The sequence below is a fragment of the Chenopodium album genome, chromosome 18 (assembly GCF_948465745.1).
Source record: "Chenopodium album chromosome 18, dcCheAlbu1.1, whole genome shotgun sequence".
NCBI lineage: Eukaryota > Viridiplantae > Streptophyta > Magnoliopsida > Caryophyllales > Amaranthaceae > Chenopodium > Chenopodium album.
The window spans coordinates 40,798,296-40,870,384 of NC_137851.1; the positions used below are offsets into that span (position 1 = coordinate 40,798,296).

Here is a 72,089-nt window from a genome sequence, read left to right on the forward strand (position 1 = left end):
GGTGGGATCCTAACGCTGACTGTAAGTACCATCAAGGAAGGGGGTCACTTTATCAAGCAATGCTGGAATTTGAAGGACGCCATTCAAGACTTAGTAGATGCCAACAAACTCTTTCGCTACATGTAGTGATGGTCGTGCTATGCAACTTACTCACATGGAGGAAGAAGGTGAGTTGGCTGGTCATGGTGGAATGAAGAAGAGAGGAAGAAAGGGATGGAAATACAAAAATGCCCCCAATTAAATAAGTGAAATGACATAAGTAATCCCTGATATACAAAATGTGTATCTCAGACTTATAAACTTGAAATTCGTCAACAATATATATTACCCTTTCCCCTCCTAATTTGTTTCCATTCCCTTATATTTACTAATTTGCTACTAAACGCCCTCTTAAGGTAGAAAAGGTTTTTATGTTATGAGGGTTTAAATACCCATCATATGAGCAAAATTAAACTTAACCTAAGGTGGAGATTTCCCAAAGGTAAAATCTCTTTCTCTCTCCTCTTATTTTTCCTTTCCCCTTAATTTTTCCCCTTCCCCTTTTTTCGTCTCACCTCACACGCACACCACCAACAACACCATCGATGGCCGGCTACCACCACCACCATCACCACAGCCGGCCACCACCAGCACTGACCAGCAACATGCAGCTGCAGGGAGGTGGCGCCGATCACTCTCCCCTCTTTCCCCTTCTTTGTGCGCAAGTTAAAAAAAAATACTTCTCTTTTGTTTTAATTCAATCTAGCCGTGATTTAGTTATTGATTTTGGTGTGTGTGTGTGATGATTTTATGATGTTTTAATTATGATTAATATGTATATAATTTTCTGATTTGGTTTTTGAATTAAAAAGCCCCAAATTAAAAACCCTAGGTTTCCAAATTAATGTTTATGAATTTGGCTGTAGTTGATTAAAACTATTGAAATTAATGTTTTTAAACTAAATTACAGCAAGTTTCAGAGTTTTTATAATGCTGAAATTTTTATATAGAGGCTAGAATAATGTTTCTTGAAAGGATTTTTAATTACCCATTAATTGAGAATAAAAGTATGAGGTTTTAATAATTTATCAGCATGTTTTAGAGGGTTTAAATGTGTTTTAAAGAGTGTATATATTGCTGGAAATTTATTATGAATAGGTATTAATGTCTCTTTGTAATTTTGGATTATAGACTTCCAAGTCAGCGATTTTATGTAGTCGTGGCGATTTTGAGATCATATTCAAGGTACGTTCGCGTAATCGGTAATTATTTAAGTGTGTAGAAGCATGTTAGGCTTTGTTTAATGAATTCAAACTAGTATCATGATAGGTATTTGTTGGAATTGTTGATTGAATTGATTTTGGTGATTGATTTGTGAAGTTTGAATTATTTGAGATAAATTATTAATAATATTAAAAAAAATGGGTGGTTATTTCAAAATACGGTGTATTAAGGGGAGGTTATTTACCAAAAATCCTTAATAATTAATAATTAACAATTAATGGTTAATGATTATTAATCATTAATAAATAATAATTACCAAAATTAATTATTGATTATTAATTATTAAGGTTTTTGGTAAATAACCACCCTTTAATACACCCTATTTTGAAATAACCAATCATTTATATAATATTATAAATACGACTTTTTTTTTTAATATTATTGATACTCATGTGTTTCACTTTTTCTTTCTAACTATATACATCCTATGTAAATACCGTGCGTTAGCACGAATACATTTTAGTTGCAAAAAATGGGTAGTTTTTCTAAATAGGGTGTATCGAGGGTGGTTATTTACAAAAGTCCTAATCTCTATATTAACATAGTGAATTTTTTAATGAATAAAACGACCTAATGTCTCTAATGTTATCGATTTATCTGTGTAAAAAAAAAAATGTTATCGATTTATCGATGTACAATAAATTAATGTAAAACAATTCTATTTAAGAGTTTTTAAAAATAAAAGGAAATGAAGGGAGTACGCATATTAAACATATAGAGTTATGTCTTACTCATCCAATCAAAACATATAAAAAGGGGGAAAGACAACTGTATAAACTATACTCTTAATTGGGATTTGAATGTGTCGGTGCTTCCTTAATCTTCACATTTGGCACCAACCCTCTCTTAGATCTATGCTTTCCATATTTTCGATTACATTTAATTCAACCCATATATAAATACTCCGTATATTTTTTCTTTAATCAAAACACAGCAAAAACACGACATTTCAACAAAACATTGCAACACCCACGATAATATATTAGCATCAAACACCTTATCAAAGAAATATTCATATAGTACTTGTTTTTTCATCAAAAAAATTAAAAATAAAATCAACCCCATTAAATTCTTAAACCTTTTGAACTTGATTTTGAATTTGATAAAAAAAAAATTATTGGATTAAAAATGGGGGAAGGAAAGGGGTCGAAAGGTGGGTGTTGTGGTTGGTTTTTGGTGTTGATAGTTGCGGCAGCCATTGTTGCAGGTTTAGTGGTTGCTTTTAGATCAAAATTTCATCATTCTGATAAACCCGAACCCGTACCCGGCCCACCTGGCGCCATTGTTACTAAATACTCTGATGCCCTCAAGTTAGCTATGCAGTTTTTTGATATTCAAAAATGTAAGTTTGTTTTTAAATTTATTTGATCATATTATTAGTTTGGTGTTATTTATTCAATTGTTTTTTTGACAATGTGATATTATATGTATGTTGATCTTGTAATTTATTATGGGGTTTTAGTTATTTCATTGATGAGTGATTTGATAATGTGAATGGGAGTTACCCATTTGAGTATTTTGTCAATGGAAGTGTTGTTTGTAGAAATTTCATTGTTTTTAAGCAAAGGTTATGTGGTCAAATCAAAGGTTATATAATTTCGATTTGTTGATTTTGGATGATGTTGGATTAAATAAATGTCAAGTTGATGATAATGTAATTGAGATTTATGTTACATTTAATTAATATTGTCCAAGTGATAGAAGGCTAGTTTTTGGATCTAGTTTGAGGAGATTATGGTTACTCATTCTTTGATCTTGCAGCTGGTAAGTTGGAAGATAATAAGATATCATGGAGAGGCGATTCGGCTTTGAAGGATGGGAGTGAGGCAAAATTAGACCTCTCAAAAGGGCTGTATGATGCTGGTGATCACATGAAGTTTGGGTTTCCAATGGCTTTCACTGCCACCGTCTTGTCGTGGGCTATCCTTGAGTATGGGGATCAAATGGCTGCTACAAAACAGCTTCAACCTGCTCAAGAGAACCTAAAGTGGATCACTGACTATCTTGTCAATGCTCATCCTAAAGATAATGTTCTCTATATTCAGGTATATTGAGTTCTTGTCTCATCTATGATGTTGCTAAATTGTTCGAAAAATGTAGTTCTTGCTTTAGATTGTATCGGAGATGGGAAGTATTGCTATGAATTGTTGGCTTGAAATGGTATTAGTTAGTATTTGCTATTTTAATATCCATTTATGCTCTTACAGGTCTTTATCTTATGAATTGTGACTAAGATTGAGTGATTACTTTGTAACTTTTTGTTTATAATTTACTTTAATCAGTCTACTTGAGATTGTTTACATGTGGAAGTCCTGGGGTGCGATGAGTGGCTTCTATATTTAATCTTCAGAAACTTTTTATTAGAATGATAAATATGAAAGCAATTGGTAACGTTTCCATTGATGATTAATTAATGTAGGTTGGTGATCCTGATGTGGATCATAAATGCTGGGAGAGGCCTGAAGATATGACTGAGAAAAGGCCTCTTACACAAGTGAATGTCTCCACTCCAGGAACAGAAGTTGCAGCAGAAACAGCAGCAGCTATGGCAGCAGCATCCCTTGTGTTTAAGTCGAGCGACGCCACCTATTCAAGCACTCTTTTGAAGCACGCTAAGCAACTTTTTGACTTTGCTGACACTCACAGAGGTTCTTACAGTGAAAACATTCCAGAAGTTGCAACTTATTATAATTCTACTGGTTATGGGGATGAGCTCTTGTGGGCTGCAAGCTGGCTCTATCATGCAACCAAAGATAACACTTATTTGGAATACGTGAATGACAATGGTAAAGAATTTGCTGATTTTGGAAGTCCAACCTGGTTTAGTTGGGATAATAAACTTGCAGGAACTCAGGTGAGTCTACTATTTATATTATATCGGGAACTGAATTTTACATGCTTTTCTTTTATGCCCCCTCTGGCTTCCTGCTTATATATACTTGTACAACTGTTGACAAAGTTGCTGTAAGGGATGTCAAATGCTGTATAATCTGTTTTCGTATGAGTTGTATGATATTCCATTAGAGTGAGTAGATGTATTGCTGCATTGTTTTAACCTATCATATACAACGTTTTGTCAAAAATAATTACTTTGTCCTTTGTAATAATTGTATAACTCCCACCTTATTCCAAGGGATATATGTCTGAGGACATCTCCAAATCGTTTACGTGACTATTCATACGATTGGAGGGACTGGTTCACAATAGTTTGCCAGCATAGTTGACTAGATTGTTGTATTATTCAATGTGATGAACTAGTTCATGGTTGTTCTCTAACATGTCTTTTACTTGTTAAATAACACCCTTTGGTTTAATCTAAATATATTTATTGCCGAAAAATTGCAGAGCGATTCTAGCTTTAGTTTCACTGAAGAAGGAAGCTAAATGGTTATTTAATCACATGATTTGTTGTGGTGGACCTTGTAAATGATCGATAATTGCCATATATTTTCAAAGGATTCCAGTATTTAAATCAATCAACTATTACTGTCTTTGATGTGAGGGGCTTTCAACCTTATAAAACTGCTGCGTAACACAGTAATGAGAAAAGTGTTTTGGTCATTTTTGAATTTTCAGTTGCAACACATAATGGATTTAAACAAACTCTAATCAGCCTTACCCCATAAAGGGCTGACAGCCTTTTTGATGTTCTGCAGGTACTACTCTCTAGGGTCAATCTTTTTGCTTCAAAGGATGTCTCAAGTTCTGCAAACTCTGGCCTTCTGAAGTATAGGCAAACAGCTGAGGCTGTTATGTGTGGTCTTTTACCAAAATCTCCAACTGCAACGTCTAGCAGAACAGACAGTAAGTCACTTGATGTGTTTTCATCCATATGCTCGCTTTCATCCCCTCCATAACCCAAAAACAAAAGTAGAGAAACACAACTCATTTTTGCTCATTGTTATGGAGTATGTCTTTGTTACTTAGATAACTTTCATGATTTACGGAGAAAATGAACCTTTTTTGGTTGAAAACAGGTAGCTAATCTTGTGAATATGATCTGGTTTTCATGATATTTGAACTGTATAAGGTGTCTACCGCTTGTTACATATAAATTTGACCTTGAAAATCTGAGAAAGGTGAAGACAATAGGGAATTGATGATCATAATAGTTTTGGATGGTGCAAAATCTTCTAGCTAATTATTGCCTTTTATTCCTCTCAATTTAGGTGTCTGTTATGTGTGTCATTAGATGCTGAATGACTCAATCCTGCTGTCTTCATTTCTATTGATTATCTTAGATGTGTCCTACAACCCATAGTCCCATGTTAAATAAGTATCTCCAACATAAAAATTAGAAAGTGAAGTAGCTAATATAGTCTAATGGCTAATGGTTGTGTACTTGGGTTCATCTATGAAGAAAACTCTGGTTCTCTACACTAGATCTCATTTATGTTGTACTGTTGTTACATGCTTGCAAATGTGTAGTCAGTTTAGAAATACCAGCTAGTTCTCTAATTCAATACTTACGTTTTCTTTTGTACTGTTAATCCAGGTGGTCTTATATGGGTCAGTGAGTGGAATGCACTTCAGCATCCTATCGCAGCTGCTTTTTTGGCTGTTATCTACAGTGACTACATGCTTTCTTCAAGAACAGCAAGGATGTCTTGCAGTGGACATTCGTACAAGCCATCTGATCTTCGGAAGTTTGCCCTTTCACAGGTGTGTTTTCTTGTCTGCTAATTCTATAGACATGAGAGAAATCCTGTATCTTTTGGACTGTTAACCTTTTCTTGTTTTTTTAGGCTGATTATGTTTTAGGAGACAATCCTATGAAAATGAGTTTTCTTGTGGGTTATGGGGACAAATACCCACAATTTGTGCACCATAGAGGTGCCTCAATCCCAGCAAATGCAAAAACTGGGTGTGAAGATGGATTCCAGTGGCTCAACTCTACTAAACCCAATCCAAATGTTGCTGTTGGAGCACTTGTTGGAGGGCCCTTTTTAAACGAAACGTTCATTGATGATCGGAATAATTCGATGCAAACTGAACCTAGCACATATAACAGTGCCCTTGTTGTCGGCCTCTTATCGGGTTTGGTCACCACTTCTTCAGTAGTTCCATCTTTTACATGAATGCTATTATGCTAATGCCATAACTACAAACTACGTCTTTGTATTTATAGGTGTATTTTTGTTGTCCATATTAGTTATATCTACGTGGGTGACATTGATGTCGCTCTTGTAATCAGATTACAATGATACGATGTATCATCATAGTAATGTAGACTTATGTAGTAGAGTGCTAGAGTTCAGATCACAACTTCCTCATGTGTCATGTCTCTCTGTATTTGCTGTAATTTTTTTTTTCTTTATTCTTTTTCGTCGTCTCTGACTTGCCTGAGCTAGGGGCACTGCAAAGGTGATGACTGAAGAGTGGAACTTGTTAAGCTTGTTATTGTTGTGCGATATGAACATGAGCAAGGGTGCAACAAGGCTATTGTAGATTTGTTTTTGACATTAGGTTTATGGTTGTGTATCAAGATTCAAGAAATAACAAGTGCTTGATTTTTATGATCTATTTACATGAAAAAACCTTGAATATTCCTCAAGTAAGGCATTATCGTTGTCCACAAATTAGTTTCTCTTTTGACCCAAAAATAGTTTCCAAAATTAGTTACGTTTTCTACTACTCCCTCTGTTTGTGCTTGTTTTATATTTTTTTAAAAAAAATTATTTCAGTATGCTATTTTAATTATTTTTTTCCTCTCCCTTCATGGGTCTTATGTATGCCGTTATTATTTTTTTTTTTTTTATTATGCCTATCACATTTCAATATATCATTTATATCTTTATTGTTTACTAAAAAAAAAAAATTAAATTATGAAACTAGGCATTGTAACAATACTATGTTATTTTACATAATAACATCTTTTTTCATTTTCAAATAATAAAAAATTAAGTCGACACGATCACTTATTGCCTCGAACTTGATCAAACCCAAATTGACCCGACGTGTTCAAGTCTATTAATGGTGAAGGATGTTGATGACATGTTATTTTTAGACTACATCCCAACTTTTCATGATAAACCATATACTCTCTCCGTCCTATAATATACTCTCTCTGTCTCATAATATAGTTCTTGTTTGTGTTTTTTCACGATATTTAAGAAATAGGAGGAAAAAATAGACGAAATACATTAAAGTGAAAAGTACAATTATAGATAAAAGTTAGAGAGAGAAAGTGGAGAAAAGTACATGGCATGTGCAAAATTTAAGGGTAATTGTAACACCCCCAAATCTCCCTCTACGGAAATACCAGTATAATACGTAAAATTATACCGTAGAGATAGACTTAGGAGTATTATTACTGCGTGATTACGCTAGGCTACTCAAAATACTTAACTCCATAACAAAACTTGTAGCGGAAAACTCAACTTTCTTTTATTAATACTTATAAAATAGTAACATTTTATGAGTACTCAAAATAAAGATAAAACCAACATTCCTAAACTAGATGAAGTAAATCCCGAGACTCTCATATGCTCATTCATGACTTCACCTGAAATTAGTCAACACTACTTACCATTAAGGTAAATAGGGCGAACTAAAACAAATAGAAATATGGATTAACAAAATATGCTAAGTACGATAAGTGCAAGATAATGTAAACTCAATTTATTTGTAAACATGCTTTTCAGACCAATTCCAATAATTCCAAAACTCATGATTTAAAACCACTTCTCAATATACTCAAATATAATTCTAATAACTAAATAATTTTTAATAATCTAATATATATAATTAAAGTAGGCATTTTTCGGGAGCATTTGGCGCTCCACATAAGAAAAGGTATTATTTTGTTCAATGAAAAATTAGATAAATAATTTATTTTAGAATTAAAAAATTTACTCACCACCTAAGCAAAAGTGACGAATAAGATTTAAGAATTTTAACACATAGGTAAAAACAATGAATAGAGAATAATTAAAATTTAAATTATTTTTAAAAACCAATAATTATCTTCTCTAAATAAATAAATAAAAACTAAGTAATAATTATCTTTTTTACATTTATGGATGCAAATTTTTAATCGCAAATATCTTTAGTCTCTCCCTAGAAAATATTGTAAAAGTTTGATTTTAATAATGTACTCATCGAGACGAATAAAACTAAATCTCATATGACTAATTTCCCATAATATTTTATAGTTAAACGATTATAAATGAGACTAACATTTTAAACAAAACGAGTGTATTAAATAAACGCATAGGCAAAAGACTTATTTTGATCAATAAAAAAACAAGATTTGTCATTTCTTTTTTGAATTAAAAATTTAAATTGTCACATAAGCAAAATTAATGAATAAGGTTTGGGATTTTAAATTCAAGCGTCACATAAAATAAATAAAACAACAAAAGATAACTTTAGTGTTAAAAATTTATCTTATGATATTAGGAATTTTATCCATATATTTAATGAATGATCTTCATAAATATACACAATTTTAAATTAAATAAAATGATTACTAGAACCTTGCATCGCACGGACTTACATCTAGTAGTGATTATTTAAATCAATTCTTTTTAAAAGCCCAATTTCCTCTCTAAGTGTGCACACACCCCAAGCTAGTCTCCTACTATTTCAAGGCTATTCTTGAGGAAAGACTACGTCATACAAGTCCATAGTCCTCAATGAATCCGCATGTGAGATTAATATAATAATCATGCTTGTAAAGCTTTTAAATAAATAATTCAATGAATACTCATAAAATTTCTCTCTGAATAAAATCAACCTTTATAATAGGTTAACTCAAAACTCATTTTATTTAATTCAACATGCTTTTAAAATCAACCTTTTAATAAATACTAAATCTCATATTAGTAACTTCTCAAAATCAATAATTCTTCCTTTGAAAAACCTTTTATTTAATTCAACAAACTTTTCAAATCAATTTCTTTAATTAAACCATTCAAAATATGATATGAAAATCAAACCTTCATTAAAACAAATATTAAAATCAATACCTCCAAACATACTTTATTTAAAAAATCATAATTCAAATCAATTTAATTCAATCACCAATAAAATCATATAAAACATGTTATTCAAACCAATCACTTTCAAAGGTATTTAGCAATCTAAACGTACCTTGAATCCAAATATTAATCAACACTTCGCACTTTCAAAAAAACAATCACGAATACACCTTGTAATTAACATAACCATAAGGTTATCACAACATCTTTAGACATAAAATCCAAATCTAATGTGCATAGACTATAAAACTCTTTTTAAAATAATAATTTAATATAAAATTATAATTTTGAAATAGATATTTATATTGTAGAAAACTAACCATGAAGAAAATAAAGAAAAAAGGATTAAGGAGAATTGAATTTGCGTTGGAAAGAATAGGCAGAATTTGCAGAGGTCATAACTCCTTCAATATAAGTTCGAATTGGGTGAGTTTTGAGCCTAAACTCAAGGATTTTTCGAGAGGAACAATCTTCTGTGAAACATTAAAACCCCAAAAACTCACCAGAAGTGCCCAAAAATTGGTTTCAAAGGTATACAGGCTGATTATGTATGAAAAGAATAGAAAGAAAAGTATGAAAAGGTTTAGGGAAAAGAAGAATACGAGAGAAGAAGATAATTGAATTTTTGGTGTGAAGAATATGAGAGGTATGAGAGGGTATTTATTGGCTCATGAATGAAAGAATTATGATAGGAAGAGTTATAGTAAATTTAGTTTAAGGAATTACTTGGAAAAGAGAGTTTAAGAATTAAGGAAGGTTTAGTTTATGGTGATTAAGCAATTAAGAAATAAGGTAAGTATGTAGTCATGAAATATTAAATGGTAAATGGCTTTGCTTGTAACACCTCCAAATCTCCCTCTACGGAAATACCAGTATAATACATATAATTATACCGTAGAGATAGATTTAGGAGTGTTACCGCCGCGTGATTACGCAAGGCTACTCAAAATACTTAACTCAATAACAAAACTTGCAACGGAAACTCAACTTTCTTTTATTAATACTTATAAAAATAGTAACATTGTTATGAGTACTCAAATAAAGACAAGACTAACATTCCTAAACTAGGTGAAGCAAATCCCTGGACTCCTATATGCTCATTCATGACTCCATCTGAAAATAATCAACACTGCTTACTAGTACTGTAAACAAGGCGAAGCAAAACAAATAAGGAATACAGATTAGCAAAATATGCTAAGTACGATAAGTGCAAGATAATGTAAACTCAATTTATTTGCAAACATGCTTTAAAAATCAATTCCAATAATTTCAAAACTCATTATTCTAAAACTGATTCCAATGATTCAATATTCAAAATAATAGTTAATAAAACCAATTCCTTTATTAAGAACCAATTTCTTTTAATCCAATTCCTCACCCAAGTGTGCACACCCCCCAAGCTAGTCTCCTTATATTACAAGGCTATTATTGAGGAAAGACCCGGTCATACAAAGTCCAAGACCTTATCAATAAACCAAATCCGCATAGTGGGATTACCAACATGCTTATAAAGCGTTAATAATAATAATAATAATTCAATGGTTCAATAAATCCTTTTAATATCCAATAGTTCCAATATAATTCAAAATCCTTTTTATTAATTCCACATGCTTTCAAAATCAAACCTTGTAAATAAATATTTGAGAATAAAATCTCATGTTAATAACTTTTCCAAAATCAATAACTCTTCCTTGAAAAACCTTTTATTTAATTCAACAAACCTTTTAAAATCAAATCCTTTATTTAAACATGATAAGTAATCCAAACCATTTAAAACATGATTTAAAAATCAATCATTCAAAATACTTTTATTAAAATCAATACCTTCACACATGATTTATTTCAAAATCATAATTCAAAACAATTTAATTCAATCACTAATCAAATCATGTAAAACATGTTATTCAAACTAATCACTTTCAAAGGTATCTAGCCACCTAAACGTACCTTGATGCTTGCTAGAAAAACCACACAAAAAGAACCTCAAGAACCTTGATTCCGAATATCAATCAACACTTCGCACTTTCAAAGTTCAATCACGAATACACCTGGCAAATAACATAACCATAAGGTTATCACAACATAAACTCAAATCTGATGTGCATGGGCTATAAAACTCTTTTAAAATAATACTTTAATATAAAATTATAGCTTTGAAATAGGTATTTGTATTTTAGAAAACTAACCATGAAGAAGATAAAGGAATAGGATTAAAGAGAATTGAATTTTCGTAGGAAAGAATAGACAGAACTTGCAGAGGTCATAACTCCTTCAATATCACTCTGAATTGGTGATTCTTAAGCCTAACCTCATGGATTTTTCGAGAGGAACAATCTTTTGTGAAACATCTATACCCCAAAAACTGACCAGAAGTGCCCGAAAACTGGCTTCAAAGGTATACGGGATAATATTTGTATGAAAAGAGGAGAAGAAAAGTATGAAAAGGTTTAGGGAAAAGAAGAAGAAGAAAGAAGAAGAGAATTAGGTTTTTGGTGTGAAGAATATGAGAGGTATGAAGGGGTATTTATAGGCTACTTCATGCAAGAATTATGGCAAGAGAATGTGGGAAGAATTATGGCAAGTAGGGTTTAAGGGATTACTTGGAGAAGTGAGTAAAAGAATTAAGGAAAGTTTGGATATTAAGGTGATTGTGTATACTTGAATATGGAAGGTATGTATGTCATGAAAAATAATAAGGAAATTAGAATTACTTGGGGAATAATTAAGAAGAATGAATGATTGATAAGAAAATATGATGATTAGATATTAAAAAGATGGAGAATTAGAATTAAGGAAAATAAGAGATTTTGGGAGATAATTAAAAATATAATTTACCAAAATAAGTCACCCAAAAATCCATCATGGTGGCTTTAGATATTTAGGGAATTAATTTGATAGTTTTAAGGAATTAAAAATAATTATGTAAATAATATTTATTGTATAAAATAATTAATTAATAAAATTCCAATTATTCACTAAATAAAATAACTAAGAAAAATCAGATTTTCTACACATAGAAAATCCGAAAATCATAGTTAATAATTTAGGAATTTTCGGCCCTTTTAAATAAATAATAAAATATAATTTTGTTTAATTAAAATATCCGAAATATATATAAATAATCCGGTTTTTAAAATAAAATAAATGGATGATAAATCTTATCTAAAATCAAAAAATAATAATTAAGTTTTAAAATACTTTAGGCGCCGAAATTCAAATATTATTTTGGCTCCAAAATTCAAATAGTAAAATAAATTACTAAAATACCCTTTTTAAGAGAATACTAATTAGAAAATAAGTTTCAAAAATACGGGGTATTACATTGCTTGGGGAATAATCAAAAAAGGGTTAAGGTAAATAAATAAGATGATCACTTTGTCAGATGAAAAATAGGAATTCAGGAAATAAGGAAATTTAAGGAAAATAGTTTTAATACAAAATTGCAAAAATAATTAACCTAAAATTATCATGAAGTGGCCGAAAATATTGAGCCTTCCTAAGCTCATATTTTCGGACCTCATAGCTAGATTTTAGGAAATATCTTGCTAGATTTTAAGAAAAAAAATGAATACGTAAATAATATATTTTGTACAAAATAATTAATTAGAAAAATACCAACTAATCACTTATTAATTTAACTAAGAAAATCAGATTTTATTCACTAACAAAATTCGAAAATCCTAGCTAATTAACTTAGGAAAATTCTGCCATTTTAAATAGATAGAAAAATATAATTTTTTCGTAATTAAAATATTCGAAATATATATATAACCCGATTTTTTAAATAAAATAAATGTATAATAAATTTTATCCAAAATCCAAAGTAATAATTCTGTTTTGAAAATGTTGTTGGTGCCAAAATTCGAATATCATCTTGGCTCCAAAATTCAAATAGTAAAATAAATTACTTAAAATACCCTTTTTAGAAAATACTAATTAATTAGAAAATACATTCAAAATACGGGGTATTATAGTAATATAAGAAGTAGAATGAATAAAGTTAAAAAGTGAGGGTATCATGTGTAATACCTCGTATTTTATACGTATTTTATTTAAAATAAGTATTTTGTGGGGTATTTAAATAATTTGAAATGAATTATTTATGATATTTTAATTATTTATTTTAAACAAGTTTGGAAATATTTTATAAAAGGAAAGTTTTATTTAATTAATTATTTTATTAAGTTGGAATTTAATTTAAGAAAGTTTTATTTTAGTAAACTTTAATTAGGAAAGGAATTAGGAAAGAGTAAAAAGGAAAATTTTAGGTAAGAAGGGTTTCTAGAGAAAGGGGTATAAATATTCAACACTTGGGCAAATTAAACTTTGCCCAGAGTGAAGAAAACCCAAGGTAAACTTTCTCTCCCTTCTCCTTTATTTTTTTTCTCTCTTTTTCCCCTTCCCCTTTTTCGGATCACCACCGCCGGCCACCACCACCACCAGCCAGCAGCGGCGCCGGCCTGCTGTTCGGCCACCCCTATTCTCGAAAAAAAAAATTCACCTTTTGTTTTTATTTTTGTTTAAATCTTAGATCTAATCATAAATTATGGATTTTGTGTTAATTTTATGATGATTGATATTAAGTATGGTGCAAATTAATTTTCAGATTTTAATTCTAATTAAAAAGCCCCAATTTTGAAACCCTAGATTCATAAATAATTGATTATTGAAGGATTATGATTTAGGGTGGTTTAAACCTTTAATTTAAGGGTTTTAAAGCATAATTACAGCAAGTTTTTATTAATGTATATTGCTGGAATTTTTGGTAGTATGCTAAAAATCAAGTTTTTTTGAAAGGATTTTAATTACCCATTAATTGGGATTAAAGTATGAGGTTTTAACTAAAATTTCAGCTTATTTTAATTAAATTACGAGTGCTTTAATAAGAGTATATATTTCTGGAAATTTGTGTAGTGTGGATTTTAATGCCATATTATGATTTTAATTTGTAGGAGACTTTGAAGTGAGTGATTTCTATTAGTCGTGGCGATATTAAGATCGTATTCAAGGTACGTTCGCGTACTTAGCATTGCATATTTTTGATGATGTAGTAGCATGCTTGATGTGATTAATTAATTCCAAATAGTATCATTATGATTGGAAATTGTGATTTGATTGTTATTGGTGATTGAATTATGAAGCATGATTTATTGGTGATGGATTATTGATTGGAAAATAATAGTTAGGCATGTTGAATATGAACTACACTTTTATTTATGGCATAATAGAAAGCATGTTTAATTAAACTAAATGTTTAATTTGGGTTGGAATATTAAAATGAAATTTTATTATGGTTCATATAATTTTTATTGATGTTATAAGCATGAGAAAGGAGCTATGTAAGTGTCTATGTACACGAGGAATAAATTGTATGTTGGTGCCTTAGTACACTTAAGATGTTTTTAACACCGAGGGATAGGATTTTTGGCGCATTAAGCATTTAAGGTGTCTTTGACACCGAGGTAGATTTAAAAAGGGTTCAACATTAAATATTATGTGATCACTAATTATTCAATAATTAAATTGGAATTTTTAATTGTTTGAATAATTACTAGGATTGCATGATTATGGTTTAAGAGTCATCACCAAGTTTAATAATATGTAAATAACGTAAAGTGAAAGAGATTACGCACCAAAATTCTTGGAACGTATATACCTTGAGTATGAACATATGGGGGGAGTTATGGGGTTTTATATTTAACCATAACTTCTACTGGGAGTACAGGTGTAGGGAATATTTCAAGTCATCCCACACTTGAACCCCTCTGTAATCATACACTTAAGTATGGTGGCGTCCAAAGGGAAGGAAGCTAGAGCAAAAGAGTCGCCAACAAGTTTTAGGAACTTGTAAACCGTTCACAAGGTGAAGATTACACCCCTTAACGATCCATGAGATCGTCAACTCCAAAAGGTCTTGAACCAAATGGGGTTCGGGGATGAAGGTACAAATCCAACCTAAAAGAGATTGAACCTGCCCTAAAAATAGGCCTCAACTTCATTCTTCTCGTATTCATGTGCGCTTTTTGACTAACATGCAAACAATAGATTAACCCTAAACCTGTTTATCTATGTTGGTTGAATTTTAATGCACAAGCAAAACTATTATTGGCGATCACTTGAATTATAATCATATTAGCCTAAACAAGATTATTAATTATCTTATTAAGCGTGATTACAAGTACAAATTCCCTTTAATCCTGCAAGAGAGGGCGTGATCAAGCAATAACAATAATATATATCAAGCAACATAATAACAATCATCGTAATTATAATCATGTTAATAATAAAGCATAATAATAGCAAGATCCTAGGCATGATACTAACAAGATTAATAACAAACCCTAGCATGTCACTAAACAATAAAGATCAAAGCTTTAAACCTAACATGGTACTAACATGATATTAGAAAAGAGTAAAAGGCACCCTAAACATGATACTAGGAAGCAACAGAAACATCCTAACATGATACTAGGAATTAAACAAATTTAAACATGCTTTCTACAAGAATAGAGCAATAAGATTACATACTTTGATGCCTCGTATCTCTTTCTAATAACAAAATACACGCGTTAGTAAATTCAAGGAAAATATAAAATCAAACAATTAAATTAAATAATTGAAATAGAGATTTGGGACCAAACCCTCAGAAATTATAAACTTTCACGTCTAGGGCGAAGGCAACTTCGAACTTGGCTAGGTGTTTCTAGATCTCGTGAATGCGGAATTTTGTTTGAGGGAAGGTTTAGAAAAAGAATAGAGAAAAGGAAAGCTTCTAGCTTTAGAGAGAGAAAGAGAGCGATGATTGTTGTAGATGATGATTGTGAATGATTAAAAACGGAGGTTTAGGACCCTATTTATAAGAAAACAGTCCGGAGATAGGTAGATTTTTATAAGGAATAAAACTCCACGCCGTCGCTGCAAAACCGACCTTGTCGCTAGGCGACAGGGTATGTCGCGTGGCGACAAGGCTTGTCGCGTGGCGACAGGCCTGTCGTTTGGCGACAGCCTGGATTCCTACGTGCTTTCAAACACGGAGTCCACTTATCAATCAAAATCGATTTGTAAAGTCCGTATGAAAACTGAAATCGTATTTTTCATAAAATAATATTTTATTCCAAATAAAACTTATCAAAATATAATTATTACTTCTAATCTTATTAGGATTAAAGAGAACCTTCTAGAGAATTCTAGAAGACTACAATTAATTCTAATAACTTTAGGAATAATAATTAACATTGGGCCCTCCCCTAGATCATTGGGCCGCATGTAAAGATCAAACCGGGCCCAATTTAGTATTTTGGCCACAACTTCCTCATTATTCATCGGAATTGGGCTTATAATATATCGTTGGAAAACTCTTTTCAAACCCCATCCAACTACGCTATTATTGGACCCTTGTCGTGGACCAAACTAAACTGGATTGGCTGTATTCATAAAATAGAGTTGTTTTCGAAAACAGAAAGAAAGAATTTAATAAAAACCAACCGCAACACTTGACCTTTCACACTTTCACCTCGTTCGATAATCATTCGACATGAAAGGTATTCATCACTGGGTTTGGTTTTGGGGAGATACATTTGGGTGTCTACAACAGGACGCTGTATTTTTCTTTTTTATTATGCGCAGGAATTCCGCCACCTTTGAGTGGTTCTTTTATACTGGCACGGTTAGCTCCCGTGTTAGTACCCCTTTATTGGGGCAGGTTAGGGGGGAACCCCGTTCGATGCGTAATCAAAACTAAATAAATTATTTAGTTACTTAGTTGAGAAGCTTTGATGTATGTTGTGTTCTTGAAAACAGGTGCAACAAGGTAAGTTGTGTGTTGATAGGTAAAAGCGTGTTAGTGTGTTTAACTACGCTTATGTACTCAGCTTTGCTGATTGTGTGTTTGTGTGTTTGTTGACCTTGTCTTTAACTTGGCCCTATGATGACCCATTTTTAATGGAGAGTAGTGGAAACAAGTAGAGAGAAGCTTTTCAGGTGATGAAGCATATTCATGATAGGCATGAGTGAAGAGCGAATCATGCTAGTTTCCATAAGTTTATGATGTGTTATTGCTTTAATTATATTATGACATTATTGTTGCGATACTAACGTAAAGGTTTTGAAATTGATTTGGTTTTGTTAAGGGTCTACGATGGTTCCAAGTTGTAGGTTTGACTTTGTTTTACTTTGGTTGACTTTACTTTTATTGGTTAACTTTTTAAGTTGAGTCGTTTTAAATATTTTAAAGGAGAGTCTTCCGTTGTGTGTCTTTGATAGTTGCCTTAGCCGTTTTCACGATTGCGGTAATGTCTTAGATTTTCCTATTTAGAGTTTTAAACAGGGCAAAACAGGTATTTTAAAAGAAAGGAATTTCTAGGGTGTTACATAATGATCTTTATATATTATCTAAAAATAGAAATAGGAATAATATTTTGGCTCTCCAAAATAGGAAAGCATGAACTATATTATGGGACGGAGGGAGTAGTTCCTATTGTGTTTTTTTCACAGTATTTAAGAAATGGGAGGAGAAGTGGAAGTACATTAAAAGTGGAAAAAAGCTAGACAAAAGTACAAGACAAGTGGATAATTTAAGGGGAAAAAAAGTGAAAAGTACAATTATAGACAAAAGTTAAAGAGAGAAAGTGAAAAAAAGTACTCCCTCCATTTCATAATGTTAGTCCCATATACTATTTTGGGCGTTTCAAAATGATCTACCCATATTGAATCTATTCCTTTTTTATTTTATTTTATTTTATTTTATTTTCCTAATCTACCCTTATTATTCCATTAAAATTACCAAATTTATCCTAGGATACTATTTAGATTATTTATGATTAATTCAACTTCACTAAATAAATTCTTTCCCAATACACTTTGATTTTAACGTCCCTATTTTTTCCTCTTTTCTCTTTCTTCAACCTTTCACCATGTCTCAATTTTTTTGAAGAACCTTAGCTTTCTCTCTCCTCTGAAATTAGGTTTTGTTTTTACAATTTCGATTTCAAATCTTCCTCTTTGCACCTTTTGTGTTTGAATTGGCCGAATTACTCCGTAGCAACATCATTTTGTGATCGAAATCTGCGAATTACGGTAATTTGATTATCGTGTCTTTTTGTTCGAATTATTATGCGATTTACGGTACTTATACCATTAATGCTTCATAATTTGAATTATCATGCGATTTACAATCCTTGTACCACTATTGCTTCATAATTTGAATTATCTAATCTTTTTGTTCAATTTGTAACAATTAAAATTGTGCTTAGTACTATTGTAATTCGATTACCATTAGTGCTTCATAGTTTGGTTTGTTTTTGTTTTTTTTTGTTTGTTAATTTCGCTGATTCATTTTGATTATTTTTTGGTTAATTTCGCTTGTTCAAAGTTTTTTTTTTTTTGTTAATTTTGCCGATTCATTTTTTTTTTATTTTTTGGTTAATTTCGCTTGTTCAAAGTTTTTTTGTTATTAATTTTGTTGTTAATTTCGCTTATTCGATTACTAAGTGACTCTGAATGTTCCATGTCCCCTATTCATGGTTATGCTAGTGATTCAACGGAATCGAAGAGCTAAGATTATTCTACATTACTTCTAATAAACAATGGAGTAGTATTATTGCTCCCTTCTTTAATTCAACCAATTTAAACTACTTAGCTTTTTTTTTAATTAGAAGCAACTACTTGTCCTACTTAACTACTTCAAACATATGCAAAAACTCCGTGCAATTCAACATGCAATTATTAACTAGTTTATACCATTAGAAGGCCCTTCTCCATGAGGTATAGCCACTTCCCAATCTTCATCAAAAAAATGATTATCTTTTTGCATTACTTGATCTTGTGAGTTTTCTTCATTTCCAGTCCCCTCATTGTCTGATTCCACATTATCATCATCATATGCCGCATTCACTATGTCCCAGCGCTCCTTTACTGCCCACTGTGGTGCTGTAACTTGCCTGTCTAAAAGTCCTTGACTTTCCAGCTTTTGTTTGTTGTTATGAGGCAAAATAAAGTCATTCGAGCCCTTGTGTTTGAGTATCTCATTCATCACATATTGAAGTGTGATCCATACATTTTCTAATGTTTTTGCATCTAATTCATCAAATGCTTCTCAACTGCTGCAATCATTTCATCAACATCCTTTGGCATTTTCTTGTGCATAAGGGATTGAATGCTTCTAAAAAATCCGAGGTCTAATATGTTTAGATATGGACTATTTGGAGGTTGTTGTATGAGAATAAATGTGAAGCCATCTTGCTGATAAACCTTTTGCCATTCTGGATCATCTTGTGTTATGTGTGTTCTTGCATTATCTTGTTGGATTTGAATTACCTTAGGAGCACCTTCAGGCCACTTAGCTTTGATTGCTGGAACGACTTTATTTATGAGTACATCCCTTGTCACTTTTTTGTTGACTGATTCAATAATTTTAGTGACCAATGTCCCCTTTTTTTTTGTATTTTGAGTTTCTTTTCGCTGCTTCAATGGTTACAAAAGGAAAGATTCCTATTTTTCCATCCCAACATAGTTCCTCTGCTGAATTATAATGTGGCCTTGCTACAACTGCTGTGAACATTACCTTTGGAATGAACTTTGATGATTTTGCTGCCCTGTATTGTCCTTTCTCATTCTTATGAAGATATACCCTTTGTGATTTTCTGGTTAGATAAAACCATTTTTCATCTAAATGAACAAAGTCATGCATAGGAAAATATTTTTCTTTATCTTCCCATGTTTCTCCCATTAAAAGTCTTAAAATCCAAACTAATCGTTCAATTTTGTGTGAATCTTTTAAACCGGGATGCAATGCGTTAGTATGAGGTTTTATGAGTCCCCTTTTGACCATTCTCCAACATGTTGCTGGTGAAATTTGAAGTTTTTCTGCCAAATCTCGTATGCATGTTCTAAAACCCATTGACAAGCTTGTGAGTGATTCTTCATTAAGTTGGATTCTTTTTCTACCACAATTATGATACTTGGTTCTGCATTCATACCTTCCTGTGGTTGTTCTGTGTTGTTTTGCTTGCTTCCAAATACGACCGATTGTCTTCCTATTCAGATTAAATTCAGTTGCAGCAGCCTTGATTGATCCATGGGGTAGTATACCCCCAACTTTTTTGTCCAATAGCCAAGCAACAATACCTAGCTTGTCTTCAACGCTTAGCCTCCTTGCCTTATGATGGGTCACATTTTGATCTGCTTGTTGTGTGCCTTGTTGATGACCATTAGTTGTCTCTTGGTGATGTTCCTCACTTATGGGTTCTGAAGTTTGTTGATATTTCAAATTCAAATCTGGAATTCTGGTTCTTCTTCATCCTCATGCTGACTGTCCCCTTCAAATTCAGCATTTTCAAGTGGATCTTCATCAAAGACTTCAACAATAATGCAGTCATCATCATCTTCTTTGTATGGAATATTCAAATCGAAATCGAAGGCATTATATTTTGGAGGCAATGATGCTGTTTTTTTTGTTTTTTTTTTTTGTTTTTTTTTTTTGTTTTTTTTTTTTTTTTTTAAAGGAATGTTCTTGTTTTACTGTAAATTTCTAAGTATGATTTGCTTTCATTTTAAATAGGCATAGGGTATCGTTGTTTGGCGCTTAATTTTTCAGCTTCTGTAAAAATACTGTAAAAAAACTCAAGTTTGGAGGGAAACAAAAATTCATTTAAATACTGTAATGAAAAAATTCGATCTAATAATGTCTAATCCCATTAGTGGATTGATGACATGGCGGTAATTAAACATTCTGATTGGTCATCAATCCTAGTAGTGAATTGATGACATGTCATTTGATTGATATTCCTGACTTAAAACAAACATTGTAATTGATGTTTTCCAAAGAAAAAAAAATCAGAATATTTAATAAGATAGCACTAATTAAAGCAGTTTTTGTACTAAAATGTAAGATTCCAAATATTATCCATTCTTTTATTTTTTGTGACTGATTCTATATGAGACTAACAAAGTGAAACAGAGGGAGTACAATGCAAGTGGATAAGTTAAGGGCATATTAGAAATTTCAATGAATAAAGTTAAAAAAATGAGGGTATAATAGTCTTTACATACCTCAAAAATAGAAAAGGGAACAACATTTTGGATCTCCAAAATAGAAAAATAAGAACTATATTGTAGAACAGAGGGAGTATAAATGTTTAATTTGGAATAATTTATACAGGGAAATACGTCACTTGCAAGTATGTATACTCTTTGAATCATCTTCCAATAAAAAGGCTACCTTAAGATTTCGAAGAATCATATATAAATTACATAAACATATACTAGTATATATCATTGGGATGTCAAAAAAAATTACCCCTAAATTTATGAATAAATAAATTTGGACGACTTGTGGTTATACAATGGTCAAAATGAGATTCTGAATACTTGTAATTTGCTTGAATCTCAATCTAAATAATCTATGGCTATCAAATGATTCTGTTTAAGCTATACTAAAGACCATTTATACAATTATAGATGGTCATATATATAATTGTTTGTCGTCGAAATCAACGAGAAATTTCCGACTTTGTTGTACCGTATCCTAGTTGTTGCTCAATCTCCCACCTAAGCTTTGGCGCTTCACCATGGTGATTAGGAACGTAGTCCTGAAAATTTTACATATTACATATTACATATTACGTACATTTTTCAACATAAAAAGTTTGTAATGGCTACTATACCTACTAGTAACATTGTAGGGTGTGCTTGGTTGGCAGATGTTAATGTAACAAATCAATCTCGCACATATGAACCTCACGAAATAACCCCCTCCACTGTCAGTGCCGGCACCCCTAACCGCACTCCCCCAAGCCTAAATTAACACTCGAACCACCCTAATTCCAGGTTTCGCGAGGTGGTGGAAAGAAGAGAGTTTGATTTCGTTGGTGGGGATTAGGGGGGGAGGCAGTTTTGTGGGTGGAGCGAAGGAGGGGGTTATTTCGTGAATTGGGCTGGGGAGGGGGAGGTTTCGTGGGTGGGGTGAGGTAGTCAACGCCTGAAAATAGGGTTTGACTCCATTTTTCAGCATAAAGGTATGGTTTTGCAAAAAAAATTTAATTAAGGTGTGTTTTTGCAAAAAAAAAAAAAAAAAAAAAAAAAAAAAAAAAAAAAAAAAATTATAAGGTGGTTTATTGCAAAAAACTTCTTATAAAAGGTGATTTTTTACAAAATTTCCTTATTTATTTGTATTATTGTGTTCATATATTTTAGTACATACATGTTTATATGAGTCGAAAACAAAGTTTTTTAGCTTAAATTCTTACCTCAAGCTTGGACATAAGTTCATGGGCAGTTGGGGCAGAAACAATAATGCTACGGGCAGCAGGTGCAATGAAACCCTCGTCAACAGCCTTGTCTATGAAGGACAATAATGAGTTGTAATACCCATCAACGTTCAGCAAGCCCACCTGTGTCCAAAAATACACAACATTTTATTATTTGATAACCAACATATTTTATTTTATTTAATTAATTAATTTATTTTTTTTATTAATAAGTATGTGGGAAAATTATAAGTGATAGACAGATAGAGTATATAATTTATTTTTGGCCTCTTGGGTCTCAAGTTCTCAACCCTTAACTTACAAAATTATGTTACTAGTATATACTCTTGAGAGAATAAGCCAAAAAAAAAAAAAAAAAAAAAAAAAAAAAAAAAAAAAAAAAAAAAAAAAAAACTTTGTACTAAATTAGAATGATAACACCAAATTTTGCCTACTTTAAATACTTTTGCGTGTGTAAAAAAATTAGTACCTCTCTACGTTTCATATTATTTATAATAATTTATATTATTATTAAAATTCATGGGGGAAAACAGACTAACGCCATTTGTCACCCTTATTTATTATTTGGTGTTACATGTGTTTCATGTCACCCTAAGTGTATCACTCTTCTCTCACTACATTAAATTGCAATAATGTACTTATGTGTAGTTAATTTGAATATTCTTTATTGGTGTGACTTTAATTCTCTATAATAATGTTTATTTTACTTGAAAAACAATTCATATGTATAACCTTTATGTTATATTTTTCACTCATTAATATTGTTCAACATTAACCTTTTTAATTAATTTTGATCAAACATATAAATTTATAATGTACCGGGGAATCGCCCGGGCCAATAACTAGTTTGACATAAAATGTGAGTAAAAAATATCTAATAATTGCAAATAATTTGAAACAGAGATTGTAGTAGTACATCAAATCAGCAAATTTGATGTACTTTTATATTTTTTGTTTATCATTCTTTTTTAAAGTTTGGTTTAAATAAAGAAATCATGCATGTACAATGATTTTTTTTTTTTTTTTTTTCATTTCCTTCCAAAAAAAAAAAGAACCTTTTTTCATCATCTAAAGCTCCACATTATCAATGTTTTAAGTAAATTTTGATAATTGTTTTTTTCAGAACAATTATACTGTATTAAGGATAATAAGTGTAACTCAATTTTAAATTTATTTAATTTAACTCGGCAATATAATATGCATTATTTTAATGAACATTGGTATCACGTTTACAGTTTTCTACAAAAATAACACAAACGTTTCCATGTGTAATTTAAAATTAAAAGTCCACATCCAATATAATTAGCCTCCTCACTCAAACTATAATATAAAATTAGCTTAATTAATCTAATAATCATGGTACATTATTGATTAATGAAATTTTGGTGTATGAAATTTTGTTGTATGGCAAGTTGATGAAGCGCTCGACGATATCATGATGTTATGCCTCACATCACCTTTATTTTTCTCCATTATTATTATTATTTTTCCAAAATAAGTGGAGCACTAGTGAGCACCTTATATGAAAACTACTTTTCCTTTAACAAAAAGATAAAATATTTTTTTTTTTTTTATTTATTTATTTTTTTTTTGATATTGTCAAGGTCAATTCGGCTAAATTAAAGGTTATGCGTGCTCTTGTTCGAAATTATGTTTTCATATACATTCGGGTACAAGGTGCATTTAAAGGTATTTTTATTCATTTAATATTATTTTGCTCATTTTAAGATTTTGAAATGACCAAAAAATATTAAATAAGCGAAAAACTATCCATGGGTACACTTGTGTATGCAACTATGCACCCGGGTGTAAATGTGTAATATAAGATTTTGTGAGGGTTGGGTTTTGAGAGTAATTACACTTATATTATTAAGTTATTTACAACATTTAAAAGAATTTGGAAAACATTATTCTAATGTAAAAGGCAAGAAAAGAAAATTACCGGCTTGTCATGAATTCCTAGTTGAGCCCAAGTGATGACCTCCAGTAATTCTTCCAAAGTTCCATAACCTCCTGCATTCATCGAGAGTGACCAACTTTACCCGTGAGCAAATTAGTAGATTGATTAAGGTAACCCCACATTCCCACTCACTAAAGATGGCTACAATCCATGAATACATATTTAAAAATTATTAACATTTAGGTAGTATTTTGTCATGAATTTTATAATTATTCTACATATCTTGTTTTTTCTTAGGCCCACAACCAATTTTCTATACTTGCTTTCATAATATCATCATTTTTTCTAATCAAAGATTAATTGTAGTCTTAATAATTTTTGGTAGGTGAGAAGAAATGTTTAACCGGTTCGAAAAACAGTCATATATTAATCTAAATCGAGTTAGAAGACTAGATAATCAGAAAGTGCAGGAAAAAAGTAAGGGGATCTGCATCCTAAAATTGCCGTTAATGAGAATTGCACCCTCCTAGGAAGTTATTTCCTTACCAATAGGCAAACACTCATTTGCAACTCTACTTTAACCCTAATTGAAATTCCATAGTTAAAGGCTTAAAGCAAATTATTTGATATTATGCTCTTATATTATCCCAAATTTTCAAAAATTAAAGATAGCACATGATTGATTATAGCTAATAAAGCATACTAAAAATTAAAGTATACATTGAACATTTTTTTTTAACCAGCAAAAGTGGTGCTTGTTTGAACATAACGTTACCTGGTAAAGCAATGAAAGCGTCAGCTTGGCGAGCCATTTCTGCTTTTCTCTGATGCATACCGGACACAGGTCTCACTTCCCCTACCGTTTCACCAGTAATCTAAAACGCACCAAAGCAACTTTAATTATTCCATTCATTATTAAAATACTCAAATCTTACAATTCTACAATCCCAAAATACACAATCAATCCAATTCTAAGTAAAATCTTGCATTAGTTAGAACTAGATTAAGGCCTCCTTCACTTCACCTTATTGCTGAATTGAAATTTTTTTTATTAAAATAAAATTATATTTGTTGAACTTAAATTATTTTTACTGAACTTAAATTAATTTTTTGAACTGAAATTATTTTTGCTGAACTGAAATTATTTTTACTGATTTTCTATATATTATGATTCTTCTTTAAGAAAACTGAATTTTACTGAACTGAACTTATTTTTACTGAACTGAAATTATTTTTATTGAACTGAAATTAATTTTACTGAAATTATTTTTACTGAACTGAAATTATTTTTATTTAATATTATTTTTTTAAGGTGAAGTGAACAGGGCCTAAACCACGTGCAATGCAAAGTTGTTAAATTATTATAATGAAAATAAATTTTAACAAAAAAAAATTGATGTAAAATATTAAGAATAGATTCAATATTAAAATGTGCGGAGTATGAAATTATACTTTAAAGAAAATAATAAAATATGTAATAGTTATAATGGCCAATTTGATATTTAAAAAAGTTTATTTTAGATTTATACAAAGTAAAAGTTATAATTAAATAAGGTTTTTTTAGTAAGAACATTTAGAGGGAAAATATTTTATTATTATAATACCAAGTGTCTCTTTAAGTTTCGTCTTTAATATAATGTAATTGATTGATGAGAGGTTATTTTCCTACAATGCAACTATTTTAATAATTGTTCCTAAAACTTGTTAGGATAAAATCTTGCCAAAGAATTTTGGCATGAACATATATACTACGTATGTACAATCTTTTTTAACGAAAGGTGCCCTTTGTCTCATTCAATAAATGAATCAAACATCATGTTACACATTTTGTGGCCTAATTTTGGTTTATTAAAGAATGTGAAAGCTATTTGAAGTAAGCCAAATAAATTAACCACTACATTTTACCCAAAATCACTAATAACCTTAGAATAAACAAAAGCAAAGGCTAGATCTAACACACACTCATACACATGTCACACACACACAAAAATAACAATAAGAGTTTTTTCAGTTTACACTCTAGACAAATGTTGAACAGAAAAGTATGACTTCTATTTTATCACATGCAACTTTATTGTTGGGGTGTGAATTGGGATAAGCTTAGCTTTCGAACTCTATGTCACACATATGAGATTTTTAAGTTATAATTTACAAAATTTTGTAAATGGAGTTATCTTACCTCATTTATTTTAACGTTAATGTCCTTGTTTTAGCATGTGTTTAGGTTAACTATCCCATAAAAATAACTTTTTATGGGATAAAATATGAGAATTCATGAATCATGACATATAGTATATACATTGTTAAGAAAACGTTGTTGTTGATCCACATAAGAATTTTGCTGTAGTAGTCAAAAAGATCTTGCTTACTATTATTATTTTATTTGAGAATATGTTTTTTATTTTATTTTTTTTTGGAAGAGAATATTTAAGAATATGTATTGTTATATTATTAGATTCAATTTTTTAAAGAATCATCCATCAATGAAATCTATCTATCTATTATCCTATACTAAAAGAAAATTTTTCCATGACACTTTTCATTACCTTGTGAAAAAATTTCCCTCCTTTTTCGCCTTTTTTTTTTTTTTTTTTTTTTTTTTTTTTTTTTGCAAAATTTTCTGTAATTTATTTATATGTTATGTATTTTCTTTCGAGTTTGACAATCATATTCCATAAAGATCCAAATGAAATATTTTTAAGTATCTTTTATATGCTTTATATATATTTTGCAATATAATTGTCAAAAATATTTAATAAACGTATATTGCACGGGATTTTAACCTAGTTTATTCTCTAAATTCTTTCAAAAAAGTTTAGTCAGGACAATTTATTTCACAGCAATAGGAAAAAATTATATAAAAAACTAAGATAAAAAAATATTTATAAAAGTTTTGAAACCAAAGCGTTGAAGTTGGCTTTCACCTCTTTAGGCATGAGGGTCTTCGGGATTACTCTGCATATAAAAAAAAATAAAACGAGCTAATTAATGGCACATTTTTTTATTTACGTTGGACTTGGTAAACATGCAAGAATATAAAATGAAAAAAATGAAAGTGTGTTGTCAATGACATTGAGGGCAACGTAAATCTAATTTAATTTTTGAGTTAGGGCTAGTTGTACGCTAATGATTTCTAATAGTTAATAACTTTGTTACAGTAACCCTCATTTTCTTTAAGATTAGAAAGATCAGCTCAATCAATCGTTGAATTATACTAACTACTACTTCATACTATAATTCATTCAGTAAACATCATTGATGAATATATATCTTTTTTTATACCTAAATCCACGTATTTAACTAATAAGTTAGAATACAACAAACGAATCTCTTGTTACAAAATAAAAGAATAAACCTCAATGAACATACTTTATGTCTAGTACGGAATAAACAGTATATATATTATACTTGTAGAAGTATACAATTTACTTTGTCACTTGAAATTTCATGAATATCATACTTATTGCATTAGCTTTTAATTGTTGCCTCAAGTAAATACTATACTTCACTACTTACCCTAAGACATGACGTCCTCCATTATACACAGCTTTAGAAACCATTCCCATTAAGCCAATGCTTCCTCCTCCGTAAACCAAGTCAATCTTCTTTTCAACCTACACAACACATGTAATTAAATCAAGTTTAAAAACTATAGATATATTTCATTTATATTTTTACCCCAAACAAAAACAACGAGCTGCTGACCTTTTGGTACATAAACATGTTGATGTACATGTACTTACTAAATTGTCCATGCATAGCCCATGGTACACCAACGTGCCCCTCGAGCCCTTTTGTGCTTTTAAACATATTCATATCGATTCAGACTATTTTCATATGATGTTTTACTTGCTCTCATTTTAGCCCGGTCCTTGCTTAATAACTTTGTGTCACTTTAGGAAACACACCGTACCCTTATTATTAGCGTATTCTCCCTACATTTTTCATCTAATTATGTTTCTCTAATTAGTGACGTAATCTTATTATAAGCTTACCCAATTTTTTTAAAACAAGTTTCATACACTCATATATTCTGCCACATGGCTTCTTTTTGCCCCCTTAGTCACAAATATCAATTAATAGCAATTTGCTCTGGTACGTGACAAAATCCTTGCTCCAAGAATAGAGTCTCTATTATTTCAAAATGGCAAAACTATAATTTCAATCTAATAGTATATCTAAATATCTAATAGTCACATATATGTTTAGTCGCTATTTATATTACTAACCATTAATTCAGAACGGAATGAGTATTAAAATTCGCGATACCACCAATTAACTTATTATGTATTATTCCAAGATTTTACCAACATAAAATAGTTTAAAATAACATATACAAAAATGTGTATGGTCATAATAATAATAATAATAATAAAAGAAAGAAATCAGCGACGCGAGGAAATGGGAAAGAAACATACCAATTGGTTAGCAAGCTGAAGAGCAGCAATCTGATAGCTAGGACTCTTTCCAGGACTACTACCACAAAAAACACAAATTCGCTTAAATTTCGATGAACTCGAAAACCTCTTCAACATTTGATTGTTTTCCATTGCTAGATAAGCTCCTACTACAGTCTAACAGTTCTTTTGCTGAATTTGGTTAAGTTATTTTTTGGTAACAAGTTTATATGATATGATGAATAAGGCACAAATGGGTTGAATATTTGGCAAAATATGGTTTGGCAATAAAAAGATAAGTGGGGTAATATTTAGGTGTTAGTGTTTGTTGGTAAGAAGAAGTGTGAGTCGTGCGAGGAAGCACGGGCCGTGCGCTAGCAAAACAAAAGGTTAAGCAATTGAGGAAAAGAGAGGAGGATAAATGATGTTATTATTTGGTCCCCTCGTATGTCTTTTTATATCACATAAAAACATTGGTCATTTAAACACGTCTCTAAGGTTATCATCTCGTGGAGTTTTTTTGGAGGAGTATATTATATAAATATATGTAAAAAAATAAAATAAAATAAAATAAATTATATTATAAAGTATTATTGTTGTTGATATTGAAACATACGTGAGATTTATATAATTTAGTGATTTTAGTGAGATGGTACAATGTGAAGGAACTTTCTTTTAGTAGAGAGGGGTAGGAGTGTAGGACCCTTTTGAATAAGAGAGGTGATGATGTGGTTGAGGGAAATGAAGAAGACCGACTGACCGAGTTGAGACGGTGCGTGCATCTAATTTGTTGATTAAAAAAAAAAAAAAATTAAGTTTAACAAAAAAAGTTCATGTGGAATGGAATGTTTACACCATCGTGTAAGTAAGCTGAAATAAAAGAATCTACTACCTCTGTTTCATATTATTTGTAACGATTTGACATAAATTAAAGAGAAAAAAATGTCTAATCATTACAAATAATATGAAACAGAGTTAGATATATTTATATATCCCAATCTTTTAAAAAGTTTGAGAAAATACATGTGAATTGTGTGAAAACAATTATATTTCTATAATAATAATAATGATAATAATAACTTTTAAAAAATATGAGAAAATACATATGAATTGTGTGAGAATAATTATATTCTTAAAAATATTTTATTACCTATATACCCCTATGATATGATGTTAATTGCATCTAAGTTTATTCTTGTGTGATTTAATGATTTAACTATTCCAAATAGTGTATGTTTGGACAATTATATAATACCCTCATTAATGTTAATTACCTTTTCTTAGAACTCTTAAGAATAGTGTATGGATATTTATACCCCTAAAAAAAAAATATTTGTTTACATATTTTTTGATCCCTTACCAACAACTGAAAAGGCTCTCTAAACATGGCTAGCTATGGCGCATATCGCACATGTTAGCCACCCTAATAAATTATAAAGCATTTCTAATAAGATGTTTTAATGACAATAAAAATGTTTATCACAATCTTTGAACACTAGACCACTAAGAATAAATTAAAAATCTTACCATTTTCGCTATCATTTAATTATGTTTCATATTTGTAACACTAATAAGCAGTAAAACAGAATTAACTTATCTCTTGATGCGTGAACCAAACTGACAATAGTCGCGTCGTGGAGAACCACTGACCTAAAAGACGATTCCGCGCTACCTCCCGGTGCAGTAGACAATTGCGGTCCCCCTCCAGGATAAGTACGACGCCGGAGTTTATGTGCACTCACAAATCCGACTGGAACTCAGAATACTTGCCCAGAAAACAGAACGGAAAGAACATGTGTTTAGATAATTTTAGAGAAGAGAGAAGACTGATTGTGTTGTGTATTTAGGCTGAGAAAACCACCGAATATTTATAGGGTGAAGAGGAAAAACGGGAAGCATGAAAGGTGGGAAGAATCTGGCCAAGAAAATGACCAGATTAATTTGGTCAATCAACAACCGAGGCAAGAAACAAGGAATTAATCAGTCAGCTACAATCAAGGAATTAATGGCTGATTAATTCTCACAACAGTCAGAAAAGAATAATTCCAACAGACAAAAAGGAATATTCTGTTTAACAAAGAAAAGGGAAATAAAATTTCTCCAAAAAGATAACAAGGACCCACGCCCGCGCATCGCATTCCCCAAGACCCCAAGTCCCAAGTCCCGAGGCCCGAGCCCGACCCGACCCGGCTCGGCTCGGCACGCGCGTGTGTGTGGAGTAACACACACCTCCAACTCACTCAACTAAGTAATGCTAAAGCACTACATTATAAAAACAAGGAAAAACCTTCCTCCCCAATCAATGTGGGACTTTTCCCCTTTCATTTGTTTTTCTCTCTCTCTTATTTTTCCCAACACTCTTGTTTTATATCAAGAACTTCCAACCATCCCCCACAGGTTCGAAGATATGAAAAAGAAAGAAAGGAAAAATGAATTCTGGGCAAAACAAAACAATTGCATAAGTGTCAATGTCTCGCGACTTGAATTAACACATAGTGGACATCAAGCTATGATCCCTCACCTACCAAGTGACCTTCGTCTTGAACTCAATAGGGAGTTAGGGACCTGTCACTTTGAGCCACACAATTGAACATGTATAATATTCTGAAATTCCGTGAATAAAGGTGACGCATTATACTGGCCATACGTCCAGCCTGGATGCTCATAGGTGCTCTAGAGTATAAGCCCACGAAATACTCATAGGAAGCGGCCACACTTCCACACCTAAGTAGGTGAACTCCATCAAGTGTGAGCTACAACACACCTCCAAAAAAATATGGATATGGGTTCATTAAGAGCCGTATGCTCAACCTCCTTCTCATATGTAGCTAAGCACAAAACAAACATCTAGAGATGGACAAATAAAATAAAATTGTGCTTCCGAATTATTACATAATGTTCCCCTTTGAACTCATAGTGAGTAGGAGTTCATTATTTCACAATTCATACAACGGGCTTTAGCCCCATCTCTTCCGATGTTTCCAAAACTAGTTTTTTACATAGGCCTTTAGTTAACGGATCCGCAATGTTCTTTTCGGACTTAACATAGTCCAGTGATATCACCCCTTCAGACAACAAATTTCTGACGGCTTTATGCCTCAGACGGATGTGTCTCTTCTTCCCATTATAGGCATGGTTGTGTGCAACAGCAATAGCAGCTTGCGAATCACAATGAAGTGCAACTGAAGGAGCTGGCTTCCCCCACAGTGAAATATCTGCAAGCATGTTCCTCAACCATTCTGCCTCATGACCTGCCAATTCAAGAGCAATAAACTCAGATTCCATAGTAGACATGGCAGTACAAGATTGCTTACAAGATTTCCAAGATACGGCTCCACCCCCAAGGGTGAAGACATAGCCACTAGTGGAGTTAACTTCATCATTGTCGGATACCCAGTTGGCATCACAAAAACCCTCCAAACTCCAGGAAATTTGGAGTAGTGCAAACCCCAATCCATAGTACCCTTAAGGTACCTAAGCAACCTCCTTAGAGCAATCCAATGATCACTGCTTGGATTATGAGTGTACCTGCTCAACCTACTAACAGAATAAGCAATGTCAGGTCTAGTGTAGTTCATAAGAAACATAACACTACCAATAATTCTAGCATATTCAGACTGATTAACTGGATTACCATTATTTTTCTTTAAGTGGAAACTTAGGTCATAGGGAGTCTTAACTGGATCGACATTAAATGAGTCAAACTTTTTAAGAAGTTTTTCAACATAGTGTGACTGATTAAGACAGATGCCATTTGGAGTCCTTTTGATTTTTACTCCCAAAATCACATCTGCCTCACCCATGTCTTTCATTTCAAAATTCGAACTCAAAAACTGTTTTGTCTCATTTACACGATCCAAGTTAGTCCCAAAAATCAACATATCATCCACATAAAGACAAATAATTACACAACCATGACTATCATGCTTAGAATAAACACAAGAATCACCTTCATTAACATGAAAACCATTACCAGTCATAGTCTTATCGAATTTGTCATGCCATTGCTTTGGAGCTTGTTTAAGCCCATATAGTGACTTGACTAACTTACAAACCTTTTCCTCTTGTCCTGGAACAACGAACCCTTCAGGTTGGACCATGTAAATCTCCTCATCCAAGTCACCATTCAAAAATGCAGTTTTGACATCCATTTGATGAACAACAAGATCAAAAATGCAAGCAAGAGCAATTAAAGTCCTAATGGTTGCAATTTTAGTAACAGGGGAGTAAGTATCAAAATAATCAATGCCAAACTTTTGAGTAAAACCCCTTACCACTATCCTTGCCTTATACTTGTCTATGGATCCATCGGCCTTTCATTTTTTCCGAAAGATCCATTTACAAGTAATGAGCTTACAACCTCTAGGAAGTTCAACCAATTCCCAAGTGTTATTATTGAGAATTTATTGTAATTCACTATCAATTGCTTCTTTCCAAAAAACAGCATCAACTGACCTCATTGCCTCATCATAGGTTCTTGGATCATCTTCCAAAACAAAAATATGCACAAAATCATCATCAATTAAGGAAGATTCAGATAAATAGGAAGTAATAAAATCAGGACCAAAACTGTTTTCCTTTCTTGCCCTTTTGCTTCTCCTTGGCTCCAAAACAGAATCATCGTTAGTAATAGGAGCATTGGAAATAGGTAAACTAACAGAACTACTAGCATGCAATTCACTATCATTAGAAGGAGACATTTTCAAAGGAAAAATGTTCTCAAAGAACTCAGCATCTCTTGCTTCAATGATATGACCACCTGCATAAGAGTTGTTAACACCTTTAACAAAGAAACGATAAGCTGCACTTTGATAAGCATAGCCAATAAAAATAGCATCAACAGTCTTGGGACCAATCTTATCCCTCTTGAAGCTAGGTATGCCTACTTTTTCTAGGCACCCCCACACTTTCAAGTATTTCAGGTTTGGTGCTCGACCTTTCCATATTTCGTATGGAGTCTTGTCAAGCTTCTTGTGAGGAACCCTGTTCAAAACATGACAAGCAGAAAGAATAGCCCCCCCCACATGTTATTAGGAAGCCCAGAACTAATAAGCATAGAATTCATCATATTCTTTAAAGTTCTATTTTTCCTTTCAGCTATACCGTTTTGTTCGGGTGAATAGGGAGCCGTTGTCTCATGAACAATGCCAAGTTGCTCACAAAATGCCTTAAGAGTGTCAGGGCTGTACTCACCACCCCTGTCACTCCTAACCCTCTTGATCTTTTTGTCCAACTGGTTTTCTACCTCAGCTTTATATTTGAGGAACATTTCCTCAGCTTCGTCCTTAGACCTGAGAAGATAAACCATGCAAAAACGTGAACAGTCATCAACAAAAGTAATATAATACTTTTTACCCCCTCTACTTTCGTGATTATTAAAATCACCTAAGTCACTATGAACAAGTTCTAGTACTTCAGTCTGTCTATCTACTGATTTAAATGGCTTCTTAGTAAATTTGGCTTCAACACAAACTTGACATTTCGAAAAATCAGTTTTAGAAAAACTTGGAATCAAATTTAAGTGTTTAAGCCTTTTAACAAAATCAAAATTAACGTGACCTAATCTAGCATGCCATAAATCAATAGACTCAGCAATATAAGCAGAAGAAGTACTAGCATTCTTATTCATAGTGTCAACTTTAACATCAAGAGTAAAAAGCCCCCCATTACAAAAGCCCTTCCCCACAAATTCCCCATTGCGAGTAAGAACTAATCTATTAGAATCAAAGGAGAGCTCCAGTCCAGCTTTCATGAGCAAACTGCCAGAAATTAAATTCCTGCGCATTTCTGGAACATGCAAAACATTAGTGAGAGTAAGCAATTTTCCAGAAGTGAGAGTGAGAACGATCTTCCCTTTGCCTTGGATAGAAGCAGAAGCTGAGTTGCCCATGAAGACATTTTCACCTTCAACCTTGTCATAGGTAGTGAACATGTCCTTGTTGGCGCAGATGTGCCTGGTAGCTCTAGTGTCAACAATCCACTCAGCAGCATTACCTGTAAAGTTAGCTTCTAAAACAACAGCAACAATAACGTCAGAATCCTCAATAAGGTTTGCTTGACTTTGCCCATTCTTCTTCTTGACCCTGCAATCTCTAGCCCTGTGACCAGTCAAACCACACTCATAACAGATCCCCTTAAACTTGTACTTCTGAATTTTCCCATTAGGCTTAAGGTTACTGTTTTTGGCTTTAGACTGGTTGTTTGATTTGGGTTCAACAAGGTTGGCTTTGGCAGAAGAAGAGGAAGGAAAAACAGAAGGGGCTTTGTCTTTGATACGGTTTTCCTCCTCAATTTTGAGGTGGGCAGCAAGTTCCTCTAAGGTTAGGTCTTTCTTTTTGTGCATGAGTTGGTTACGAAAATCCTTCCAAGAGGGAGGGAGTTTCTCAATCAGAACAATGGCAAGGGTAGTATCACAAATAGACAGACCTTCAGCAGCCATATTAATACAAACACTCTCATAAGCATGAATCTGATCAATAATAGGCTTATCATCAACAACTTGAAAACTTAACCACTTACTAACACAATAACGTTTAGTACCAGCATCATCAGTTCCATATTTTTTCTCTAAAGCATCCCAAATATCCTTAGCATGATAAAAACCCATATAAATATCCAACAGACTATTCGACATATAATGTAACAACATGCCCTTACAAGTTCTATCATCCTTAGAAAACTTAATCTCAGATTCAGACAAATCATCTTTATCAACAGGTTCAACAATAGCATCAAGAACATATGCAACATCAATCTGCTTCAAATAAAAATGCATCCTAACAGCCCAACGTTTATAATTCTTTCCATCAAGGGGTTCTAGTTTAGACATATCAGGAACAAGGAATTTGGAAGCCATAATCGTCTTTTAGATTGTAACACTAATAAGCAGTAAAACAGAATTAACTTATCTCTTGATGCGTGAACCAAACTGACAATAGCCGCGTTGTGGAGAATCACTGACCTAAAAGACGATTCCGCGCTACCTCCCGGTGCAGTAGACAATTGCAGTCGCCCTCCAGGATAAGCACGGCGCCGGAGTTTATGTGCACTCACAAACCCGACTGGAACTCAGAATACTTGCCCAGAAAACAGAACGGAAAGAACATGTGTTTAGATAATTTTAGAGAAGAGAGAAGACTGATTGTGTTGTGTATTTAGGCTGAGAAAACCACCGAATATTTATAGGGTGAAGAGGAAAACGGGAAGCATGAAAGGTGGGAAGAATCTGGCCAAGAAAATGACCAGATTAATTTGGTCAGTCAACAACCGAGGCAAGAAACAAGGAATTAATCAGTCAGCTACAATCAAGGAATTAATGGCTGATTAATTCTCACAACAGTCAGAAAAGAATAATCCCAACAGACAAAAAGGAATATTCTGTTTAACAAAGAAAAGGGAAATAAAATTTCTCCAAAAAGATAACAAGGACCCACGCCCGCGCATCGCATTCCCCAAGTCCAAAGTCCCGAGGCCCGAGCCCGACCCGGCTCGGCTCGGCGCGCGCGCGTGTGTGGAGTAACACACACCTCCAACTCACTCAACTAAGTAATGCTAAAGCACTACATTATAAAAACAAGGAAAAACCTTCCTCCCCAATCAATGTGGGACTTTTCCCCTTTCATTTGTTTTTCTCTCTCTCTTATTTTTCCCAACACTCTTGTTTTATATCAAGAACTTCCAACAATATTTAAATATAATACTACCTTCGTTTTATATTATTTGCAACGATTAAACATTTTTCCTCTCTAATTTATGTCAAATCCTTGCAAATAATATAAAATAAAGGTACTATACAAAATAGTTTGTATGAAACATCAATCTGTGAGCACTTAGTTATGCTATTTCGAAGACATATCTCTTGGGATGAGCTGTGTGGGGACTGGGGAGTGTGATGGTGTAGTTGAATCAATCATCCATGTTTTTTATTTATTTATTTATTTATTTATTTATTTATTTATATTGTGATGCAGCAAAGGGTGTCTGGGATACTAGCCTTTTTTGATCTATTTTTAATGATTCTCTTAACTCCTCATTTTTCTCAAAGCTAGTCTGGCGTGCAGGTAAGTTAGATTAGCATGAATTGCAATTATTATGTGCCATGGCTTGGTCGCTTTGGTTTCGGGGAACAAGAAGGTTCATGAGGGCTTCTCCCTTAATGCTTTTTACACGGTAGCGGGAAATGTAAAGCTCGTCGAGGACTATTGTTTGTATGCCAAGAAAGTGCTCTAAAAAAACAAGAAAACCTTGGAGTTCACAATTTTCGTCAACGACATGGATCTGTTCTTTGTAAGGTTTTATAAAAGTAAATGTCGACACTCATCTAAATAAGCTAATTCCTATATGGGATTGGGAGTAGTAGCGAGAAACCACTGGGGGGGGGGGAGCTTGTATGGGTGGCGGTTAGACGAGTTGAGAGTGTGTGGGAAGTGGAGTGTGCTGAGGCAACTGAGGCACATTTTAGGCTTTCAGTGGCTAGGCGACTAGGTGTGACATGAGTGTGGTTGGAAGGGAAGGGACCCTTCTTCAGTGTGTGAGGCAATTAACATTGGCTCTAGAGGTCGCTCGTCCATTTGGTTAATTTATGATGTTATCAGCTTTTTATTACATTCTTTTGATGCTTTTATTTTTTCACATGTACGGAGAGTAGGTAACACGATAGCCCACTTTGTGGAAAGATGGGATACTCGTGGTTGTTCGAATTTTATCTGTATGGGTCCGTTTCTTGCAAATCTTGTAATTTTAGCGGATTCTAATTTATAATAAAATCCCTGCCTAACTTCCTCAAAAAGAAAAAAAAAATAGTTTCATTTGTTATCATTTGTTTTTTTTTTAAAAAAATTATATAGTTTTTGTTTTATAGCTCAAATATTATTTATTAATATTCAAAGTAAAACTCGGTGCATCGTTCGGGCCATACACTAGTTTGTTAAGATTAACATTTTTATTTGAATTTCATTTGTAAGGGAAAACTTGGTGTGTGGTTTATGGGTGTCAAATCAAATCGAGATGTTTCTATATACGTAGGCTAAAAATTAGACATAACAGCTTTCCAATGATAGGTCATAAACCACTACTAATTACTACCTTCAAATTGAAAATCAATTCGTGACCTTTTTTATTATGTGCAAAAAAGATACAGTTACAAGTCATGCCTCCCAACAACAATAAACCTTCCTTTTATCAATACTATTACTAGCTAGAATCCCAGCCATCGTTAATGTTTTGACTTATAACACCACAAAAAAGCTAAAAATGGATTATAACACCACAAAAAAAAAAAAACTTTTATTCTAACACCAGAAGAAAAACTTAGAAATGGATTTCACCATGATTTAATGGATTCTTGAATGGAATCCGTTAAATGGGGTCCACGTTGTCGTTTATCATCATATTATTGGTTAAAAAAAGAAAAATAGACAAAAAATAAAAATAAACAAATGAATTTTTTTAAAAAACCTAAAATCAACTCCCACCCCCAACACGGCGGCATACCCTACTCGCAGCCACCATTTCAGCTACACACCCCTTAGCCACCACCACCTCACCCTCATCCCTGAACGACCTCCCCCCCCCAAATATTGGAAACCATCACCCCTACTTTAGTAAAAAAAAATACCACCCTTATCCAAGTCGCCGACACCACCATCACCCCCACCACCCAGAATCGAACCCCCCTTCACCTAACACTATCGCCAAAACCTTCCTCTCACTTAGACCCGAATTCAAAACCCCAACCTACACCCAGAGCTAAAAACCCCCTTCCCCTCTCACCCTCACCCTCACGTGAACCCAACTCGAACCTAGAAACCAAAATCCAAACCAAATTAGGGATAAGGCTAGCATATGGTGTTTTAAGGTTCGGCTAGGGTGGTGCGTCGTTCTGGTGGTAGGCTGGTTGGTTTTGAAAATCGACAGTAGAGTAGAGGGAGTCGGTGGCGAGGGTTGGGGTGACGGCAGTATGGGTTAGTTAGGTTTCCCGGTGTGGGGGGTGGTGGCTAGGTTAGGGTTTAGGTTTTTTTTCTTTTACTTTAATTTATGTGTTTTTTTAAACCAGTGCATTAGTAACACGTGTACATAGTGGGCCGCAGTAATGTATTCCATCCAAGAATAAATTAAGTGGTGGTGAAATCCATTTTTTGCATTTTTTAATTTGTGATGTTATAATAAAATTTTGGTTTTTGTGGTGTTATAATCCATTTTTGTGCTTTTTTTGTGGTGTTTATTGAAAAAATAAAAATCCTAATTTTTATGCCCCATTAACCCATCACAGCGCTCATAATATTCATGTTATGCCAATGCCCATCCAACCTGGGCACACTGTTTTATCAACTTTAATTTCATTTATAATAATAAAGTTTTGGTAAGAATAGATGGAATTTCACTAGATTTAGTTGGATCATAAATGAATATATGATAGACATGATATATATTTGAAATTCTTTTATAGGTTAAGATTTTGCAAGAGTGATTCACTACATTAACATATTATGGGTGTCAAAAATCTATATTGTCCTATTGTCAACTTTAACACTTTGCACAAGCTTGTAATTTACTTGGGGAGTGTTCCTCACCATGTGTAGAATGAGTAACTAGAGTTGTCGGGTTTTGTAGCTAGCTCAACTCTCTTCGGATATTTAGGAATTCCTTTAAATACTAGCATTCTTAAGGTTTTGATTTTGATGTATTGGTGGATAAGATGCTGAGCAGGATTTAGTGTTGGACAAGTAGGAATTTATCCTATGCTACTAGAGTTGTACTGGTTAATTATGTGTTTATGAGCTTACACATATACTAGGCTCACCGCGTTTTAATGCCTAAAAGTGTGATGCAAAGAATTAATCAATTATGAAGAGCTTTTATTGGGATGAGGCTACTGGGTTGAATAAGGTTCCTCCCCTTTCTTGGATTGCTTTGGTAAGCCTATATCTACTTAGGGGGGGGGGGGGGGTGGGAATAAATAAGGGAATGTTTACATAAGAATAAAGTTGCCTCAGGAAACTATGTCTTGAAAATTGTTAAGAAAATCGTTTCTTTGTGGGTTAGGTGTAGTGGTGTATTCTTTTTACATCAAGGAGCAGGACTAGTGGGAGTATGTGCTAAGAAGGATTCAAGTTGGGGGTGGAAAACTTTATTTAGGGTGAAAGATGAGCTCAAGAAGGGTTTAGAAAGTAATAATTGGATGAATGAAAAGTATAAGCTCCTTGACTACTATAAATGGCTTTAGGGACCTGTAGGGAATATTTCAAGCATCCCACACTTGAGCCCCACTGTGATCATACACTTAAGTATGGTGGCGTCCAAAGGGAAGAAAGCTAGAGTAAAAGAGTCGCCAACAAGTTTTAGGAACTTGTAAACCGTTCACAGGATGAAGGTTACACCCCTTAACGATCCAAGAGACCGTTAACTCCAATAGGTCTGGAACCATGACTGGAAGTTCGGGGACGAAGGTACAAATCCAACCTAAAAGAGATTGAACCTGCCCTAAACAGGCCTCTACTTTAGTCTTCTCGTATTCATGTGCGCTTTCTGACTAACATACAATCAACAGATTAACCCTAAACCTGTTTAATCTATGTTGGTTGAATATTAATGCATAAACAAATCTATTATTGGTGATCACTTGAATCATAATCATATTAGCCTAAACAAGATTATTAATTATATTATTAAGCGTGATTACAAGTATAAATTCCCTTTAAACATGCATAAAAGGCGTGATCAAGCAATAACAATAAAAATATGTCAAGCAACATAATAACAATCATCATCATAATAACAATATTCTCAATCTCAAAGCATAATAACATTAGCAAGATCCTAGGCATGATACTAACAAGATTAATAACAAACCCTAGCATGTCACTAAACATTAAAGATCAGTTAGCCCTAACATGACACTAACATGATATTAGGAAAGAAATAGGAAGCATCATAAACATTCATAATATCAGAAATATTAGTTAACCCTAAACATGATACTAGGAAGCAATAAAACATCCTAACGTGATTCTAGGAATCAAAAAAATAATCTAAGCATGATTTCTATATCAAAAGATCAATAAAGTAATTAAAGTACTTACTTGGATGCCTCGTACCTCTTTCACGTCTAGGGCGAAGACAATTTCGAACTTGGCTAGGTGTGTCTAGAACTAATGTATGTGGAATTTTGTATAAGGGGAAGGTTTAGAAAAAGAATAGAGAGTGAAGGAAAGCTTCTAGCTTTTAGAGAGATGATAAAAAGAGATGATTGTTGTGAATTATAGATCGTAGATGAATGATTGTTGATTGTGAATGAAAACGGAGGAGATACGACCCCTATTTATAGAAAAAATAGCACGGGATCAAAGAAAATCATATTCGGAATAAAATACCTCCTGTCGCCAACGACAAGAGTCAGCGCCAGACGACAAGCTCGTCGCCAGGCGACGACTCTGTCGTCTCGCACTGTTTCAAAAGTACAACGCGCTTTTACACACGGAATCACCTTTTAAACCGGTTACAGGTAATTCTACGTCCAAGTAGGTTTATAAACAGATTTAATATATTTTATTCAAAATAAAACATCTTTTCTTTTAAAGTATAATTATCAATCCTAATCTTATTAGAATTAAAGAGAACCTTCTAGATATTCCTAAAAGATTAAAATCAATCCTAATTACTTTAGGAATAATAATTAATAGGCCCTCCTCTAGATCATTGGGCCACATTTAAAATCATTGGGCTTAATTTAATTTAATCCATAACTTCCTCATAATTCATCGGAATTGGGCTTATAATATATCATTGGAAATCTCTTTTCAAGCCCAAAACAACTACACTATTATTGGACCCTTATCATGGACCAAACCAAATTGGACTGGCTATTTTTATATAAATAGAGTAAGAAAAGAAATATTTTTGAAAACAAAAAGAAAGATATTTTAATAAAAACATCCACATCACTAGGCTTTTCACACTTTTCACCTCGTTCGATAATCAAATGACGTGAAAGGTATTCATCACTGGGTTTGGTTTTGGGGAGACACATTTGGGTGTCTACAGAAGCCCCCACTTTAACTGAGTTTGGAGAAACGCATATTTCTAAAACGAAAGTCAAAGTAGCGATAGGGACGGAGAATGATTCACAACGTTCTGCGATCCTAAATCATTCTTGTAACGCCGATACCTGCAAACTAGCATTAGTTAAAACAGATAAAAGAGTTAAGAAACGCGTATTGCACCATCGAGCACACGTCTCTGGAGTAACCTATTTCGTTTGATGATCTTCCTCAAGATAAGGAACGCCATCTTGCTGTTGTTTTATGACCATCTTCCACATCCTAGGGAACACGATCGAAGAAAACCTCGCTTGAAGTCACCTCCTGTTTTCTGACAACCTTCCTCATCCTAGGGAACGTCGTCGAAGATAACTCCGCTTGAAGCCATCCTCAGTAGTCCGACAACCTTCTACATCCTAAGGAATGCCGTCGAAGATAACTCCGCTTGAAGTCATCCTCAGTTATTGTGATAATATTCCGAAGAAAATTACCGAAGACCAACGCTTGTTGATCCTCAAAGCTCGCTTGAATTTCGCTGCTGTTGATTTTGTGGGGGTGATGACAATCCTCTCTTCTTTAGGAATAGTTGCCAACACAACTCTTGAATGATGTATGACAATCCGATTTAGGGAAAGTTGTCGATGCCACGTAACAATCCATCCTAGGAAATGTTGCCACGATGAAGCGACAATCAGTATCTCGGAAATTTTGCCAAAGTCCAATTTTGGGAAAGTTTCCAATGCTTCGTAACAATCTAGCATAAGAACCTTGCTACGATCGACAATCCACGTCTTGGAATATAACTCTTGAAAGCAATGCACCTTGGAATTTTGCCAATATTATGCGGCAATCCATTTGGGAAAATATTGCCACAATTGACAATCCGCGTCTTGGAACATTTGCAAAAAAGAGTCGATCGGCAATCCCTTTTGGAAAATTGGCCACTACTGAAATGAATGACAATCCACGTTGGGGAACCTTTGCCGAAACGTTAAAATGAATATAGAACCATGACAATCCTTAAGGAAATTTTGCCATAGGGAACTTAATGCATGACAATCCAATCTTGGAAATATTGCCAAGGATTTGATGCATGTATGACAATCCGAACTTGGAAAACTTGCCAAATAGAGAAAGAGTACAACAATCCATGCTTAGAAACATTGCCAATTTGAGATGACAATCCAATCTTGGAAAAATTGTCGAAGATTTGATGAATGTATGACAATCCGAACTTGGAAAAACTTGCCAAATAGAGAAGGAGTACGACAATCCATGCTTGGAAACATTGCCAATTTGAGATGACAATCCAATCTTGGAAAATTTGTCGTTGAAGAATGATGCTCGACAATTCACTCTTGGAAAAATTGTCGTTTTGGTGATGTACTTGCTTTTGAACCAATGCCTTGGTGCTTGTAGTGAGCCAATGATTAGGCACTTAAGCTAAGTGAGATGATCGTCGTAAGGCTGACCACTAATTGTGATTATAATCGAGCCGACTATTAATCATGTTAATTTGCTTATAGGGGCTAACTGACGTACCAAGGAACCCAATCAATCAATATGACCATTTGACTCTAGTTGATTTGCTAAGTTGTTTGCGTCCTTTTGCTTCAAAATTTTTGTAAAGATTACCTGTCCGTCTGGGACTTAGCATGCCTGCAATTATATTTTGGACTATAGGACTTTGCTCATGTTTTTAAGGTTGACTTTTTGTGACTTAATGTTATTGCCTGACTTGACATGTAACTCGATGTACTCAAATCGACTCGTGTGCGTAGACATAACTCAATGTGATAACACGACATGATTCAATGTGTACATGACTTGTGTGTGCATTGTGTTGTGATGCGTTTGACTCAAAATGCGGAAAAGCAAAAAATTTCCGTTATTTTTTGTGGAGGGTACCGACTTTCTCCCGAAAGAGAAAGACGCGAAAAGAAGAAGTGAAGTTTTTGAAGTGCATGTTGAATGAACTTAGTCGAATGCATGTATTAATGTTGTATCTCTAGTGCAAAGGATTAGTTCATCCTAGGCTATCTCAATTATTGACTTGATGATGAAAGTATTTAGGTAACTTAGGCACGGAGGCTAAGTACTTCATACTTTGTGATGCAGCAAGAATTATGATAATGAATAATCTTGATATGACAAGGCGTGTTTCAACGTCATGTTAAGATTTCAAAACAAAGGGTTCCTAAAGGTAGGATTATTTGTCTATGTATCTTTGATGTGTGTGAAAGTTACACTAAAGCTAGGCTGCAAAGGCTAATGGTATGGAAAAATATTATTTCAAGAAGAGTCAAATGATGGCGAATCTTAGGCTAGGTAAGCTAACGATGTAAGGATCAAGCCCCCAAGTCTAGCTCTAAATGGATAGGGATGAGCATTGGAGATCCCTTGATATGATCATGTATGAATGTAAATATGAATGCATTTGTATTACGGCCGCGCCCCAATTTGAGGTTGCCTACGTATCCGTTAGGAATCAGGCCGAACGTAGCTCTAGCCGAACCTCGCACAAGTGTGTGTATACCTCAAACATGTCTTTTAAGGGTTGTAACGTGGTTAGGCTAAAGTTTGAAGAAGGGGATAAAGGCTCAAGACCCTAGATAAGCCCCCAAGGTGTGCAACCTTGCTTTTGAATCTTTGTATTATTATGCTTGAGGTTTTTCACTTTTGAGCTCTTTCTTTTGTTTATATTTTGCTCTCTCTCTTTTTGCTTTTGCATTTTTTTGATAAGTGTGGGCAATCCCGATCATGCGGTCTATCACTCACTTGGAATTCATGTTTCTCAGGCACGGTACCGAGCACTCGATAAGAGACGCAATCTGAGATATGTTCTTATCAAAGATATATTCATATCAAAGACATTGGAACACTTGCCCTTTTGTACACTTCTATTATTTTTTCGCTTTTTGCTTTTTTAATCTTTTGAAAGCACTTAAGCTTTTGTTCTTGAAAATTGCATAAGTTACACACCATCCCATCCCAAGGTTAGGTAGATGTGGGTCGAAGAAAGAAAGGTCTATCGTTAGACGAGGCTTAAAGTGGTTTATCAAGAAAGGACTATATATTTGAAGGGTGAAAGGTGATATGATGTGGCTACAAGGGATGTCTCAAATCATTGGTATACCTTGTGCGTAGTTCGACATGGATTTTATTTTATTTTATCTTATTTTTTATTTTTTTTATGCAATGCAATGCGATAATCATATGTAAGAAAATAAATGCTCATTTTATTAAAGGGAAAAAGAAAGAACCTACAAAATAAAATCTAAGGAAAACAAAGGGTGCCTATGCTAGACTTATTTGGGGAAAAGAGGAACAAAAAATATAGAAAAAGAGGTCACGAGATCTTGCCGTTGAAGCTCGCCTTGTGTCTTTTGCTTGATCATTACTCGGTCTGCTTGCTAGCTAGAGACAATGGGATCTTATTTGCTTCTATGAGGTCTTGAATGAGATTTTGAAATCTGTAACATTCATCCGCGGTATGACCCTTTCCCTGATGGTACTTGCAATAAGAGTTGGGATTCCATCTTGAAGATCGCCTTTTTGGCGTTGGATCTTCAGTAGGGCCAATAGGTTGGATTAATCCTCGATCATAGAGACGATCGAAAGCAGCATCATAAGTCATTCCAATGGGTGTGAAATCTCTTTTTGGTTTCTTTTTAGATCCTTGATTATCCATGGCTAAGACATCGTTGAGGTCAAAGGTACTAACATTGTTACTAGAGTGGGCGTTTTTAGAAGAAGAAGGATTGTCGTTCTTCTTTCCTTTCCAGCCACTGTTGTTATTATTGTTAGTAGCTTTTTTCTTTGCAAGGTCATCTTCCATTTCAATACCTATATCGTAGACGGCCTTGAAAGTATTCAAATTATGTTGATATTTCAAATGCTTTGAATACTTGTCTTGAAGGTTCTTGATGAACATCCTTACGGACTCCTTTTCAATAGGAACTTCAACCATATTAGCGGAAGTTTCCTTCCACTTGTTAAAGAAAGAGGTGAACCCTTTGTTTTCTTTTTGCTTTAGCATCTCAAGTTGGCTATGGTCCATTTCAACTTGAATGTTACATTTGTATGTATCAATGAAAGCGTTTACTATTCCGTCCCAAGTAGAGGTTTTTTCTTTGTCAAGGGAAAAGAACCATTGTTGACAAACGGTTTCAAGAGATAGTGAGAACAAAGAATGAAAGGCTTTCCTATCAGTCCCCTTAATGTTCATTATGGTTTCAAAAGCACTTAAGTGAAAATAAGGATTGTTTGTTGGCTTAAACTTAGGGATGTCGTTGGCATTGAACTTCTGCGGAAGAAGTGCCTTGTCCACTGAGATCCCTTATGAGCTAATGCCTTGGAACTTATAATCATGGGAGAGTTTTCTCAAGCTTTCTTGCATGAGCTCCATTTGTTGTTGCCTTACAGGGTCATTGACTTGAAGAGCTATACTCTTCATCAATTCAGTTAGGTTGGCCACGTCCTTCTTGAGTTCATTAACTTCTTCCTGAGACGGCATTATCTTCTTAGCTTTTCTTTTCCGACTAATTGGTTTATCAAAAAGGAGTTTTTGAACAAATGTATTGTCTTTGATTAATCGCCCTTCCTTTCTTGTCCAAGTACTGTGAAAAGGGAAGTTATGGATACTTTATGTTAATTATTTGACTCAGACTCTATTCAACATGCAGTAGATAGAAGGAGGGAGGAAGAATGAAGGTTGTGATATAGAGAAAGCATGTAGAGAATGGAAAGACGATGTGGATGGAGAGATATGGAAGAATCAGGAATAGAGTGGACCCCAACTCAAATGACGGAAAGGACGACTCATGTATGAACCTAAGACATGGTAATGGTGACATGTTCACAAAGTGTGTGCTAGAACTAGTGAGTGTAAGTGACATGTTTGACTCGTGTCATGACCATGGGACTAGACTATGTGGCTAGACTTAATTAAGGACTAAACATGACTATTGTCATTAATAAACTGATTAAACCGATTAAGAAAACTGATTAATTAGACTCGTCGTGAAGACTCGAGCAAAAACATTGACTGTCGCCGGACAACAGGACTGTCGCCAGACACTAAGGGTCAGCGCCAGAGGATAAGATTGTCGCCTGGCGCTAATAACTAGCGCGTGGCGCTACAGTCCAGACCTCTACGCCATTGCTGGAATATTGATCTAGGACTATTTCTAGTATTTTACTCTAAAGGGACAAGCCTAAAAGCCGTACTAAATCAAGTTTGATCAATTTTTTTAATCATTTGTTAATTAATTAATTAAATTAGCAAAGTCCTTTAGTCATTAATTAATTTATTTAACTCATTCACAAGTCAAACAAACGGTTAGGGGAAAACACATATAGGTTATGCACAAGCAAATAATGCACAAGTAGTCAAATAGTCACAATATGATGCAATGAGTTTGCAACCTAACTATGGCTCTAGTTCTCTAAAGTTCAGGATATGTGTTAGTCAAAGAGGGTCCATGGTTATGAGTTCGAATGCTCAGCGCGGAAGCCTTACCTTTGGAAGGGTTGGCGCGAGTGGATGGGACCCCGAGAGTTAAACTCGCTTCCACGGTTTGGTGAATTCAACAAACTCGGATGTACCCGTCGTTGCTAGGAGCATTCGATTGGGTAGATGGAGCGTGAATTCCCAGAGGGTTATGGCCATATGTAGAACACATATGGGTTTTAGAAAAAAGGGTCAATCAGGAAGTAAAACCGAGCAAATAGTACTAGAAAACTAGTTGAAACAAGAAGGTAGATTTCTGGCTCGATATTGGAAGAATTCAGCGTGAGAAAATAGCGTCTGTCGCAAGACGCTGACACTGTCGCTAGACGACAAGACTGTCGCCAAGAGACATCGCCATCGTTTCGCGTTAACGCTTTTTTCTCAGTGTTAATTCCTACATGCCTCGGCAGCTTTCTACCTTTTAAACCGGTTACAGGTAATTCTGCGTCCAAGTAGGTTTAAAATCAGATTTAATATATTTTATTCAAAATAAAACATCTTTTCTTTTAAAAATATAATTATCAATCCTAATCTTATTAGAATTAAAGAGAACCTTCTAGATATTCCCAGAAGATTAAAATAAATCCTAATTACTTTAGGAATAATAATTAATAGGCCCTCCTCTAGATCATTGGGCCACATTTAAAATCATTGGGCCTAATTTAATTTAATCCATAACTTCCTCATAATTCATCGGAATTGAGCTTATAATATATCATTGGAAAGCTCTTTTCAAGACCAAAACAACTACATAATTATTGGACCCTTATCATGGACCAAACCAAATTGGACTGGCTATTTTTATATAAATAGAGTAAGAAAAGAACTATTTTTGAAAACAGAAAGAAAGATATTTTAATAAAAACATCCACATCACTAGGCTTTTCACACTTTTCACCTCGTTCGATAATCAAATGACGTGAAAGGTGTTCATCACTGGGTTTGATTTTGGGGAGACACATTTGGGTGTTTACAGGACCCTTATCAAAAGTGGACTAGATTCATTGGATTTGGAATAGCCCGAACAAGTATAATGTGCCTAAGCATGCCTTCATTACTTAGCTTGTAGTTCGTAAGAGACTAAAAACTAAATATATGCTTGATAAGTTTAGGGTTTATGCAAGTAGCTCCTGTCTTCTCTGTAGGGTACATGTTGAGTCTTGTAAGCATTTGTTCTTTGACTACCAGTACATATAATCAAATGTGTTAGTTTGCAGCAGGTGTGTGATTTGTTGCAGATTTTGAGTTTGGATTCAGTATTGATAGTACATGGAAGGTATTGAGAAGAAACCATAAAGATCAGGTGTAGAGAAAAATGTCCTAGCTGGCTCATCTTACTGTTATAGTTTACCACATCTGGTTTTTTAAGAATCATGCTTTCTAGTGCAAGGCTGTTTTGCATCCTATGGTGTTGTCTCAAACAATTAATAAGGAAGTTGTAACTAAAGTTTAGCAACTTGTAAATGAAAGATTTATGTCTTCGTCGTGTGCAATTACTAGATATATAAATGGATCAAATTATGGGGATAATTAAGTTTGGACATTTGGGTCGTCGTTTTATCATAGTTAGAGGTACTAACAATCTTTGGGCTAGCAAAATAGCCCAAATCCCAATTAGACGGATCCTATAAGGTCACACAAAGGTCCTAGAACGAGCACGAGAGGACGAGGCCCATGATGGGCCTCATCCCCTATAGTGGCCAACCATATGGAGTAAGGTTGGAGGGTTTTGGGCTTCCTAACTAGTCTAATTATAATATGATTATAAATAGACTAGGTGCCTAGGGTTTGTATGACACAAGAATTCAATTGATCAATAAGATCAAAAACCTAAGTTAGCAAACACGAGACCAAGCCCTCTCAAATCTCTCTCTATCTCACGGCTCTCTCCTCCTCCTCGGTGCCGGTGGTGCTTCGTGGTGGTGGTGGTTCGTGCTGGTCAGTTAGTATTAAAGGTGGTGATCGCGGTTTTCCTCAATCACTCGACCAATCTAGTATTGGTGGACGGCTCGTTCGAAGCTCGTGGACTAAGTAGAGGAACAACACTTGGGGCTCTATTCTCTCCCTGATTCGTCAATCAATTGCTACGTGGAATTCACGCTTCAAAGGTATGATTATGTTTCTTGTGTGTTATGCATGCTATAGGGAATATTTCAAGCATTACCCCAAACTTGAACTCCACTGTGATCATACACTTAAGCATGGTGGCGTCTAAAAGGAAGGAAGCTAGAGCAAAAGAGTCGCCAACAAGTTTTAGGAACTTGTAAACCGTTCACAGGGTGAAGGTTACACCCCTTAACGATCCATGAGATCGTCAACTCCAATAGGTATGGAACCATGACTGGTGTTCGGGGATGAAGGTACAAATCCAATCTAAAAGAGAAAGAACCTGCCCTAATAATAGGCCTCTACTTTATTCTTCTCGTATTCATGTGCGCTTTCTGACTAACATGCAATCAATAGGTTAACACTAAACTTGTTTAATCTATGTTTGTTGAATATTAATGCATAAATAGAACTATTATTGGCGATCACTTGAATTATAATCAAATTAACCCTAAATAAGATTATTAATTATCTTATTAAGCGTGATTACAAGTACAAATTCCCTTTAAACATGCATAAAAGGCGTGATCAAGAAATAACAAATAATAAAGTATATCAAGCAACATAATAATCATCATCATAATCATAATCATAATAACAATCATAATTAAAATAATCATGTTAAAGCATAATATTATTAGCAAGATCCTAGGCATGATACTAACAAGATTAATAACAAACCCTAGCATGTCACTAAACAATAAATATCAAAGCTTTAACCTTAACATGATACTAACATGATATTAGGAAAGAAAATAGGAAGCATCCTAGAAATCATAATTGATATAAGAAAATCACCCTAAATATCATACTAAGGACAGCATCCTAACATGATACTAGGAACCAAAATAACAATCTTAACATGATTTCTATATCATAAGATCAATTAAACAATTAAAGTACTTACTTCGATGCCTCGTATCTCTTTCTAATAACAAAATACACGCGTTAGTAACTTCAAGGAAACTAATAAAATCAAACAATTAAATTAAATAATTGAAATAGAGATTTGGGACCAAACCCTCAGAAATATTAAACCTTTCACGTCTACGGCGAAGGCAACTTCGAACTTGGCTAGGTGTGTCTAGTGCTAATGAATGAGGAATTGTGTCTGTGAAAAGTTGGTTTAGAAAGAGAGAGAGAGTATCAAGAAATTCGTGATGAGAGTTGGTTTTTTGAGGAGACACAATTGGGTGTCTATAGAAGCCCCCACTTTGACTGAATTTGGAGAAACGCAAGTTTCGAAAACAAAAGTCAAAGTAGCGATAGGGACGGAGAATGATTCAGAACGTTCTGCGATCCTAAATCATTCTTGTAACGCCGATACCTGCAAAATAACGTTAGTTAAACAGATAAAAGAGTTAAGAAACGCGTATCTTGCACCGTTGAGCACACGTCTCTGGAGTAACCGATTTTTGTTGTTGCATTGTTGTTATGACAACCTTCCACAAGCTAGGATACGGTCGTGCTTCGTCGCTGTTGATGTTCACTCGTCTCTGAACAAAAGAGCTTCTTTTTGAGGAATGTTCACTCGTCTCTGAACAAAGGAGCTTCTTTTTGAGGAATATTCACTCGTCTCTGAACAATGGAGCTTTTAAAGGGATGTTCACTCGTTTCTGAACAAAATAGCTTTAATAGGATGCCCACGCGTCTCTGAGCAAAAGAGCTTGAAAAAAAATGTCCACGTGTCTCTGAACAAAGAGCTTTGAATGATATGCCCACGCGTCTCTGAGCAAAAGAGCTTTGAAAAGAAATGTCCACGCGTCTCTGAACAAAGAGCTTTGAATGATATGCCCACGCGTCTCTAAGCAAAAGAGCTTTTTGATATGTCCACGCGTCTCTTAACAAAGAGCTTTGATACTTGAATGTTTGTTGAGATCGTCCGGTTGGCTGCGAATAGGAGCTTTGCTGAATGGTTGTATCCTGTAAAAATCAAAAGATTGCCAAAAGGCTTTGTTGGTGTTTTTCATAGGGTTGACCTAAGGTGATTGACTGACTTGAGGTTGACTCAATGTGTTTTGACACGTGTGTGACTCTTATGTGATTTAATGTGTTTTGACACATGTGTTAGACTCAATTCGAGGTGACATGACTCAACGTACATGACTCGTGTGTGCATTATAATGTGATTGTGCGACTCGAAAAATGCAAAAAAGCAAAAAAATATCCGTCATTTTTTGTGGAGGGTACCGACTTTCTCCCGAAAAAGGACACAAAAAATGAATAAGCAAGTGTTTGATGGTGTATGTTGAATGAGTTTAGTCAAATGTATGCGCCCACGTTGTATCTCATAGTACAAGGATTGTAACATCTTAGACTATCCTAGTTGAATCGATAATGAAAGTATTTAGGTAACTTAGGCACGGAGGCTAAGTGATTCATACTTTGTGATGCAATGAAGATTATGATTGATGAGTGATGTTGATATGAAAAGGCATGCTTCAGCGTTGTGTTAAGATTTCATGACAAAGGGTTCCTAAAGGTAGGATTATTTGGTCATGTATCTGTGATGTGTGTGAAAGTGATACTAAAGTTAGGCCGCAAGGGCTAAGTGTGTGGAAAAATATATTGAAAGGAGTAAAATGGTGGTGACTCTTAGGCTGGGTAGGCAAATAATGTAGGGATTAAGCCCCCAAGTCTAGCTCTACATGGTTAGGGATGAGCATTGGAAATACCTTGATATGATCAATTATGAATGTAAATATGAATGCATTTTTATTACGGCCGCACCCCAGTGTGAGGTTGCCTACGTATCCGTTAGGAATCAGGCCGAACGTAGCTCTAGCCGAACCTCGCACAAGTATGTGTATACCTCAAAGAGGTCTTTTAAGGGTTGTAACGTGGTTAGGCTAAAGGTTGAAGAAGAAAGGGATAAAGGCTCAAGACCCTAGATAAGCCCCCAAGGTGTGCAACCTTGCTTTTGAATATGCTTGAGGTTTCTCACTTTTGAGCTCTTTCTCTTTTTTTTTTTTTTTTTTTATATTTTTGCTCTCTTTTTTTTGCTTTTGCATTTTTTATTTTAAACCTTTTTGATAAGTGTGGGCAATCCCGATCATGCGATCTATCACTCACTTGACATTCATGTTTCTCAGTCACGGTACCGAGCACTCGATAAGAAACGCAATCTGAGACGTGTTCATATCAAAGACATTTTCATATCAAAGACATTGGAACACTTGCTCTTTTGTACACTTTTATTGTTGCTTATTTTTATCAATTTTAATCACTCAAGCTATATATTTTTTTTTTTAAAAAAAAAAATTGCATAAGTTGCACACTGTCCCATCCCAAGGTTAGGTAGATGTGGGTCGAAGAAAGAAAGGTCTATCGTTAGACGAGGCTCAAAGTGGTTTATCAAGAAAGGATTGCATATTTAAAGGGTGAAAGGTGATATGATGTGGCTACAAGGAGTGCCTCAAATCATTGGTATACCTTGTGCTTAGTTCGACATGATTTTTTTTTATTCATTTTTTTTTGATGCGATGCAATGCAATGCAATGATCATATTAAAGAAAATAAATGCTCATTTTATTTAAAAAGTGAAGGGTAGAAATCAAACTCTAAGAAATAAATTCAAGGAGGATGAAGGGTGCCTATGCTAGACTTATTGGGGGAAGGGTTTGAAAAAAAGAAGAAGAAAGCATGAAATCTTGGTGAGAAGCTTGCCTTGTGTATTTGTTTCATCATTACCCTCATTTTTTTTTTGTCAATCACAAGACTCAAACTCGATTCAACATGCATAGATGGAATAAGGTAGGAAGAATGAAGGTTGTGATATGGAGAAAGCATGTAGAGAATGGAAAGATGATGTAGATGGAGAGATATAAAAAAAATAGGAATAGAATGTACCCCCAACTCAAATGACGGAAAAAATTGACTCATGCATGAACCTAAGACATGGTCATGGTGACATATACACAAAGTGTGTGCTACGACTAGTGAGTGTAGGTGACATGTTAAGACTCGTTTCATGACCATGTGGCTAGACTATGTGACTAGACTCAAGCAAAGACTAAGTTAAGACCTCACATATATGCATTAAACTGGACAGACTGTGGTATTTTAGTCATAAATTTTTATATGTGACTCCTATTGGGACGAAACCAACACCAAATTAAATATAAAACTCGGGGCTAAAGATCCATAGGTTGTACGACTCGTAGTTCTTTAGAGAACTCCGGCTATGACCAAAACAAGTTGACACTTGTGCAGTATATGGGAATAAAAAATCCGGGTTGACTTAAAGGAACTATGACTCGATTTTAGACATATTTATTAGCTCAAATTAATTAATCAATTAATTAAGCAAATCCCTTTAATCATTGGTTAGTTTATTAAGACTTAGTTACAAACACAAGTCAAACCAAACGGTTAGTTTAATCACATGTAAGTATGCACAAGCAAATAATGCACAAGTAGTCACAATATGATGCAATGAGTTTGCAACCTAGCCATGGCTCTAGTTCTCTAAAGTTCGGGATATGGGTTAGTCAAAGAGGGTCCATGGTTATGAGTCCGGATGCACCACGTGGAAGCCTTACCTTTGGAAGGGTTGGCGCGTGTGGATGGGACCCCGCGAGTTAAACTCGCTTCCATGGTTTGGTGAATTCAACATTCTCGGATGTACCCTTTGTTGCTCATAGCGTTCAATCGGGTAGATGGAGCATGAATTCCCAGAGGGTTATGCCCATATGTAGAACATATATGGGTTTTAGAAAAAAGAGAAAAACTCAATCAGGAAGTAGAATCGAGCCAACAGTGCTAGAACTGGTCGAAATTAGAACTCATATTTCTGGCTCGGTATTGGAAGAATGCACCGCCAGCCAACAAAGACTATTGCCGCGATATAGCCCAGTCATCTGGCGACAGAATTGTCGCTTGGCGACAGAGCCATATCTTCGGCGACAGGCTCTGTTTTCTAGACGTCAGTTCCTACATGCCTCAGCAGCTTTCTGTGTTCGTAAAATTTTCCAGTTTTTCGCAGCATTATTTCGGTTCTAGTTGTGAAAGATATTCCTCAAATTTCCTACGTGTAAAAAATCCTATGTTTTTTACTCATTACGGATGGTCTTTCCAATGAGAACCTTTTTTTATGCATATGACAATAATGTTAATCAAAATTACGCACATGAAATACTTAGAACTTTTTGAGTCTCATCCACTCATTCTAAATCATTGCCAAAATAAATTTCAGGAATTAAAATAGAAATCCTCCCCAGTGGAGTCGCCAAAAACTGTAGGAAATATTTCAAGCATTACTCCAAACTTGAACCCCATTGTGATCATACACTTAAGCATGGTGGCGTCCAAAGGGAAGGAAGCTAGAGCAAAAGAGTCGCCAGCAAGTTTTAGGAACTTGTAAACCGTTCACAGGGTGAATGTTACACCCCTTAACGATCCATGAGATTGTCAACTCCAATAGGTCTGGAACCATGACTGATTTAATTTAATTTTAATAAAAGTTATTTTGATTAAATTAAAAAAAAAATTAATGGCTAACAGCCGAGGCTGCCGACCTGGTGGTCTGTCCAAGAGGGAGGGAGGGAGGGCGATGGTCCTGATGGCTGGGGCAGTAGCTGTGCAAGCGTTGCGCGCTGCTGCCGTGGCTGCCACTGCTACGACGTGCTGCTGCCTTGCGGCAGTGGCTGCTGCGAAGCAGCCAGCCACCGTGGCTAGCTTCGGCTAGCCAACCATGGTGGCCAACAACCGTACAGTCACGGTTTTCAAAAAAAAAATTAAAAAAAATTTGTTTTGAAAAAATATTTCAAGATAATTTACAAAATGATTTTGGGATAAAATCGGTTATAATTTGGATAAAATCTTTTGTTTTGGGATAAAATCAAATTTTGCAAAAGTTGTTATATTTGATATTATCCATATTTAAAGTTGTTAAATTGGTAATTATCCATAATTAAGTGGTTAATTTTTGATAAGATTGATTAGGATATTCTGAGCATATTCCAAAAGGATAATAATTGATTTAAATAATGTGATTATCCCATAATTAGATTAGGATATAATTGATTTTAAAATTATTTGATTGACTAATAATTAGGATAGAATCTCCTAAGTTTGTTAGGATAATCATGGAAGATTAAATATGATTTATCTTCTAGATTAAAATAAGATTTAATTCTATCTCATGCCTAAATTAAAATATATGATATTTTATAATTGGTCATGAATAATATACGATATTATCTAATTATGATTTAAAATATAAGATGTTTTAGGAAATGCGTTGCCTTAATTATAAACGTTCGATGTTGTAGTTTAGACAAGAATGTTGAGTGATTTATTATATGGCACTTATTATAAAATATGATATTATGTTGCTATATATAGACTAGCATGGCCCATAGATTCTAAAATACGATCTGCGCATCGTGATGTACTTTTGTAATCTAAATACGGTCTGCGAACCGTTAAGTATTTTTGTAACTTTTATTTAAAGTAAATAGATTAGTTATTTAAATAGTGTTAGTCTAAAGAAGACCATGAAGTGAAGGCCCAAAGGAGCAAGGTGGATGGAGATCCATGATGATTCAAGTGGGAGCTTTTCATTTCTAGTTTTCTTAGGACTAAGGGACCATACTATGTCATGTTTTTATTGCATTAGTATATTATGCATATTAAATTTTATTTATGTTGATTAATGATGTGCTAGAGTTCACTAAATAATCACAACATAATGAATCTAGGTCCCAGTAATATTGAGAATGCCTTTTCAATTATATACCCAATAATCCTTCGATCGTGAGTGATGGGTCGGCCTCCACAGAGTGTTACTTGTTATCTTGGATTATTTGGGGTAGATCACGTTCTACATATTTAATTGGTTATGCTCAACAAGGTTACCTAAAGTATTTAGAACCTTGAAGCAGAGGGTAATAATTAAGCATGTGATGGTTAATTATTCAACCAAGAGTTACAAGAGTTGTCATCAGTAATGAGTTTACTCACCTTGAAAAGGTAATGCTTGATGGTAGGGCCTCAGTCCGGTCAACTATTACACAAATAAAGGGTCTTGGAATCACTTAAAATTCAATTGGGATCAATTAATGTTGAATAAAGTGCATTAAAATTACCTAATTAATTCGTTTATGGTACTTTAATTATTAAATTAAACATAATTATTAAACTTTGTCTTATTTTGACATAGATGGGTAACCGTAATCACAATGACAACAACATTTACAATCCTTCGACCATTCCTTAAGAAGGATAGGTTAACAGGAGAAAACTTTTCCACTTGGGAAAGGATGCTAAGGCTTGTTGTGAAATCTGAAGGTAGAGAGGATGTCATTGACACCCCAATGCCAGGACCTCTGCTAGAAAATGCAACTACGGCTGAAGTCAAAAAGCACAAGGAAACCCATGATAGAGATGTGCCTATCACTTGCTTGATGATTGCTACCATGGAGCCTAGTCTTCAAAAGCGTTTTGGGGATCAGATGCGTACACAATCATGCAAGAACTCAAAACTTTGTTTAAGAAACAAGCTAGAGTTGAAAGGTACGAGCTCCATCGTGAGATTCTGGATTGTAGGATGGAGAAAGGTACCACAGTTCATGATCATGTTTTCAAAATGGTCGGCCTTATTCAAAATATGGAGAAACTGGGGCACCCATACAGTGATGAGATGGCAACAAACATCATTTTTCACTCACTTCCAGAAAGTTTCAACCAGTTTATCATGAATTTTAATATGACTGCTGCTGCAAAGACTATGAATCAATTGCATGCAATGTTGGTTAGTGTTGAAAAGCAAATCCCTAAGGAACCTAAGAAGGAATTTATTATGATTCAAAAGGGAAAAGGGTTCAAGAAGAAGGGGCAAAAGGCTAGTGCCAAGAGCAAGGGCAAGGAAGTTGCCAAGGCTCCTGAGAAGCCTAAGGCAAATCCAAAACCCAAGGCTGTAAGTGAAAGTGAATGCTTTTACTGCAAAAAGAAGGGGCATTGGAAACACAATTGCCAGAAATACCTTGAGTTCGTCAAGAAGAATGGAACATCAACCTCAGGTATTATGTTATAAACATTTTAACTTTCACTTAGGTATGTGATACCAAGTTGCAGAGCCTAACATTATTAATGTTGCGCAGGAACTGCAAACAAGTGAGGCTAGCATGGAAATGGAGCTTAAAGGTGCACTAGAAGTGTTTGAGTTGCCATACATATATATCTTCATAGTTTTAATTTCAGAATTTTACGATGATTTTAGACATTTTCCGGTTTTGATGAAATAATTTTCAGTGTTAGTTTGAATACTGATTCGGTTATTACTTAGCATGGACAAATGTTGATCCATGACCAAGGTAATAAATTGTTTTCATTTTGCTAGATATGAGTTAAATTTGTTTTATGAAATTGATATAAGTAGATTACAAAAGTAATATTAGATGATTCAAAGATAAACTTACTTACAACAAAGTAAGCTTAGGTCACATAACCATTTTGCACATCCAAAGTAACAATTGGACGGACTCTTATTCTAGTTTGATTATAAATCACTTGAGAATTAGTAGTCATGCTTGATAAGGTAGAATGACCAAGTCGCCTTTTAGTTGAAAGGGTAAAGGAGCTAATGACCTTTTGGAGCTCATACATATGATGTGTGTGGACCATAAGTTCAAGGATTAGCAAGAGATTTAACTATTTCATTGCTTTTACTAACGATTTAAGTAACTATATCGATAATTACTTAATAAAGTAAAGCTTGAAATCATTGAAAAGTTCAAGAATTTCAAAATGAAATATGAAATCAATTTGAGATAAATAATTTAACACCACAATATGATTGTTGTGATAAATATTTAACTCAAAAAGTAAGTGATCATCTAAAGGGCATTGTTGAATTAGTTCACAATCCAAGAACATTACAATTAAAATGTTTGTTTAAAGAAGGAATCAAACTTTGCTTGCCATGGTTCGATCCTAGATTAGCTTTAATGATTTACAAATATCGTTTTGAGGACATATATTAGAACAACAATTGTTAATATACTAAACAGGAAATTTAACCAAAGCAATAGAAAATATGTCATAAGAATTATGAACTGGAAATGTTCCAAAGTTATCTTTTCTAAACAAGATTAAGGGTTATGAAATCGATGTAAAATGTTTACAAAGATGACATAATGCACCCTAAGGCAAGTCAATAGTTCTTCATGGGTTTTCCCATGGAAACTAAGAGGTATTATTCCTACGATCGCGTAGAAAACAAAGTATTTGTTGCTCGCGATAATGTCTTTCTAGTAAGAAATCTCTTCTTACAAAGCCAAGTGGGAGTAAAGTTAGATCTCGATGAGATTCGATACGAGAAAAAAATGGATGTGGATAACACTACATCAGAGACGAAGGCATATGAAATTAGATAATTTGATAAATCATATGTCGAAGCAAGCTAATTCAACTAGTGATGCTTCTATCGTCCCAACTTGAATGAAAGGCTTTACAGAGTTGAAGAGAATAATTCTATTGTTGCTCATACCCATTTTAGGTTACTTAGGATCAAAACAAATAGTTTGTCAAAATTCTAGTAAAAGGTGGATTCTAAAATTTTCCTATTTGAATGGTTGGAATCCATGACCTACAAGAAAGCTTTGGATAAGTACCAACTCAGGAAATGGCTTAAAGCCATGAAATCCAAAATGGACTCCATGTCTGTAAAGATGTGTTAGTCCATGATAGTCTTACAAATAGGGTCAAACTTATTAGATGTGTAAGCCTATTCGGATTATTCTAGTTATTGCTGATTTCGATCACGAAGTTTAGCATTGGATATCAAAATCGTCTTCTTAAAATGTTCTTGATGGAGGATATGTATATGATACAACCAAAGAATTTTGAAATCCAGAAATCCTAGAAAGTTTTGCAAAATTCAGAAATTCATTTAATGGATTGAAGTAAGCATCAAGGAGTTGGAACATTCGTTTCGATTAGGCAATCAAACAGTTTGATTTCCTCAAAGAACGATAAGGAATCTTGTAGAGACAAGAAGTTTAGTGGGAGAAATTGGTCTTCTTGGTCATGTATGTAGATGACATACAGTTCATATGAAATGACATATCAATGCTTGAATAAGTCCAAGCAATGTTAAGGAGTTGCTTCCATATGAAAGACTTAGAGATGTTAAGTACATATTGGGAATCAAGATCCACAAAGTGAATCTTGAAGAATTATTGGACAACATCGAGAGACTTATGTTGATAAGGTTCTTGACAAGTTCATGAAGCAAAACTCTAAAAGAGGATATCTTCCCATGTTTCATGGTATTACGCTCAGTAAAACTCAGTGCTTTCAAAAGCTAGTAGAGTTGAGTTGTATGGATAATGTACCTCATGCTTTTTCCAAAGGGTCCATTATATGTGCCATGATATGTACAAAGCAAAAATGTTACACCTGACTTGTGCATGTGTAACAGGTTTCAAGTAAATTCAGAACAAGCATACTGAAAGCTACTAAGAACCAATCCTTGAGTACTTGAGAAGCACTAAAGGAATGTTTCTAGTTTATGGTGTTAAAAGCAAACAAGTTGTCAAAAGGTTATACGGATGCAAGTTTTCTAAACAGGCAAGATGACTTTCGATGTTGATCTAGATGCATTTTATGTCTGAATGGAGAAGTACAGTAAGCTTGAAGAGTTCAAAGCACAACACTGTTGCATACTCAATGTCAGAATATGTGTTTTAGCTACAGTAAGAGTAGTTAAGGAGGAAGTTTGGATCAAATTGTCACGTGACTAAAAGGATACCTTTGCTAAAACTAAGGAGCCAGGGTCACATCACAAATCCAAACGAATAGATATGAGATATCACCTCGTTTATGATATCAATGACAAGCGCGATGTCGTGATCAGCAAAGTTTTATTATGAGTGAGAAATCACTAAACCCCTTCCATGGACTAAGATATGAGAGTCATATTAAAGACTTGGATTGAAGCAAGTTATGTAATTTAAGTTGTGTATGTTTTGAGAAAACATATTACATAAGAAATGCATCGATTTGCAGAATTATGTTTAAAATAGAGATTTCATTTCTCTTATTTAATTATGGTTTTGGAAATTAAATAAAATGTCCAATATAATTATGAATTGATGGGCTCATTAGGTTGATGACCTGGTGAATGAAACCCCACAGGTGAACAAAATTCATATATTATTTAAGTTCCCTAGTTCGAAATCATTAAAGTGGACATAAATGATTTCAATAAATGGACTAGCATGTAAGATTGATTGGATAGCGCAGTTTCATGGGCTATAGGGGCATAGTGATGCTCGATCAATACTTGGATATGCATGAATGATGCAAGATCGAACTATTGACCTACTTTGAAGTTCAAGTATAGAGCTTCCGGATATATTAGTGGATTCCTTTGACATGAGTGGAACATTGATTTCATTCAATGGATGTTATGACTGTGGTACACTCAAACGTCTACTCGTAACTAGAGATTATAAAGGGTGTTTCCTGGTTATTTCAAAAGTTGAGTGGGAGCCTTGTTGCCACAAGATTGGATTAAGTCTACCTATTAAATTAGGAAATGTGTCATGGCCGCTTGAAGAGGGAGAATTCAGAAAATACGTGGCCACGTTCAAATGCATTACTCAGTAATCATTTGGTTTTGTAATTCTAACTCAGATTTCAAGAAACGATTTGTATTAATATGATCTCGACATGTGATGCAATCATATCATCAAATCGACACATATTGACTTAAGGAATTTGAATATTGCACACTTGTCTTAGACAAGTGGGAGATTGAAGGATTTATGTCTTCGTCGTGTACAATTACTAGATATATAAAAGGATCAAATTATGGAGATAATTAAGTTCGGATATTTGGGTCGTCGTTTTATCATAGCTAGAGGTACTAACGATCTTTGGGCTAGTAAAATAGCCCAAAGCCCAATTGGACGGATCCCATAAGGTCACACAAAGGGCCTAGATCGAGCACGAGAGGACGAGGCCTATGATGGGCCTCATCCCCTATAGTGGCCGGCCATATGGAGTAAGGTTGGAGGGTTTTGGGCTTCCTAACCCTAGTCTAATTATAATATGATTGTAAATAGACTAGGTGCCTAGGGTTTGTATGACACAAGAATTCAATTAATCAATAAGATCAAAAACCTGAGTTAGCAAACACGAGACCAAGCCCTCTCAAATCTCTCTCTATCTCACGACTCTCTCCTCCACTTTGACGCCGGTGGTGCTTCATGGTGGTGGTGGTTCGTGGTCGGTCCATTAAAGGTGGTGATCGCAGTTTTCCTCAATCATTCGACCAATCTAGTATTGGTGGACGGCTCGTTCGAAGCTCGTGGACTAAGTAGAGGAGCAACGCTTGGGGCTCTATTCTCTCCCTGATTTGTCAATAAATTGCTACGTGGATTTCACGCTTTAAAGGTATGATTATGTGTCTTGTGTGTTATGCATGCGATCTTGGGATTAGGTGCTTTTATGAATATGATTCATGATTTTCCGCTTAATTGTACCTATAAACTCCTACAGTAAATAGTAAATGCAGTAGCAGCTGTTGTAAATAGTTGTATAGGCTAAAATTTTATATCTAGTTGCTAAGCTTGTTTTGATTGCTGATAGTTTGGTTCATGTATAGGTGCTTTGTAGAGTTGTAAAGCTTTTCCCTAATATTGTATATTTATTTTGGTAGCAATATAATTCACTTACCCCCCTCCCCCCCCCCCCCAAAAAAAAAAAAAAAAAAAAGAACTGTTAACCTCTTAAAAAGGTTAAATCTAGATACGTGTCACATTTTGATTGATTAGGGCTTTTTTAAAAAAATAATAATATATATAATTTATTATAAAATAAATGATTATTAGTTAAAAAAAATAATGTTTTTAATTAATTCCTCCTTTTTGTCGTATGCCCCTACCCATCCTGTTCAGTCACCCCGACAACCGCCTCCTCTTCCCAATTGGCCACCAAGTAAGCCCCAATCCCAACCCCCACCAGGCCTGAAACCCAATCCCTTCACTATAGCAACTAAACATAAAACCTAACCCCCAAACCCACCGCCACCATACTTGAACCCTAACCCACACCCCTTTACCAAACCTAAAACTCGAACCATCATCCCCCTTACTTAAATCAAAAGAGCGAAAGTGAGCGACAGAGATTGATGCAAATATTTGGTTTTGGTATCATAGTGTTACAACCCTTGCATGTGGCTTGGGATTGAAAGGGAAGGAGAAAGAAAGGAAGGAAGGAAAAAAATGAGAGAGAGAAGGGTGGTTTGGCGATGTTGCAGGCGGGGTTCTTGAAGGTGGATAGACGGTGAGGTTGGGAAGAGAAGAAAGAATGACGGGTGGTCATGGTTGGCAAAGGGGGTTGCTATATATGAGGGTTGTATAACTCATGAGAAAAAAGGGTGTTGGTGGTGGTTGTGGATTGGTTAGTAACAGGAAGGGCTGGTTAAGGGGGGATTTTAAAACATTTTTTTTAAAACAATGTTGTAAATTAAATAATAGTATCAATAATATTGTGACACATTGCATAATCTATACTTAGTATTTAAAAACTCAAACCAAAAAGACATGTGTCCTCATCCTATTACACTTCTCCATCTTCTTTTCCAAGCCAATGTGCCACATGTCATCTTATATGTTTAATTTTTTTTATTACAATAGCTTTCTTCACTCTTTCATTAAACCCTTCATCTTCATCTCCCATCTTCAATTCAACCTTTTCATTTTCTTATTTAATTTTAGTTCCCTTCACCTTCTTTTTTACAAAGCTTCATTTTGAATCAAAGTCTAAAAAGATAATTTTCTTTAATCATGGTTTTGTTACACATTACACCCATACTAATTTATTAATATTTCCTCACTCATCTCTCAATACAATTATCTATGAACAACCCGTGCATTGCACGGGACAGAAGGCTAGTTAACCTATTAAATTGCTTACCAACTAGTCACATTCTATTTTGAGCAAATGCGTCAAAGGTCATTTTATTCTGAAATGATGTCGTTTTAATTTTGAAAGATCGGTAAAAGGTCGTAGTGTTTATGACAATTTTTCCTTATTTTAGTTCATGTAATCCTCACTCATTGCATGTTTTTGATACTACCTCTGATTTTTATTATTTGCAACTTTAGGGTATTATTTATGAGATATAAAATATTCTAAAGTTGCAAATAATTAAAATCGGTGATAGTATAAGATTTGAACTCATGAACTCAAGATTATTCATTAATCCTTCAACGACTAAACCTTATATATGGAATACTTCCTTCGTTTCTTTATAGTTGCAACACACACTTTATTACGGTATTTAAGAAAAGTGGACCTCACATGATATAATACAATTAAAATGGGGTTACTAGGTTCTTAAGAGTATAATCAAGTGGGCCATGCGCTTTAAATAAAGGTAATAGTACAAATTTTCACTTATAAAAACCTTCCTTTTGTGGTGTATTGCAACTATTGTGAAATTTTCATTTAAGGGAAATGTTGTAACTATAAAGAAACGGAGGAAGTATTAGTTTTAAGTCCCATGTAATGCACGTATTGAAAATAATAAGATTAATTAATTTATTAATAATTATAGCCAATTAAAATGGAGTTTATTGAAATTAAAAACTTATGTAATACTTTTTTTTTACTAGATTTTAATTTGTATTTATTTAATGACTACCCTTAAAATTCCAATGTGTTATATATATACATAAAACATTTAATAATAGAATTTTAAAAATAGATAAATAGCATTTTAACGAAAAAAAATTCACAAAATTATGTCAAGTGTCCTATCCGAATGGTTACTTTAATGTATAGTATAGATAGATAGATTTAAATTATTTTATTCATTTTCGTTGTGTGCGTCATTCCCTATAAGGCCAAAACTTATTCCTCGGACATTATGTAGTAACAAGCTTCAACCTGACATTTAGTTAAAATAAAAAACACTATCAAAAATTTAATAATAACAAGGATATTTAATTTATACCCAAAAAGTAAACATGAAATCCTTTTTTACCATCAAAACTTTTAAAAATTTTATTTTACCACCAAAAAAATACTAAAAATTGTTTTTCACCACTGGCGTTAAGAAAATCATTAAATATAACAGTTCAAAAAATTTTCGATTTCTATGGAAAAAACTTTTTCATTAGAGGTTTTTAACGTCATTTTGGCCCTTTGAATTTTTTATTTTTTTGTGGTATAAGTCAAATTTTGTTATAACAAAGTTTTTTTTTGAGGGAAGTTTTAATCCTGAGATGATGACACGTGTATTCTGGGGATATTTATGAGGATTGCTTTAATATAGACAAGTTTAGAGGTGCACGCAATGCGTGCACAACCCCTCTCTTTATACTTCGTATATAAAGTTATCTTTATACTCTACTTATTCACATAAATGGCATATATATTGACATAATTTTATTACTTAATATTTTTTATAATTAGTAAATGTAAGAATCCATTTAAGGGATGAGCTATTAAAGAAAACCAAGCAAAAAAAATTCTAGATTTTACATTTACACGAGCTTAATTTTTTTTTTTTTTTAAGCATTACACATTTAATTACACGGCTTAAATAAATTTCATTGTATTTATGTATCATTAAAATCATACATACTTGTAAAATAAGTTTCAATATATTTATATCATTTAAATTATACATACTTGTAAAATATGTGCACAATATAAATATTCGTAAAACTAATTAAATTATAGTATGCTGCTTTTATACTTATATAAAAGTTGAAAAATCATATCCAAAATTACAAACAATGACTTTTAAAACACCAAGTGGCAAATTTATATAATCAAATCAAATAGATATTCCCAAATTAAACTAATATATAGTCTAACATAACTACACTACTAAAAGAATTATTTGATTTGAGAAAAAATAACCACCATAAGAGAAGTTATCTTATTAACTTTATGGAGCAGTTAAAAACGAAAGTTATTGTAAAAAAAATGGAAGTTATTGTCAAAAAAAAAAAATGAAAGTTTTTTTTTAAGGTTAAACTTTAAATAAATTTTAATAAATTTTCTTAGGGACGGTAAAATGATCCACTCAAAAATTCCCAACCAAAAACACCTCTTCTCTTTATTTATTAAAATAAGTTTCAATATATTTATATCATTTAAATTATACATACTTGTAAAATATGTGCACAATATAAATATTCGTAATACTAATTAAATTATAGTATGTTGTTTTTATACTTACATAAAAGTTGAAAAAATCAGATGCAAAATTACAAACGCTGACTTTTAAAACACCAAGTGGCAAATTTATATCATCAAATCAAACAGATATTCCCAAATTAAACTAATATACAATTTAACATAATTATAATAAAATAATTATTTGATTTGAGAAAAAGTAACCACCATAAGAGAAGTTATCTTTCTAAATCTATGGAGCAGTTAAAAATGGAAGTTATTGTTAAAAAAAATGAAAGTTATTTTTTAAGGTTAGACATTAAATAAATTTAATTTTTTTTTAATTTTAATAAAAAATTTTAGAGAGGGTAAAATGGTCCACTCAAAAATTCTCAACCAAAAACACCTCTTCTCTTTATATATAGATTTAGGGTCAAATGAGAAATTCCTTAAAATGAGAAGGATTTTATGTGCATAATTTTTTTTACTAAATGTGCATATTTTTTTTAACTAAATGTGCATAAAATAAATTTGATCCAAATTTGATGTGCATAAATTTTGAACATAATGTGCACATTTTCTGATTTTTCAGAAAATTAAAAAAATTTATTAGTTCGAAAATCTGTTTTTGCACATTTAGTGAAAAAAAAAATTGCACATTTATTGAAAAACTTTTGCACATTTCACCCTTCTTATTCTTCTCATTTTAAGATTCTTCTCATTGGATCCTAACCCTATATAGGGTCAAATGAGAAGGCTCTTATAATGAGAAGGATGAGAAGTAATCTCATACATTCATATAGAATGATCTAAATGCTCTCTTTACATCATTAATGGAAAAAATGTAAATATCTTTTTCCCTACCTCTCTTTCTATTTTCCTCATTCCTCTCCTTCTTTCTCTTCCCTGTTCATATCTCTTTCCCATGTTTTTTTTCTCTTTGAGTTTAGAAGATGCTCTAAAATGATTATCAAGGGGAATCAAGTAATATAAAACATTTTATATGTTTAATTTTTAAACTAAATATTCATTATTCTTGAAAAATTTGTGCACGATTTAAAACTGATTTGTGCATATTTATTGAGTTGAATGTGCAAATTTTCTGTACTAAAGGTGCAAAAATTTTCAATTATATATGGATATTGCTATATCTGAACTTTCTCCAAATGATGACGTCGTCGGCCGATTAATCCTTATTAAGTTGTTCATGACCACTATTACTTTATCATCTTTAAAATTACAAGTACAAATAGAAGTATGAATAAGTCTACTGATAAAGGAGAGAGAGATAGAGTTCAACACAACGAAGAAGAAAAATAATGAAAAAAGGAAAGTAAAAAATGAATGTGCATAAATTTTGAGTTAAACGTGTATGATTTTTGAGTCAAATGTGCATAATTTTTAGGAGAGAGAAAGAGAGATAAAAGAATGTACATTATCTATGGAAGAGAGATGTCGAGGACGAGAAGAAAAAGGTTAAATATATCATATATAAAAACTGGCAAATGAAATATGCACATCTTTTAAATTAATTGTGCAAATTTTTTAGATTAAATGTGCATAATTTTACAAAGATAAACTTGATCATTGGATTAAATTAGATAGTCAAGATTCCTTCTCATTCTTCTCATTTTAAGAACCTTCTCATTGGATCTCAACGCTATATATGTTGTGATCCAATGAGAAAGATCTTATAATGAGAAAAATGAGAAGGAATCTTGAACGTCAAAATAAATTCCAACGATTCACATTGCACCTATGCAAAATGCACATTTAGTACAAATATTATGCACATTTAGTACAAATATTATGCACATTTAACTCAAAAGTATGCACATTCATTTTTCACCTATCTCCCCCATTATTTTTTCTATTTTACACGACTAATTCTCTCTCCTCCATTAAACTTGTTTGAAGTTCTAATTTTAAATTATTAATCAAAGCTGAGAAAGTACAAGTGGTAATGAACGACTTGCTAACAATGAACTCGGTGTTAGGAATCTCTAGATTTCAATACTCATAAGCGTTTTATATCGAATTGCATTTCCATAGCGTCAAATACTTTATGCATACCACTCGCAATGTATAAAGATGTCTTACCCTAGAATTGAACTATCTTACAATTTAACAACGATGGATTGTAAAAATCAATAATTAATCGCCAGATTTTTAAATTTTAAACAGTAATACTTAGCTCATTTAGAGAAGATTCAACAATATGCACATTTATTTCAAAAAATATGCAGTTTTAGTAAAGATGATTTTCACAGTATACTTGACTCAATAACTATGCACATTCAATTCAGTACATTATACATAAATAACATTTGACCTGCTACTTTTCTAAGTTTTTGCAAAAATGAAATTATGTACACATATTATGCATAAATAATATGCACATTGAATATCGGTAAATAAAAATAAAAAAAAAATTGGCACATTAAATTCAAAAAATATGCACATTCAATACAAAAATTATGCATATAAAATCCTTCTCGTTTTTCTCATTTTAAGCAATTTCTCATTAGATGAAATACCCTATGGAACTAACTCCTCTCACAAGTTAAGCCAGCCCAGCTCTGCAAGTTCATGCTTGAGAGTAGACGGGGGAGGTAAGGAAACTCACCCACTCGTAAGCAAATGTTATGGTTGTAGTAGAAGGGGAATTTTGCTTGGTGGATTGCTTTGATATATAAGTATAGGTATAGATTTGATGTTATTCTTTAAAGTAAAATGTTGACAAGTGAAATCATGTTGATCCAGGATAACAATCGAGCCTAAAAACTAGTTTATTATTAAATCAAATGTTACTACTTAGGTTATCACTTTATACAAATATACTAGATTAACCTCGTGCGATGCACGGTTTTAAAATAAGAATTGAATTATAGACTTTTAGCACGTATTGAAAGAAAATAATTTCCTCATTTTTCCTAACTAATTTCTAATTAAATATGAATATACAATTCCCGAAAGTTCATAATTTTCATATTTAATTATGAAATTTCAATTAAATTATATTATTTACTATTGTTAATAACTCGTAAATAACTAAATATCATAATATGTGTAGGAAACCCAAAATTTAAAATTCAAATGGAATATATTTTCAAAGCTATGTCAAATAGGGTAGCTTAAAAAAGAAAAAAAAATGACATCATCCTTATTTTGGAGGGAAAAAATTAAATAAAAAAGTGACACGTAGGCAATGGTGACATCAACAGTTGTTATTTTAGTATATATATAGATATGCTCTTTATAGAATGAACCTGTTCATCGGGCTAGTCAAAGCACTTTCTTAAACAAATTGAATACGATGTTTCTCTGAATTAAGCATTGAATTTAAGAAGATAGATCAACTAATTAGTCAATTTTGCCTAACTACGAAAAATTAGTGTCCAGATGGCTTGCGATCTTTGCTCAATATGTTCTTCAAAAAAAAAAAAAAAAAAAAAACAAATAAATAAATAAATAAATAAAGGGTAGTGTTAACTGGTTGGTTAGATTTAACCTTCCGAAGTTCCAATTGAGTAGGAATATTAATTCTTGAGAACTTTTTGCTATGTTTAAAAGTCTACAAGTGAATGATGTCTAATGGAATTCCATCATACGCATATTTAGTTACGTTTCTTCCATCTCTTCTATTTTCCCTAATTTTCTTGAATTCTTTTGTTGTATCTTTTTTCTACCCCTTTCTGTGTCTTTTCATCATAATATTTGTAACTTTGAAACAAAGTTTAATATAATAGCATGTGTTTCTGGAACTGAAATAATCTCCAAATGGTAGGATTGGAGGAGTATCTTTGGGGATATCCAAGGGTGTTAAATTGATCACAATTCATCAAATGTTCACTGTATTTATCATTAATGTTCTTGCAATCCTAGGGTAACAATACCCTAAAGCTCCACAATATTTTATCATATCTATACATAAGATATGTTTTCTAAATATCAATAACTTAATACTAAAAGCGAAACTACTGATGACACATGTCGTTCATTGGTTAAAAATTTTCCCTCCAATTTTTTTTGGCCTTTTTTTATTTTTTCAATCTTCCATAAAAAGTATTTACACTAATATTCTTTTAATGAAATATTCTTATATGTATATATTTTATATTAAGTAATTTTTGTAATATTCTCCAATGTTTCTACAATATTCTCATGTTAATATTTTTATAATATGTCATGCTACTATTATTATTTGGAAAAGCCTTACTTCTATTAATAATCCCATGCTAATATTTTTTTTTATAATAGTATTTGATGTTTCATTATTTTCCTCAGTTTACTTATATATTATAATAATCAATAACTTAATACTAAAAGCGAAACTAGTGATGACACATGTCGTTCAATGGTTAAAAATTTTCCCTCCAATTTTTTTTGTTTTTTTTGGCCTTTTTTTTAATTTTTTCAATCTTCCATGAAAAGTATTTACACTAATATTCTTTTAATGAAATATTCTTATATGTATATATTTTATATTAAGTAATTTTTGTAATATTCTCCAATGTTTCTACAATATTCTCATGTTAATATTTCTATAATATCTCATGCTACTATTATTATTTGGAAAAGCCTTACTTCTATTAATAATCCCATGCTAATATTTCTTTTTTATAATAGTATTTGATGTTTCATTATTTTCCTCATTTTACTTATATATTATAATAATCAATAACTTAATACTAAAAGCGAAACTAGTGATGACACATGTCGTTCAATGGTTAAAAATTTTCCCTCCAATTTTTTTTGTTTTTTTTTGGCCTATTTTTTATATTTTTTCAATCTTCCATGAAAAGTATTTACACTAATATTCTTTTAATGAAATATTCTTATATGTATATATTTTATATTAAGTAATTTTTGTAATATTCTTCAATTTTTCTACAATATTCTCATGTTAATATTTCTATAATATCTCATGCTACTATTATTATTTGGAAAAGCCTTACTTCTATTAATAATCCCATGCTAATATTTTTTTTTTATAATAGTATTTGATGTTTCATTATTTTCCTCAATTTACTTATATGTTATAATAAAAACCTACGATTAGCTCACTCTTTTTTAAAAATTTGATTTTTATATATAGAAAAATAAAGTTAAAGTTAATTAAACTTGTATAAACAAATGTGTATGTCAAAATTGTATCAACAAAATAGGGACATGATAAGGTATATAGTATGGGTTCTAAATAATCAAAACTCTTAATTTTTTTTCCCCATATTTATAGAGTCTAACACATCAACAGCCTTTACAGGCATCATTGAAAAAAAAAAAGGTAAAACAATTTTTTGTTTAAGTTTATAAATGTAATTCTTTGTTAATATAATTGTTAAACTAATGTTATAGTTCGTTAAATAATTTTATAAAATCCGTGCATGGCACGGGACTTTAAATAGTATCACAATAATATCCTAGAATATCTAGAATATCTCCAATACCCCCCTCCAAGTTAGAGCATACGGAGTGAAAATTCAAACTTGACTTTTCCCAAAGCATGTGTGAAAATGTCAGCCAACTGAAGCGTTGTATGGACATATGAAGGTTTGATGAGGCCATCTGTAATTGCATCTCTCACAAAGTGGCAATCAGCTTTAATATGTTTCGTTAGCTCATGAAAAACTGGGTTCTGCGCAATGTATAATGTCAATTGACTGTCACAATATAGGTGCATGCCACTCTCATGTCGCACACCTAAATCACCCAAAAGCCGCTTTTGTTGGGTTTCGATGAGTCCGACTCACCGCGGAAATAAAACCCGAGCCCAAGAACAAACTAAGAATTAATATAACAAAATGCATAAATAACAAGAATAGAAAAAGACTAAATTACCCTTGTAGCGTGCTTCGCTCAACCGGATGGAGCTCTTACTTGAGAAATCCGAGCCTCACAAAGGGCGAGGACCTCCGACAAAGTCCAACCACAACGCGACTCGACCGGTCTACTACTTGGAGGTTAGCCAAGTCCGATCAAAAGGACTACCCGAGTAATTAATGAGGTTATAGGTTTTCTATTAAGTGTAGATGCCTAATTGAGCTCTTACTCAAGTTAATAATCCCAACTCCTAAGGTTGGTATTTATAGGCAAAGGCTCTCCAAATTTCCCATCATCTTTCCATGTGGGAGAAATGATAGTGTGAGAAAAATAAGCAATTAATTTAATTCTAAATTAAATTAAATAGCAACACAAATAATCAAACAACACTTGGCACACACATGTGAGTGGTTAGGTAAGGACCACAAGGAGGACCACATGGTCTCCTTGATCCCCAAGCCACCAAACCCACCAATCATAAGAGGGCATGACCGGTTAACCTCCTTGTTCACCAAGGAAATAACCGGTCAAGGCCCCTTTTGACTTGTTGGGCCTTGCACCCACACATAAGCCACGTGGGCTGTGCGCTGCTAGGCCTCGGCCTACCAGTACGCACCACAAGCCTGCAAGGATGCTGTGTGCTACTTGGCTTCGGCCAGCCAAC

General features: G+C 33.4%; 2 protein-coding genes across 2 annotated transcripts; one reads left to right on the plus strand and one right to left on the minus strand.

Moving 5' to 3' along the window:
* Window positions 1-2,068: 2,068 nt before the first annotated feature.
* LOC145590878 (endoglucanase 2-like) lies at window positions 2,069-6,770 on the plus strand. Its single transcript, XM_081647269.1, has 6 exons — window positions 2,069-2,605; window positions 3,025-3,308; window positions 3,683-4,117; window positions 4,920-5,067; window positions 5,759-5,925; window positions 6,009-6,770. The coding sequence occupies exons 1-6, from the start codon at window positions 2,392-2,394 to the stop codon at window positions 6,339-6,341; spliced, it is 1,581 nt and encodes a 526-aa protein (XP_081503395.1). The 5' UTR covers window positions 2,069-2,391; the 3' UTR covers window positions 6,342-6,770.
* Window positions 6,771-21,444: 14,674 nt separating this feature from the next.
* Window positions 21,445-29,270, minus strand: LOC145592410 (putative cytokinin riboside 5'-monophosphate phosphoribohydrolase LOGL10). The gene is made up of 7 exons (XM_081648858.1): window positions 28,829-29,270; window positions 27,927-28,024; window positions 27,335-27,365; window positions 25,186-25,285; window positions 24,453-24,523; window positions 22,490-22,633; window positions 21,445-21,832 (listed from the first exon to the last, which is right to left on the minus strand). Exons 1-7 carry the CDS (start codon window positions 28,958-28,960, stop codon window positions 21,734-21,736), a joined length of 675 nt encoding a protein of 224 aa, XP_081504984.1. The 5' UTR covers window positions 28,961-29,270; the 3' UTR covers window positions 21,445-21,733.
* Window positions 29,271-72,089: the final 42,819 nt, after the last annotated feature.

Excerpts from the sequence above, each read along its gene's own strand:
- LOC145590878 (XM_081647269.1), top strand. The coding sequence starts at position 2,392 with ATGGGGGAAGGAAAGGGGTCGAAAGGTGGGTGTTGTGGTTGGTTTTTG. Across the intron at positions 5,068-5,758 it reads AACGTCTAGCAGAACAGACA|GTGGTCTTATATGGGTCAGT; the intron begins GTAAGTCACTTG and ends CTGTTAATCCAG. Across the intron at positions 5,926-6,008 it reads GGAAGTTTGCCCTTTCACAG|GCTGATTATGTTTTAGGAGA; the intron begins GTGTGTTTTCTT and ends TTGTTTTTTTAG.
- LOC145592410 (XM_081648858.1), bottom strand. The coding sequence starts at position 28,960 with ATGGAAAACAATCAAATGTTGAAGAGGTTTTCGAGTTCATCGAAATTT. Across the intron at positions 27,366-27,926 it reads GGAGGACGTCATGTCTTAGG|AGTAATCCCGAAGACCCTCA; the intron begins GTAAGTAGTGAA and ends TTTTATATGCAG. Across the intron at positions 25,286-27,334 it reads AGACCCTCATGCCTAAAGAG|ATTACTGGTGAAACGGTAGG; the intron begins GTGAAAGCCAAC and ends GGTGCGTTTTAG.